This window comes from Sarcophilus harrisii, chromosome 3 (genome assembly GCF_902635505.1).
Source record: "Sarcophilus harrisii chromosome 3, mSarHar1.11, whole genome shotgun sequence".
Classification (NCBI taxonomy): domain Eukaryota; kingdom Metazoa; phylum Chordata; class Mammalia; order Dasyuromorphia; family Dasyuridae; genus Sarcophilus; species Sarcophilus harrisii.
Genome location: NC_045428.1, coordinates 12,361,268 through 12,433,356, shown reverse-complemented (window position 1 = coordinate 12,433,356; position 72,089 = coordinate 12,361,268). Strand labels below are relative to the sequence as shown.

Here is a 72,089-nt window from a genome sequence, read left to right as displayed (position 1 = left end):
CATCAAGGCCCTGGGAAATATAGCATCTATGATACTAGTCTAGTGAGAGCATCAAGGTACCTTGAGGAAAGGTGGCATTGGACAAGCAAGTCAAATCATCCCCAATGCTCCAATTACCAATTTCATTCGCACTTGCAGTGGAGTCAGTCCAGAACCCTGTATCCTAGAGCTTGGGAAATAGTAATGCCTTCAGATTCCTCATTATGATTCCAACTTTCCTCCATAATCATCATCCAGGTGAATAATTTCCATAGAGACCCAATGTACAAATTTCTCTTCAGGTGGTATAATACTTCCTCCCCCCATCTTCTCTGTAGCTAGGAAGACTCCAAAAAGAAATTTCTCACCACCAAAATCCTTGCTGCTTTAGAATGGTTCAAGGTTCTAAATGAATATTCCTTGACCAATGAAAATATGTATTGTCAACCACCTTGCAACTTCACCCTGGTCAGCACTGACTTCTTTCATCTGATCTAACTGTTCCAATGTCCCCATAGGTGTTGTCACTTTGGACAATTGAGCTCCTACAGATCAGGTACTACTGTCTTGATACTTTCCATTTAAAGCTCCAGTATTGGGTGCACAGTAAGTTTTTCATCCATCATTCATTTATTCATTTATAATTTGTATTTTTTCCACTAAAGTCTTTATCTCAGTGCACAGATAACCCCAGGTTTTTTTTAAGGCTGTCAGTAGATTAGGGAGGTTCTAATATATAGGAAAAGCCACAAAGTTCCAGTAATACACTGTATGTTTGCTATCCAAGGGTCAGGATAGTGAAATTTGGGCATTGCATTGGATCAAAGCTATTTAAATACTTAAATGATACTTGGACTTGTCTACTTGGGTTTTTGTATTATGAATGGAGAACAGAATCACCCCAGGCTTTAACTGGAAACTCAGTAATATTGTCTATCATGAAAGAATCCATCATTTTGCTTGATATCCCCCCCAAAAAAATCTGGAAAATAGGTTAAATAAAATAAAAACCTTTTCCACTTGCAATACCCCATGTTCAATTTAATGTAGATTTTATCAGTGATCCAGTAAAGGCAAAGATAGCATACTTATCATATGTACAGAGCCACAAGATAAGAGGGACAACTAATATCCTGGGTGACACTGTCAGGATCCAAAAAAGATCTTGATGGGCCCAAGCATTGGATTGAGTGAAATAAGATGAAATTAAGAAGAGATAAATGTAAAATCTTGTATTTGAATTCAAAAAGCTCATCTTCAGACCAGTTAAAACTAGGAAGCCCTGATTAGACAGCAGTTTGAAAAAAGAAGTGGGGTTTTCATAGACTGAAACCTTGATATGGACCATTGTTCAGTGAAGGTACTCTTGAATTTTTTTAGGAGAGATGGAGGAATTGACTCGGAAATTGTGATTTCATCAGTTATCTCCAAGATGAGGGAACTGAAAAAAAAACAAAAACAAAAACAAACAAACAAACAAAAAAAGATGAGGGAATTGCCTCTATTGTTACAGGCTGGAATATTATAATCTACATGCCGGACAGTATTAAAAGGTAATGTGACTAGCTTAGAGTCACACAATCAGGAAGTGTCAGAGACAGGACTGGATCCTACTTCCTCTTGCCTCTACAGCCATATCTCTACCCACTTTGGCAAGCTTTCTTCCATAAAAGATGGAGCTTCCAGGAATGTATTCTGTCCTGATCAAACCACACCCAAACTGCACTCAGTTCTGGATACCGTTGTTTAGGAGAAACATTGCTAAGTTGGAATGTACACATGGGAGAAACAATCAGAGTGGTGAAGGAATAAGATCTTAGTTTTGGTCCAAGAGACTTGTGCTATTTACTTTGGAGAAGGGAGGACCAGGGCATGATAGGTGACTTCAAGGACTTAATGAAATATGATATGAAATATGGATTAGATTTGATCTGCTTTGTTCCCAAGGGCATAGCTATGAACAATGAGGGGGAAGGGAGAACCAAAAAAAAGGTCAATTTAGACTTGAGGTCAGGTAAATCAAAGGTTTCTGAAATTTAGATTTCTCTGAAAGTAAAGTGGGAGACCTTAAGAGGTAATTGCTTATTCCTCATTGGTGGTCATCAAGCAAAGGCTCTCTTCAAAAAGGGTAGAAATAGATTCTTTTCAGGTAAACACAGGCTGATTAAGTCTCTTCTTCCTACTCTAAAATTCCATGATTCTTGGAAAATAAGACACGTGGCATAATCCATTAGAAAGAGCTATTTTCCTCAGATTTTCAATATAGCTTTTAGGCAATAAATAGCGTTAAAAATAAACATTGCCTTGTTAAGTAAAGGAAAACACAAATCCATCCCTTTCAAAGTGTGCTTTGCTCATGGCTTTGTTTGTGTCTCCATTAAAGGTCATTACATATTTGTTTCATTTATGCAGCCTCCAAAATGACCTCTCTCGCACATGTGCTCTGTGTGGTGTGCTATTAGCATGCTGTTACCAAATGATTGCACCATTGTTTAAAAGCGGGCAAATAGAACATGCAAGAAAAACAAAGACCTAAATCAGATCATTTCTTTTTTTTTTTAATCTCAAATAAGATGTTAGAAAGGCACAATTAGAGTGGAAGATTTGAGGCAATTTTGATCATATTATAAAGCATCTGAATTCAAACCACGTGAAGTTACTAGGAGATTTGAAATGATAATTCTGACTGAAACAGTTCTATTGTTCTGATATTAAAATATACTGGTCACTGAGATGCAGCTGTCCACATATCAGAGAACACATTCACTGTATTCTTCTATTTGAAATGCTTTCAGGATCTGTGATTTCATCCCTATGAATATTTCCCCCACACTTGTGGATCAGAGCTCCCTGTGCCTTAACAGCCGTCAGGGCTTACTAGTGCCAAAAATTTCATTGCCTGGTGACCAGTCTCTGACCTTCAAACTTAGCTAAGTTAGTACTTTAACAAAAGACACACAGACTGAGCACCCTCTTAGCCCCAATTCTACATCTCAGATTCCCCTCTGCATAACCTCATTCAACCTCTGCTCTGGTTCAGTCTCACAGGAAATGGTAACCATTTTTTCCTGGCCAAGGTCACCCCTCCCTTACACACACTAGATGATATATATTTCCCATCTTGCCTGAGAGTTTACCTCTTTGATTATCCCCTCTCTCAAATCTTATATTTCTTTCCTTCCCTATTTTCCCTCTGGAACTAAGACTAGGAACTACTATACTGGTCACCCAATTGGAACTGACCAGTTTTGTTTTCTTTTGTTTTCTTCTTGCCATTCCCTTTCCTCAGTCCACATAGGGTATCATACCCTTATCAATAGATGCTCTGCCCAAAAAAAGTATAAATTTTAGTCTCTGAAACCTTGTAAGATATCTTGGTGTTTATGGATTAGGAATGAGCCTTCAACTCAGGCCCCAAGGCCACTTGGGCTTTGTTTGTCCCCTGATTGACTCAGTGAGAATAAATTAAATCTATCCTCAGAAACTTACTAGTTGTAGGACTAGGCAAGTCACTTAAGTCTGTCTCAATTTCCTCATCTGTAAAATGGATTGGAGAAGGATGGGCATTTGTCAAACTATTCCCATATCTTGGCCAAGAAAACTCCAAAATGTAGTCTAAAGACTCCTAACTTTCTTACCACAGATAATTATTTATTCACCACATCTCTGCCTAAGCAGTTTTCCCAAAGTCTATCCTGTTTTTGATGAGAAATGTACTAGTGGCTTCCTCTCTGTTGCCTTTTGAATAAATTGGTAAGGACTTGACTCGTGTTCATGTACCATGCTTCAGTGGCTCCCTATTACTTCCATCACTGCTATTGTTACTACTGCTGCTGCTTCTGCTGTTACTGCTGCTGCTGCTACTGCTACTACTACTACTGATGCTGATGCTACTACTGCTGCAGCTAAAGCTACTAGTACTACTACTGCTGCTGCTGCTGCTACTATTGCTGCTTCTGCTCCTCCTCCTCTTCCACTTCTTCTTCCTCCTCCCTCTACTACTACCACCACTACTACTAGTATTACTGCTGCTGCTACTACTACTACTACTGCTATTCCTATTACCGCTGCTGCTGTTGCTGCTGCTGCTACTACTACTACTAATGCTACTGCTACTACTATTGCTGTTCTCTTCCTCTTCTTCCTTATTCTCCTCCTTGTTCTCTTCCTCCTCCTCCTCTTTGTCTTCTTCCTCCTCCTCCTCTGCCTTCTCCTCCTCTTACTACTACTTCTACTCCTACTGCTATTACTACTACTCCTACTGCTACTACTATTCCTCTTCCTACTGCTATTATTATTAACAGCTAACTTTTTGATCAAAATTTTCATGTACTTAAAAGCCTTAAGGCCTTATAATTTGAATCTCACAAAAAACTCTGTTATGTACACTTTATAGATAAGAAAAAGGATGTATCCTGAAGTTCAGTGATTTGTCCAGGGTCACAAAGCTAATAAATGTATGAAATGGGATTTTAACTCTGGTTTTCTTGACTCCAAATCCACTCTAACCACTATGCCAGTGTAAAACTTTTCTATATGATAATCTAATGCCTTCACAATTTCCAGTATACATAAACATTATTCCCCAACATAGACTCCATGTTTCAGCCAAAGGAAGGCATTCACTATTCCATACACATAATATTTTCATCTTGCCCCACACACACACTTTTGCACAAGTGGTCCCTTCATGCCTGGAATGTTGTCGTTCATCATCTCTCACCTCTTGGATTCCTCATTTCCACTCATTTTAATATTCGCTCTGATGTCATGAAGACTTTTCTGATCTTTCTATTTGCTGGTACCCCCCAAAATGACTTTCCTTTTGTATTCCACAGTATTCTTTAATTTATCTGTGTAGATCTCCTACACACTTCCTTTTCGAAGTAGAATACAACCTTGTTGAGGGAAGGAACTGTTGTTGTTGTGTTTTTTTTATCTCCAGAGCTTAACACATAGTAGATAGCTAATTGGTGCTTTTAAAAATTTAATTAAGGTCATATAATATCTCTGGAATCAATGTATCAATGAATATTCCTACTCAGAGACAAGTACATGGATGTATGTTCTATAGTCTAGCTGCCCTCTGCCTCATTTTACTAATTGAAGTGAAGTAAAGGGAAGAGATCACCCACATAGTGAGAACAGTAAGATATCCAAAGATCTGCATTTCCAAGTAATAGTTCTTCAGCTGCCACAAATATACTTGTGCAAACCCTGACATATATCAGTGGACAGTTTGAGCTGTAGAAAGGCATGGTAGCATAGACCTAGGGCCCCAAAGAACCACAGTCATTATAAAGCCCAATTCCTCCATTTTACATATAAACAAATTCAGATTCATAAAACTGAAATACTTTATTCAATGTGTTCACATAATGCCAGAATGCTTTGAACCTAAGACCTCTAACTCCAGATCCGGTGTTCTTTCTTTTATATCAAAAATCCCTGCTTTATGTAAATTTGCATTATATAAATTCAAGTCTATATAAGCAACCTTGAAAGGTTAATTGAGGTTACAGTCAGATAAACAAGAAAAATAAAAAGTCATTGTCCAAGCATCTTTTGATAAATTCATTTTAAAAAGTTATAAAGAAAACTGCTTGTGATAAAGGCTAGGTGAAGCATCAGGGAAAGGGAAAAGATACTATACATCTATGTTAACTTTACTGAAAAGTCTTGTATATTCTTTATCATTAATGTTACCTTTTATTTTATATTTATTTTTATTGTCATAGGACACAGTATTGCAAACACATGGAGGTAGAAAATGAAATCTCATGGATGGGGACTGCCTTTATCCCATTTTCTCAATAAAGTGAAATAGATGAGGTAGAGAAAGTAAAATCAGTCTGAAAAGATAAGTTGGCAACAACTTGTGAAGACCAACTGTTAAAGGCTTTAAATATGAAATAAAAGAGATTGTATTTTATCCAACATATAATAGGAAACTCTGAAGCTTCTTGAGCAAATGAGTAACATGGTCAAATCTGTGTTGCATGAATATCATATCAGTAGTTGTGTAGGGTATTGATTGAAGAGGCAAGAAACTGTAGAGAAAGAGAAAAATCATGACTAATTGAAATAGGCAAAGTAAGAAGGGTTGAGTGACTGAAATAGTCTGGTAGACTAAAGAAGGAGGAATAGGAAAAGAGGAGGAGAAAGAGGAGAAGTAGAGTGGACACAAGTGAAGGAATACAAGAAATATTGTGATGATAGAAATCACAAGATGTGTCAACTGATTGATATATGGAGGATGGGTACAGAAATAGTTAAAAGTTGAAACAAAAAAAAATAAGGTAGTTCTTCAAATACAAAGATAATATTAAGAGAAAAAATTACCCCCTCTTTTCAATAAATCTTCCCCATTTTGTGTAGTATACTGTTCTGGAAAGAAAATAGGATGGGAGAAATAAAAAATAAAATAAAAAAAGTAATTTATGGATGGAGAACTTGTGGAAAGGAAAAAAATGGGGGGGGGAGAAAAAAAGTAGGTAGCCAGTGAATTATGATCAAAAGAGATAATATGATGGAGGATTTTCTTTTCTTTCTCTTTTCACACTTCCATATGCCTTAGGCAGAAGAAGCATGAGAATACCAAATGTTCTATCTTTGCTGCTGATGTAGCTAGTTGCTAAGGGAAGTTTGAAGGATCAATGCTCCACCTAATGATATAATACCAACATCTGTTAAAATGACTCCAAAAACCTTCCACTGAAGTGTGAAGGACATGCAATCTGCCCACAAAGATGCTTTGAGATGCTAATTATACATCTTTCTTGCTTATCTTTGAAATGGTATCTAAATAATAGTTGGTTGGCTTGATTCTAGAATTGGGATGAACTTGAAAATGATAAAAATGAATTTTCTTTACATTTTTATATTTCTCACATTTCACCCATTCTTCTATTCATTTACATTATCTTGAAAGAAGTTTTTTCTTTTTGCTCATCTGTAATCACATATGATTAGTAAAATAGGTAAAGAAAATAAATAGAAATACATTGGATTACAAAGGATTATAAATTTAGAATTTGGTTTTTGGAAGTATTCTACTCAAACTCTTTATTTTATCCAAGGGGAAATAGACCCCGAGAGATAAAGTGATTCCACCAATCTAAAAATTTGAATCCATTTTTTTAACATCAAAGTTAATGTATTATAATTGGGGAGTCTAACCAAGATATCCATTCAGTTATGACCTATTAGCATCATATAACAAATTATTAATGCATACTTTCTAAGTTTCAGGGTGCAAATGGCAAAGAAAGTGGTGAAAAGACACTGTAGGATGAGCAAAGTCAGGTACTTAGATTGTTGATGGTGGTGCTGGGTTTGTTGCAGGTTCCTCAAGGAGACCTCCAGCAAATGTTTGTTTTTTAAACGTAGATCAATATTATGGAATGACTCCAACCAATTGACTGCATTAGTTCTTTGAGAGTAAAGACTTCTTCTTTTTTTTGTATTTTATCTTTGTCTTCACAACAGTCCCTAAAGCAGTGTTGAGCACAGGACTGATGCTTTATATTATTTTTATTAATTTCATTTATTTTCCAAATTCCCAGTCACATTGAACTGTCCATTCTTCCTCAAGCTCAACATCGCTTTCATAAACTATTCCCACATTTTTGAAATGTTCTTCCTCTTCATCATTTTTTGTTCCTATTCTTGTATTACCTACATCTAATCAAAATCCAACAACCAAAATTATCTAACTCCTTAAAACTAGGGTTTCTTAAATGGATGGCCCTAAACTTGATTTTTAAAAATATTTAGATAACTGTATGTTGGTATAATTTGTTTCCTTTGTGTTTTATTTTTTTCATTTAAGAATATTATTCTGAAAAGGACTCCATTCCAGAAGAACATGAAACCCGGTATCTTGTCCAACCTTAATCAGGTACCACTTAGTGAAAGTTTCATTTGGAATAAATAAGATATGTCTTGTGGTCTGACCCCAAAACCTTCAAACAAACTTTTTAGTGATTGACTCTTGCAAAAAAAATCAATTCTAAAATTTAAAAAAGAATGCGTTACCAATTAACTCTGAAATTCTGCCTTGGAGTTTGGTTTTGGTTGTTTGATCAAAGTAGATTAGAGATATTAGGGACACCTTTTTGATTGGGGTTTCCACATTTTACCATATCCCATAGAAGGTTAGAATACTCTATGACTGAACAAGTTGAGAACTATTACAAAAACTCATGTCTAAGACTTAGTTTGGTGAAATAATTATGGAATTATAATTTGAGTCTTGTTCACCCACTTACCATCTGCTGCCCTGAGGCTGCATTCTAAACAGTTGAGTTGAGAGATGAAAAATATGAACCCTTCATAGATGCATCATATTTACTTGAAACAGCAAGGGTTGCTATGCCATTATCTTCAAGGACGAATCTATATTCATGAATTGGAGTGTTCCCTATGAGCCTGACTAATTGAGGGGACATAGGTGAGAACTAGCCTCTCCAGAATAAAGGATCTTTTCTCCACTACTCCCTCAGTCATTCAGGGCATTCAGATTGGAGGCTTTATTTAGAGCAAACTCTACATAAATTAAAACATCTGAATAGAGACATCTGCAGATAGAACCTTGTTCAGTGACTGTGTCATCAGATGAGTGGGAGAGTTAGGGTTATAACAAATGCAGTCAATATTGCAAGAAAGACTTGTGTAGGCAGATCCTTTATTGGATTTTATAGGACAGAAAATTGCAAAGCATTTCACCACAAGTCACAAAATAAATGTTAGACTACACATGTAACACCCAGCAGGTATTTTCATTGTAAAACTGAGGAATCATGGAAAGAAGGCAATAATTGGCAGTTTGTAAAATAAACCAGGAGTTTGAAAGTCACATAGAATACTCTATCTTTCTCTCTCCTTCTTCATCGTTCTTTCTTTCTTCCTTTGTTTCATTCTTCCTTCTTTTCTTTTTTCTTTACTTCTTTCCTTATTTCCTTCTTTCTTCCCTCCCTCCCTCCCTCCCTCTCTTTCTCCCTCCCTTTCTTTCTTTCTCCCTCTTTTTCTTTCTTTCTTTCTTTTCCTTCCTTCCTTCCTCAAAGTTTTATGAGAATTATTTTTTAAAAGCTATCACATAGAATTACAGATTCTGAGTGGGCAGAAATCTTATCAGGCATACATTCCAAGCTATATTCAAAGAGAAATTGCTTCAACCACATGCCTTCCAGTTGCCCATCCAATTTTAGCTCAAAGAATGGCAATATTCCCACTGTTTCCCAAGGTCACCCATTCTCTACATTTTTTTTAGGAATTTCTACTTTACATTAAGGCTAAATTGTCCTCAATGAAAATGCTATCCATTTACTCTTTGTTTTGCCCTTTAGTCAAAATGAATAAATTGAATTACTCTTCCTTATGGCCCTCTTTCAAATACATAAAGATTACTCTTACCCTAAATTATTTTTTTCATATTAATTTAGTCCATCCCTTTAACCAGTATTCACTATGCTATGGGTTGGAGTGGTCATCATCCTATCATCCCTATAGTTTCATTTTCTTTTTTTTTGTTGAATTTTTTTTTGATGTCTTCCCTTTCTTTACTAAAAATATTATTTTTATATTTAAGATTGTTTCTTAAAATCTTTCTCACCTTACCCCTGTTTTTTCATAGCTAGTTTATGGCTAAAACAGAGTATGAAGGAAGGATTATGGGGATTGATTGCTCTCACTTGATTGACACAGTGAACAGAGGAGATGAAAATTCTATAAAGGAGAAAAATTCCCCAAGAAAGAGATGCTGAAAGCTAGGTCAAAATGGTTAACTGTTGTTATGAATGATTTCTCCTACTTTCAATAAATAGGATCACTTTGAGTATTTACCAAGGTTTTTGAATTACTCATTAATACTAACATTTCCAGAGAATTGACAAAAGTGAAATAACATAGATGCAAAAATAATCATTTCCTGGTCATTTCCTTCTGGAGGAGGAAGAGGAGGAGGAGAAACTGAGAGAGTAAATTTTCAGAAATTTGAAAAGAAATAATAGGTAAATAAGTTAAATAAAAGTCCTGTCCAAATCTGCACAGACAAAATAATAATGTTATTCTTTGCAAATGAGCTAAATTAACCCACAAAAGTCTTACATCTAGTAGTAGACCATACAAAGCCTTTCAAAATGACTTCTGAAGTGGGTTGTAGTTATTGTAATGATTGTAGTCACCCTTATGGTTACTGTTGCATGTTCTGTACACTTTTATTTTTGTTTGTGTTGAGTTTTTTTTTTTTTTTTGTTTGAATGGAAGAGAAACATTCTTTCCAAACATGTTTGTTTTAGAGAAACAACTTTGAAGCTTTAGTCTTCTGGATCTCTCACATTTCTTTTTGTTTCTCTTTGTACCAGAATTAGTAGCAGGTTCTGTTTTTCTGATGCCCCCCGGTAACCTGCAGATTTTCATTAAAAAGAGTGTTACTTTATCATTAAAAGCTCAAGCCCATATCTATTAAGCCTTTGGCATGAGTAAAAAGAGCAAGGATTCTAGAGTTAGAAAATTGGTTTTCAAATCCTGCCTGTTGCTTATTATATTGTGTGATGATGGGTACATGTATAGGACCTTTAAAGTCCCTTCCACCTCTGAATCTGTGAGTTTTATGTTCCTTTGATTCATTACAACAAAGTCCACAAACATTAGAATAAGAATCTCTGCTGAAAGAAACTTCCTGAGTATTATTTTTAATACATATTTTTAAAAGGGTTTTAGTCATATACAAATTTCTGAAAACTCCCAGAGGTCTTCTGTGCCATGGTATGTTAATCTGCTAGGGTAGATGCTCTTAACCTGGGGTCCATCGAGGAGAGATTTCAAGGTGTCCATGAATGTAAATGAGGGGGGAAATTACATCTTCATTTTCAGTATAATTTGTTTTCTTTGTAATTGTTTTTCATTTTATGAATTTAAAAAGAGGCAAAATGTCTCTGAAGCCTCCACCAAAGTCAAGTTAGGGCAAGTCAACAAGCACCCTTAAGTAGCCACCATGTGTGAGACAGTATGAGAAGTGTAAGGAGCTTTTTTTAAGGATACTGAATGGCCCCTTAGAGAGAGAATCAATATGTAGGAATCACTAACAAATGGAAGAAGAAAAGACTAGGGTTGACCTGGCAGCCTGTTCTCTTGTTTACCACCCACTTATAATGCACTGAATTACTAAGAACACTTTTTGGGGAGTCAAAAGCCCTAGAGATCCTATTGTCACCTCAACTCTTTGGACATATTTTTTAATGTTTTCCTTGTCAAATCCACTTGGAAGTGACCCTTAACTGACAGAGGATTTGAATTCTAAAACTGTTGAAAGACAATCTACTTTGTCAGGTCAAAGATACTTGAAATACAAATGATTTAGTGATCATGAGCTATCTGGAGCTAGAAGTGATGACATAGGTCACCTAATCCATCTTCTCATTTTACAGATCAAAAAACTGTGGGATGGGGATGACATAACTGACTTGCCAAATGTCAACAGGGAGTATCTGAGATATCAGACCCAGTACTTAAGTCCAATTTCAGTACAGCTTCCATTATATAAACCCAATCGACCCTGTGCATCTTATTCCAAATTTGTCTATATCCTTTTAAATCTCTGTTACAAGACCCCATGAATATACCTTTCTCTAGATATCTTTTGAGATTGGATCCATGCCGAAAGATCCATGGACTATGTACTAGCTATGTCTCAGTCAAGTTAGATGGCTGGTTCAGGAAGGTGTAAAGTCTTGAAGAAAGAGGGAAAAGTTTGAAAAATTACAAAAATGGCTTTAAAAGTTGAGATAAGGAATCGAGGATAGTTTAGTAGAACAAATGTCAAGCAGTAGTGATGATACATCTGAAATAACATAACAATAAAGAGTGGATGAAATTGCTTACTTAGTCATTTTATCAGTCATATCTGACTCTGAGTGACCATTTTGAGGGTTTCTTGGCAAAGATACTGGTGTGTTTTGCCATTTCCTTCTCTAGATAATTTTATAGATGAGGAAACTGAGGCAAACAAGGTGAGTGGACATGCCTAGAGTCACACAATTAGCAAGTGTCTGAGACAAAATTTAAATTCAGGTCTTTATGATTCCAGGTCTGGTGCTCTATTTATTGCTTCACTCAACAATATAGGATTTAGTGGGGAAATTACATGATGGGAATTATCCAGAGTTGATTAGCAGACTGGGATCAGAAAAAGATCTGGGAGAGAGATTGGGGGTAGCTGAATCATTAGAAAGACTGGTGATTATGATAAGATTGCATAGCAAGACAAGATAAGCCAGAGGCAGGAAAGCTAAGAGGGAAATTATATTGTAGAAATTGTACCTTTTATTTTTATTCAATTCTGGAAGACAGAGACAGAGACAAAGTCAAAGAAAGAGAGAAAGAGAGAGACAGAGAGACAGAAAGACAGGGAGAAGAAGAAGAAGAAGAAGGAGGAGGAGGAGGAGGAGGAGGAACTGAGAGTACATATAAACCTTATCACATAGTATTCCTGATGGATTAAAAGAAATAAATTTTAAAAAACAATATTTTGGGATGATTAGCTGTGAATGACTTTACTATTCTCAGCAATACAATAATTTAGGACTTCTCTGAAGAATTATGAAGAAAAAAATGCTATCCATACCCAGAGAAAAAACTAATTGTGTCTGAATACAAATTGAAGCATACTTTTTTAAAACTTTATTTTTCTTGTGAGTTTTTTTTTTGGGGGGGAGGGGAAAGTCTTTTTTTTTTTGAAACATGATTATTATTTAAAAGTTTTGCATCATTTCACACATGCCTTTTCAATGGGAGGAGGAGAGAGAATCTGGAACTCAAAGTTTAAACAAATAATATCAACAATAATATTAAATATAATGAGACTATAAAATATTTGGCGTCTCTAAACTCTATCAGCATCTCCAAATGTTACCGTATATAATGTGTGTGCATGTTCACACTATAATACATATGGTGTGTATGTCATATCTTCATATATATGCATATGTTATGTTTTACTTCATTTGACTGTCACAAATTAATATTCTTTCCAGTGGGGTTCTTAATATACCATAAACTTGACTGCATTCTCGACAGTCTACCTAACATTATAAAAACCTATCAAGTTCTTTGGCTCATTACTTTCCACTGATCCAATTGTCCATCTCCCCAAACCCTAAAGCACCCTTTGTATGGCAACTTTTCTGCAGGCGTTAAGCAATAAGGAAATGTGACAGAGAGAATTTTTCACATGCCTTTTCCAAGTGCTCCCTCTATTTTTTCCCCAAATAAATGATTCACTAAGTTTTGCATATGGCTCATTAATCCACAACTGTGGGCCGGTTGCTCAGAGGCAAAAATAGTGTGCACTGTATTTCTAAATAAAGCCAATTTTTGTGTTGTTCATTATACCCTTTCCCTGAGGTGTATAATTGGATTCTTCAGTCATATATCTCAAAGTACATACCACCAGCCGAGTGGGAACATGGAGCATTACTAAGTTTAAATGCAACAGAGATTCGGTGCATTCAAATAAAATATTATACTGAGAAGATGTATTATCTTAGTCTGCCAGAAAGCTACTTTGGCATTTCAGAAAACAAATTGCCCATGGTGCATTTTCTATGCCAACATCTTCCAGAACTGAATAAAAATAAAAGGTACAATTTCTCCAATTTGTTTCCTTTTATGGCACATTTTCAGTTCTGTTAATATGGGTGATTGAATTGCACAAAGAGAGTGTTTTATGTCCCAATGTCTTTTCACTTTAGCTATCATATTTCTGCAGTTGCTGAAATGAACCAATTCTAAGTCAAGAAAATAATCATATAATTTTTTTGGCAGGGATACACTGTCATAAATTATGAATTTTTAGAGAAAATTTCTTTTAAAATGTTTTGTTTATTCCAAATTGAAGACTTCTTTTTGCATTTTACCGATTCTAGCAAGATCACTTGGAATTCATTATCTTTTAGATAGTGTGAATACCTTTTATACCCACCCATCAAGATGATGAGTAGGTTAAAAAAAGAGCCACTGATTTAAAATAGATTTTTTTATTGTAATTATCATTACTATAGACTAGAAAATCATCATGCATGAACATTTTTATATCTAAAGAAGCCTAGAAAACATTGGACATGAAATGATTGTTGCATATAGCTTATTTATAAAAACATATATTTGGTTATCTTTTGTAGAGGGCTGGAACTCTGGAGAAGTATACTTGAAACAAGGATACTTACAACAAGGTATTAACTCAGTGGAATTGATGAGATACTGGTTTTTATTTATGAGTCCTATACTTATTTCAACAAGTGGCTAGAATTCAAATTGTTTGAAGAATTCATCATTTGGAACTTTATTGTATACTTATTATATCCCTTATATTATATTTATGTATTGTATAATTTATCAGATGCAACATTAAAGGGTCAATTATAGAATACAATTAAAACAAAATATATCCAAACATATTATTTGATTGCTCTTTTTGGAATATTTTATTTGAGGAGATATGCAAAAGTCAGAGTCAAGTTTTATGTGATTTTTAAAACTGATATTTTTTTGTCTTTTTTGTCAATGAGTTTTGGGGGGTGGCAGTTTATTTTATTAGAAAAAAAACAGTCATGCAAATTGTTACTGACCATGAGAGAAGATTAAAAAAAACTTATTAAAATTGTTTTTTAAAAGCTTTATTCAAGGTTCAAGGAATCCAGCAGAAACTAAAGCAGAGGAATAGCAAGATTGGGGAGGGGAGGTTTCTGAAATCTGATGAACAGGAAAAGGAAAGAAACAAAAAGAGCTGTGAAGTATCAGTAGTTGGATTTCTGTTCAAGACTCTTCTGCTGACAACAGCTGAAGCAACTTTCACTGGCATTGAGACTTGGGGAATAGTCTCTAAATCTCTAACCAAAGGCAATATTCCAGTCAAAGCAATCTAAGAATGCTACAAATAAATTTATCTTCCTTATTAATCCTCAATGCCATAGAGGTGAGACAAACATGAGTTTTATAACAATTTTTATGATTGATAATAACTGATTGCTTTATAATATATGTAATATATATTATAAATTGATGCTTTATAATAAAGGTATGACTGAAGATCTTACTACCCATAAATAAGTAAGGCAAAGGAGATTTTGGAGTGACCTATAAAGATGATTTTTTTTTTTAGCCATTGATATATAGGAGCCATAGATATATATACATCTACACAGAATTTTCTACTAAAAATGAAATTGAAAGGGAGAGTCCTCTGCTCTCTTGGTTATCAAAAAGAATGAACTCTTCTTTATAAGAACATAAAAAGTTCTTCAAAGGCAACAGCAAGAAGCAAAGTAATCTTGAAATCCAAAGGAGATGCTTAATCAGGGTCAGAAGGTTGTAGGGTGGAAAGATGTGCCATAGAGAAGGAAGAAAAGAAGAAAGTCAACAGAATTCTTAAGAATTTGAAATAAGTAACAGGTTTCCCCCACAGAGAATAGAGATAGAGGAGAAGGAGCTATATTCTTGCATTTTAAGGAACGAGGGTCTATATTTTTAAAAATCTGCTTGGAGAGAGTTTATGAATGGTCAGAGGGGGACAAAAAGAGTACTGATGATCAATTACTCCCTCTTCAGGGGGTAATAAGGCATTCGTATGTTGACCTACCATGAACAATAAAGAGGTCTGTTATCATACCAGGACATGTATAGAACATGTGACACAGAGTTCTTGAGATATATCAAATTACATAACTGTTATCTATCCTAGTAATTTACAGAAGGAGAAATAATGCATTCAGAGGAATGTTAAGTATTACAAATCCTGGATAAGAAATTGAAAAATATAGAAGCACTGCTACTCCGATAGAGTTGGGGTTTCAAAAAAGGAAACCTATTGCAGTAGTGGGAGGGAAGTTGTTGAATGAATAGCTCATTTTAAAAGGATTTCTATAATTTAAATTTATAATACAGGGATGATGGGCTTTTGAACAAGACTGAAAAGCATAATGAGAGAAGGTGTAAATATATATTGTCCTTTTTGTAAATCTGATCAAGATGGCTTTAAAGCAAGAATTGAGGAGAAGAATGACATCCACATAGACTTCAAAAGCCTGTCCCCCAGAGAGGAAAGATAAGAATATATAAGATTATTGATTCATTAGGCCCAATAACCAAAAATAGTCAGCAGTAAAAGCTATGGTCTAAAATGTTTATATGTAAATTGGCAGTGTAAGGATGAAATAAAAATGAACAAGAGATTGTAATATAAGAAAAAAAGAATCAGTATCTTATAGATAGCAGAGAACTTCTATTGCCATCAAGAAAAATTAGGAAATCTTATTTCTGACACAGAATGTGCAATCCTGACAAATCAGATTTAGTTGATCCTTAGAGGCTACTTGATTTAAAGAATGGTGGCCTTAGAGTCAAGGAGATCTGAGGCTCAGACTCTTCCTAACTGTGTGATCCCAGGAAAGTTGTTTGAGCTCTTTATGCCTCAGTTTCCTCAATTGTAAATGGAGATAATGATAGCACCAATCACCCAAGATTGTTGTGAGGACCAAAAAAGTTAATATTTGTAGAGCACTTAGCATAGTGCCTGGCACATAGTAAGTACTTTAAAAATGTTTATTCCCTTCCTGCCTAGACAAGCCACATGACCACATAGAATCATATGTTACTCACTAAAACACTGGAGATCGCTGATCAGATTCCACAATACATTGGTATCAGTCTTTCATGAGAATACAATCTTAGGTTGAACCTTATATAAGGAGATAAATGTGACCTCCTAAGTATCACTGAGATTTCATGGGATTAGATGCATGCATAGAAAATTACTTCGGTAGTAAATATAGCAATGTTATAAAAGCACAGATCTGGAAAAACAAGGCGATGGAAAAACTTGGAGTTTTATGAAGATCTAGGATTGTGATAAAACTCTGGATCTGAAAAAAAAGTTAACATGGTAGCAACCATTTAAATAAAAGAGAGATGAAAACACAGTTTTGCCATAGAAGTCTATTATAGGTCACTTGGATATAAGGGGAAAACTGATGAGGAATTGGAAAAATCACAAACCTGGCATTGAAGTGTGAGAGTAATAGGAGACTTCAATATTTTGGGAACTGGTGGAGCTCTCTCTAGGGAAGGAAAGGAAATAAGCATTGATTAAGTGTCTGCTATGTACAAGACATTGTGCTAAGTAGTTTACAACACAACCTCTACTTAGATTCAGAGTGGGCTGTTATTTCCAATTTCAGGGAAATTATTCCTAAAGCTATGCACTTCAAGCTCTGACTAGGGCACAATTTGTTCTTCAAAAAGATGTTAGCTAAGACAGAATAGTAGGTTCAAATGTTCCCTATCAACACTACCACAAACCTAAGTCATTCTCTCCCAGTCATAAACGTAACATCTTTAGGATTAATGGATATGTATTTGGAGTACAAATATAATGAGCCATACCTATAGATGGATATAGCCATACCTATAGATAGATATAGGTGACCAAGGGATTTCTTTGGTTCTCTAGTGACAAACAGGTTTTTTCTCTCCTACTGGAATACTGGCAAACTTCACCTCTGAACACAATTGTTCTTCTCTATAGACCAACAACTTGGTTGCCTCAGCTAGTCTGCTTTTAGGGAAAACCAGATAAAGTAGTAGAAAAGCACTGGACCTGGAATCAGGAGGACCTACATTTAAATATTGTCTCAGACCACTTCGGCAAGTCACTTAGCCCTTATTTCCCTCAGTATCCTCATGTATAAATGGAACTGGAGAAGCAAATGACAAACTACTTTAGTATCTTTGCCAAGAAAACCCCAAATGGAGTCCCAAGGAGTCCAAATGAAGTGACTGAAAAATTTAAAAAGTGCTCTCAAGTCCTCGTGAAGGCTTTCTTATCTACTGCTAGAAACATCACTCTGGCAGCTGCTTCCTCCTTTGAAAAACTCCCTCTCTACTTCCCTATTTGCCTGATGTGTGTGGATGATGCCTCCTGAATATCGCTAAATGTGATAATTTGCTACAGTGATGAAAAAAGTTTCCTTTTCTTTTCCTTCCATGACCCAAGACTTAATTTTTTTTAAGGTTTGAAATTTTTGTTTTCTTTAATTCCAGCAGAGAATGGTGTTCACATTATAAATCTAGATCACAATGCTTAATACTTTATTAACATACTAATTATTCATTATCTCTATTATCTACTTTATTTTTTGTGATTAGAGCAACTTGAACTTTTCTTCCCTGACCTTTTTTCTTCCCTGATCCTATCCACACACATTCTATTATGGGGATAAAAGAGATCACAGGAAGTAAATGTATATAATGTGTATAATATGTGTGTATTACAATATAAAATGTATATAATGTATATAAGCCAATATAAGATGGTTAGGCAAGGTCATGGAACATCAGGAAAGACCCCTTGGAAGTGTAAGCCCTTGAACTGAGCCCTGAGGGAAGTCAGTCCAGCTGCCAAGAGGCCTACGTGAGGATAAGAACATTCAGGCATTGACGTCAGCCTGGACAATGTCAGGGAGATGAAAGTTGTACAAATGCTCAATGGGCCAGTTCGGTCTGGAGAACAGCATACCATGGGAGCATGGGAATGGAAGTCAATGTGTAATTAGCCAGGAAAAATAATGTAGGGTCTAGATTTGGAAAGGGCCAGCTTCTAAATGCCAAATAAATTAATTTTAATTTTGTTCTGAAGGTAATGGGGAGCTTTTAGCACCTAACCTTAGATTCTGGATGAAGCCACAGTGAGGGCTTCAAATTATCATGTTTCCCCAGGAGCATGCTGGGGCATGACAATGCAGTGAGCAGCATGTTAATGATCTGATTATTATTACTTTTGCAGAAAAAAAAATTTAAAAATTGAGGGGTAGAGGTGGTAGATGGGACAAGGATATTATGCTTGTTACAGTTAGGAAAGTATCAAGATGCCTCTGATGGCTTTTGGAAGGTCTGGTCACTTGATTCTGACCCAAATGGAAGAGGTACATGCTGAGATGGCAATGGTGGGAACCTGGGGAAAAAGTGAAATTCTATCTGAGAATTGTAATACAGACAAGGACATGGAGGATAAAATTAAGACACCTAAAGGGAACAAAGGGAAGCAAAAGTCAAAACCCATCTTCCAAAAAGCAAATAATGGATTTGTATCTGTACCACTCTACACAATGATTTATAGGTGTCTTTACAAACAATGTGTTTTCCCTAGAGTATTTAAAATGTGAATCAGTTCACACACACACACACACAAGCACATGCACAAAGAGAGAGACAGAGACAGAGGGACACAGTCAGAGACAAAGAGACAGAGAAAGCCAGAGAGTGGCAGAGAGGGAGACAGACAGACAGAGAGGAGAGGGAGGGAAGGTGGAAGGGAGGGAGTGAAGGAGTGAGGAAGGGAGGAAGGAAGGAAGGAAGGAAGGAAGGGAAGGAGGGAGGGAGGGAGGGAGAGAGGGAGAGAGAGAGAAAGAGGGAGAGAGAGAGAGAAAGAGAGAGAGAAAAAGAGAAAGAAAGAAAAGAAAGAAAGAAAAGGAAAGAAGGAAAGAAAGAAAAGATTCATCCTGTTACTTCTCAATAAGAGATTTGTTGAACACTAAAGGCCACATATTTTGTACCATCAATTCCCTTCTTTTTCCTGCTCTCTATTCTAAATCAAACCTTATTTTCAAGGCAATTCAAATTATGTTACTTTTTTAAAATAAAATGTCTATATGCATATATGTATAATTATATATTTTATATAACTATATAAATAAAACATCTATAATAATTATATATACATTTATGCACAAAATGTATGTTTAAATATAAGTATACAGATGTACAAATACAGATGTAATGTACACTTATGTACACATATACATTATTAAAACAGTCATATGTGTGAATGTATTAATCATCTGAAGTAGGAAGTAAGGTACAAGCATGTGCTATACTAAAAGATAGTTGCTAACAAAAAAAAAAAAAAAAAAAAAAAAAAGCACAATTTCACAAAATAAGCTGATCCGCAATGCCCAGAGGAAATATGACCTCTGTAGGGTACACTCAGGGGAGAGGAGAAGGGGAGCAGAGGCTCTTGTGGTCAAGGAAGAGTGAAGGGAGACTTCCTGAAGTCAAAGAGAGGGGACCAATTCAAACATTTTTACCATGATGAAATAATTGGAGGCCGACCCTGTCCCTCCACGCAGAGTTCCCGGGGTTAATGTCATTTACTTTGACCACTGCACTCCAGGGGAAAGCTCCGTCCATCAATAACTGCCACATCAGAATGCCGGGTGGAATATCATTAAAAACAAGTTCTTTACCCAATCTGTTTGGAGATAACAAGAAAGACATCTCTGTCAATAGTGATCTTTATTACTGGCAAAACTGCTTTAGAATTGTGTTTTGCAGATTCTCCGAGCATTTGAAAAAGTTTGGGGGCGTCCTTGCCACCTGAAGTGCTAATAAAATTTGCTTTTGTTAACTGCCTGACCTCAGTGAATAATAGCTAGTGAGGCTGGGCTTCGCTGCAATACAGAAGTGAGGGAAAAGATCAAATAATACAAAAGTATTTGCGCTCCTCAAAGAAAAGATATTAAGCCAATGGGAAGAATATGATTATTGATAAAAACAAACAAATAAACTTGGTCTTGTATGGGAATAGTTCACATTATTCTTACATTCCCAATAGAAGGACCTGGGATGAAGCCAGCTGGATTTCCAAATTTTTTGTCAGTTTACATGTATACATATACGTATGAATGTATTATGTGTGTATGTATTTTAATCTGAGAATGGATATTCTTATACTTTTAATCCTTTTCATAGAATTGTAAAACTTTGTCATTGAGATGTGACTCCGTTTCTTTTTTCTGTCTATTGCCCACAACTAGAGATCTCTTCCTTTGGGTATTATCCAGAATGTGTGTATATTTTTATTCATATCTAACTGATTTCTCTAGATTCTGTGATGAATAAATTGGAAAGAATGGACCAAAACTTAGCAAAGAAACACCCTTTTGATTTATTTTCAATTAGCCCCTTCGAAGCTTCCATCACAGTATTTTGACTAAAGAAAGAAGCCAGAAATTTAATAAAGTGTTATCTCATTTAGAGACCAATGTATAGATTATAAAAGCATATAAGCAAAGTACCAGAGTGTAGCATAACTTCCATTTTTAGCATCTTGCCTCATACAAATGTTTGTAATGACCTCAAGTTTCAAATTCTTGGCCTAGAGGATATTTACTGAATTTTCCTAAAATTTCTCCATATTTAGTAAAAGAATGGCAAAATTACAAAGTACTTTCAAAAACAACGAGCTTCCCCCTGGAACATTTTCTTTAATCCCCATGTTCTTCCATCCAAAGGAAGCATGGTATGAGCAGGTAGAGATCCAGGCTCCAAGGCAGGGATATCTGCTTTCTAGCTATGTGATTCTGTATGATTATTGAACCACTCCATGCAAAAAGCAACTCTTAAGTTCCAGAGAAGTAACCAAGAAGCATTGAGAAAGGGAGTGCTTTTCCCTCAGTCATCCTTGGACCAATGAAACCATGAGTTAATCTCCATAGGATGAATGATCATTAAATACCATAATCTTTAAGGCATCTAAATGGTAGGTCATCCAAGGATTGTGATGAGAGACACATAATAAAGGACATAAATGGGCCATACAATATCACTGACCATGAAACATTTATGCATGTGGTTGTGTACACATGTGAATTTATGTATATGGATATGCATGAATGTGTGGATATAGATACATGTGTGTATTTAAAAGGGACGTTAAATAATATAAGAGGTTCGTGCATGGAGAAGAAAGTTGCTTGGTCATGAAGCCACAGTGAAGAAACCATGAATAAGAAGGTCACAGGGGCCAAACTTATGAGTTCTTTGGTGTGAGGAAGTCCCAGAAGCTCTCACAGCACTGTGGCTCCAACTGAGAGTCATAGATCTGGAACATGAGGAACTCCCCCAGCACTACCAAGCCACACTGTGTTTAAAGTCAGATTTGAACCTGTCTTACTGGATCTGAGCTTCACTCTCTTCTCCACTGCATTTTCTGGACACTTTCTGTCCCCCACAACTATAGTGACAAGGCCCCTCCCATACTGGGAAGATCCCTGAATTTACAAAAGCCATACAGAAGACAAAGTCATGGTTGGATGCCGTGCTCTATTGGAAGGAGCAGCCACATGAAGTTGGGAATGATGTCATTGAAATGTTGAATTCTCTCAGACTGGCAACTCCACAAATAAACCCAATTTTTATTTTTCTTACTTCCTGTGCTTTCCCATATGTCATCACTTGATAAAGTGCTTTTGCTTTATTTTTCCTTGCCGCCATTTTCTCATCTCCAGTCCCATCTCCACTTCAAAATTCTCTCACCTCTCTCCCGACCTACTGCAGCAGCCTCCAGATTAGTTTTCCTCTTCTCCAATCCAGCCTACACTCATCAAATGGATAATCTGAAACCCCCAATCAAATTGTCACTCTGCTCAGGAAGCCTCAATGGTACACAACTACCTTAAGGATATCATACTTCCTGTGTTTATCCTATAGAGTCCTTTACAATATGGTTTCTAGCTTACATAATGCAACACCCTCAGCATTCATTATTTTGGATAAATTGCCCTGCTTGCCATTCCCTGCACAGGACAATTTATCTCCAAGCCCTTGCCCTTGCCCTTGCCCAGACTGTCCTCCCTGATTAGAGTGCCATCTTTCCTCCCTTCCTCTTCTGGAATCATCTTCATTCAAGACCTAGCTTAAATGGTACTTCCAAAGTGAGGCTTTTACTGATCCTTGTCCCCCACTATTGTTAAGGTTCTATACTCATTGTGTGTATATTTAATATTTCCTTATGTATATACGTGTTGTTCCTCCCGTGCAAAGTTAACTCTTTGAGGGCAATGACTTTTTCCTTTATTTCTGTATATCAAGTGCCTATGGCATTGCTTAACACATCCTAAGTTGCTTTATAAATGGTTATCAAACCAAATTTAATTGACTTAATAAACATCATAAATTAAGAACATGAGTTGATTTTGAATAGAGAACACAATATGAGATGCTTTGAGGGACTCCATGAAGACTTCTAGGAAAAATCCTTCTATTAACCTGTAGCAGCTGAATGAAATTCAAATATTAGATATTCATTTCTTTGGGTCACTGAAGGAATTATTTTTATCAAAGCACCTATCTGTTATACACATGATGCATAACTGTCAGGGCCTTGGGAGCATCAGAATATTAGCATTAGCATTAATATTAACTGTTAATAGTTTAGTATGAATGAGTCCCTCAGAAGAATGAAAAGGACAATGACAGATAAGTTCTCTTAGAAGCAAAAGTGAGGTGAGCAAAGCAATAAATTGGCTCCAGACAAGCAGTAGCAGTTCATCATGACACTGGCCACATGATCAAGTGTTCCATGGATGGGGAAACAGCAAGTCCTCCTCTAGAGACCCAGAGCAGTTACAGAATTTGTCCAGTGGGTCTGTAGCAGAAGCAGCCTCAGAATCTAAGTCATCAGCTCTTCCAGTCCGGCCCTCCACCAATCACATATTAGGGATATATACATTTGATGCTAGGATTGCTTTGCATGCTATGTAGTGTGGCCCACAGAGGGTTAATTTGGCCTTTCCTGGAAAGGAAGTGGCCCTTCAGACACAACTCTTAGTTCTCTAAGACTGAGATCTCCTCAGATCAGTGATGGAGTCAGTCTAGAGTTTGATTGTTAAATTTTCAGGATGAACATTTACAACTTCAAAATCCCAGAAGTTGATCCATTGTTTTGTTGATTATCTAGATTTAAGAAAGTGATGGGGAAATGGAAATCATGCAAAATAAATTTAAAAATGGATAATATTCCTCCCTCCATAATTTCTGGGGAGTTATTTCTTAAATATTTACCAGCGCATTCCTGGATATGTCTCTGAGGAAATCTGGCCATCCCTCCCTTTCCCCTGTCCCCATCTCCACAAAAGGCACATTAAGTAAATAATCAAAGAACTCTGCCAATGGATCTTTATATGGGCAGTCCTGGGCCATGCCCTATTCCTCCTCTCTCCCATATATCTCTTCTCTAAGGAGGCTGGGGAGGCTGTTTTTCTGATAGCCAGTGTACTAAAGAGAGAGACTCTGCAGGGAGAAATTTAGTCATGATCCAAGCAGCTGCTTAGCATGCAGGATGCTCTCTGAAAAACGGAGACATCATTCTCAGCCACATACAGGCAGGCCCTCTTGCACCGCAGGACTCCCATACATCCCTGGGATTGTTTCCACTGAATTAATCTAATGGGAGGTAAAGCGCAACATCTCAAACAAATGCATAAATTAGCTTAAAGAGAATGAAGATGTTGGAAATGTGCAGAGGCTTTCTTTCTGCTGAATAATCACTTATTAAGAGACACATTATTATTTCAATTACTGGGGCCATATCATACCTGATGGGTGATGCGCAGCTCCAGAGCCACCTCCACCAAATCCTTATTGAAACAGGTAACTATTAATCATGAATGTCAAGTCCTTTCTGCTAATTAACTTTAATTGAGCTCTTTATTATGGAAACAGCATTTCTAATAAAGTCACCAAGTCATAATACTATTTTGTTAAAGGTAAAAAAAGGAATAAAGTGCATCCACCATCTAGGCCCCAATATTCATGCTGAGATGATTTGTTGTAAATATGCATCTAGTTTCTTATCTTGTTTCACATAGTGAATTTTTTTAATGCGTAAAGTACATCATAATACTTTGCAAGATTTTAAAAAAATGTCAGAAACCAAGAGCATACATATCTTGTGTATTAGAGAGAGAGAGAGAGAGAGAGAGAGAGAGGAGAGGAGAGGAGAGGAGAGGAGAGGAGAGGAGAGGAGAGGAGAGGAGAGGAGAGAGGAGAGGAGAGGAGAGGAGAGGAGAGGAGAGGAGAGGAGAGGAGAGGAGAGGAGAGGAGGAGAGGAGAGAGAGCAGAGGAGAGGAGAGGAGAGGAGAGGAGAGGAGAGGAGAGAGTATTATTATTGCATAATCATCACTGCTGTTATTGGATGAGACCAATAGACAGTAGTTTGCTCCTGGGACTCCCAGTTTGCATCAAAGTTTCTAGGGGAAGGCCCTTCACAGGTGTAGCTTTTCTTGGAATGGATTGAGAAGGCAACATGGATGGGTAGGACCAAGATGGGTAGGCACAAGTGGGCTCAGTTGCTGGACAGAGGTGAAACTTAAGTCTAACGCCAGGTTTAGATTTTCCTTCAATCCCAGGGCTTCCCCCTACTTCCTACCTGACCTCACACAAATTATTTAGTTTCACCCTCAATTCCCCTTCTAAAAAAATAGACTGAGTTGGATGGTCTCTGATGTCCCATCCAGCCTTGGATATATTATATTATATTAATAATATATGTAGATAGATATTCATGTAGACATGTGCATCATATGCATATGAATATACATATTATTATGGATCCCAAATGCATGTATGTACCCACAACATGCACGTGCCCATATATATTTACATACCTGTGCATGTATATGCACATCCAGAGAATAAACTTATTGACACATGTGTGTATACATATACACATGCAAATATACTGCCCATTACATGCACAATATATTCACTTATATGGAGATGAAAAGAGAGAGACAGACAGACAAGAAGACAGAGACAGAAAGAGAGAGAGAGAGAGAGAGAGAGAGAGAGAGAGAATGAGGAAGAAGGAGAGGAAGAGGGGGAAGGGGAGCAGGAGGGAGGGAAGAAGATACATATATACATCTACATTTCACAAACATTTGCACATATGTGTGTATGTGTATATATACATATGTATACATGCATGTATTCTTATATGTATACACATACTCACACTTCCTAGTTCTGGGACTCTGAACAAGTCATAACCAGTGTACACCTGTCAACTGCCAAATGGTGATGACATAAGGCCCTCCCCCAGGATGTTGTGGGGATCAAATGAAATAGCACAGTGCCTGGCACATGATAGGTGCTACTCAAATGCTTGTGGCCTCTCCCTGGGGAGTATCGGAGCCCAGTGAACATGAAGCTCACCTTGGAAGCCCAAATATCACGGTTCACATCCTGCCTCTGATTCAGACTTGCCTAGTGATGCTGGTTAACCACTTTAACTCTTGGTGGGGTTTTTGGCAACTCTCTAAGACCATAAGCCACAGATAATGTGCTGATGGATGCCAGCAAAAAAAGATTAGGAGTTTAGATAAAAATACACATACATATGTGCATGTACATACACAATATACAGACAGACAGACAAAAATATACACACCATTTTAGCTCTCGTTAGTCTCTTTTAAACCAACTAAAATAGACACATCACACAAAATAGAAAGAGTTTGAAGACATCTTTGCTTAATTCATTAGTCAACATGGTTGCTATTTAGTCAAACTCAAAAATTACTCTTTTCTCCATCGTATTTTTCCAGTGTTGTTGCCTTAGCCACAATTAATGTAGAATCCTATGGAAATCCATGGTGATACTAAGTGACATGCAGAAATCTCCTGCAATTAATTCTAAATTTGATCACTTGGCAAGCTTTCCACGCTTTCAATAAGTTATTTATTAAAAGGAAAAACAGGATGAAGTCTGCTTTGCCTCTGGTGAACAGAAAGTATAAAGCTTGGCTTTAAAAAATGATCAGAAGACAGGGGATTAATAAGCTTTGTCCAATTCATTTTAAGAAAGCTATGGAAGATCGCAACATTTTGTTGCTACCATCACAGTTTGTCAAGAGCAGAACTGAGATACCATGGGGAAAACTTGAAAATGAATGATTATTTGAAAAAGAATTGGCAAAGACAGGATTCACTGGGGAAAGGAGATCCTTTAAAACAGAAACAGGGACATTTGTGAGGGGAAAGCTTGCCTTCTGATATGTATGGAAAGAAAGTCAGGATAAATAAATTCTGGTGAATTTTATCACCATTTTAAGATTCATGATAAGTAAATTCATGATAAAATCATGATAAATCATGAAATAAAGATTCATATCATGATTCATAAAGGATCATAAAATTCATGATAAAATAATGATTAAGGTTCGTGTCCTATAACCCCCCTGGAAAATCATGGTTGTCTCCTTTTTCCAAGTGCAGCTTGCAGATTCAGAGGAAGAGTTTTTTATACCTTGGGTGATTATAATAGATATCCCAAAGAGAAATCTTTATGGGGAGGCACGCGTATGCAGTGATAGGAATATAGAACTAGGAATTCTTATCCCAGTATTTGACTTTGGCCAAAGTCCTTGGTTCCTCTGGGTCTCAGCTTCCTTATTTGTAAAAAAGAAGAAATTGGGCTAGCTTTGTGAGGTTCTTTTCTGCTCTAATATTCTATAATTAGTTAGATTTAAGTCTTTTTTTTTCCTTGATAGTGATCTCAAATTTTAATGGTATAAAGAACTCACGGTGATGGAAACTCCTTTCTAACAATACAGACAGGCATTTGTCCCACAATTTGTCTTCTTAGACAGTTGCCTATGGGCAATGGAGATGAAGCTGTCCAGCCTCATGCTCTTGGATTGACTCCATATGGCAAATAACAAGATGATCATCTGCATCTGACCTTGTGACACAGCTGTCTGCCTTTATTTTAAAATATGGTTGTCTGCAATGAGGCGACTCAAGGCAACTTAAATAGACTTAGGATGGCCATCCACATCCAGAGAGAACTGTGGAGACTGAATGTGGATCAAAGCATAGTATTTTTACCATTTTTGTGGTGGTTGTTTGCTTATTTTTTGTTTTGTTTTGTTTTGGTTTTTTTCCCCTTTTGATCTGATTTTTTCTAGTGCATCATGATGAATATGGAAATTTGTTTAGAAAAAAATGCATGCTTAACCTATGTCAGATTGCTTGCTATCTTGGGGAGAGAGAAGAAAGGGGGAAAAAATAGAACACATGGTTTTTACAAAGGCAAATGGTGAAGGCTAGCTTTTCATGTGTTTGGGGAAAAAAAAAACATTTTAAACTGTTTAAAAAAAAAGATGGGGAAAGAATATATGAAGTTCCTCAAGGTTTCAATTAAAGTTCTATATATATATATGGTTGTTTGATATCCTAGGACAGGACAATATAGTAGAAAGAACACTTGGATTTGGATATAGCAGGAAGGGGTTTGAATCCTGACTCAGCCTCTTCATATATGATTATGAGAATGCTTCTTGGCTTTTTCAGACCTGTTTCTTCACATGTAAAATGAAGGCACAGAACTAGATAAGTTCAGAGGCAACACTAGGAAGGCTACACCCAAGATGGAAAAAAGATGTAACCCAATTCTTTATGGGACCAAGATCTTAACTTCTCACCAATCCTTCTTATTCCCTGATGTTGAAGAGTATACTAAATTGAAAATACATAAAAATTCAGAGTCAGAAGGAGTAGGCTCAAATCCATCCAATTTCTATCATTTATTATGTGTGTAAACTTGGGGAAATTATTTTTAATGTCTTGACCTCTGCTTCTTTATCTGTAAAATATGGATAGACTACATGGCCATGACATTCTGAACATGAGTTGTGCAATGATTAGAACCTAGAACCTAGAATCAGGAAGATCTGATTTCCGATATGGTTTCAGTTATTTTCTGCCTATGTGAACTTAAGCAAGTCATTTAAGTTTTTCTGCCTCAGTTTTCTTATCTGCAAAATAAGAATACTAGTACCTTCCTTTCAGGGATGTTTTAAGTATCAAATGAATTGATATTTATAAAGTGCCCAGCACAGTGCCTAGTACATAGTAGGTGCTTAGTAAATGCTTGTTCCACATTCTTTCTTCCATTTTCCCCTTCCTTCTTTCCTTCCTTTCTTCTCATAGGTTGTCTCTCATTCATTTCTGTCTTATCGCTGCCTCTTTTATTGCCTGTATTCTATCTAGATTCTGCATGTTCCTTGCCCAGTTTCAAGTTTAGACTTCATACTATCAAGCCCCATTTCACCTGAAGAGTCCCTTGCCAAATCCTATTCAAAGCAATCTGTATACTGGGCCAAGGTCAAGTGCTCACTTCCTGTTATAGGTTTTCATGATTCTCCCAGAGAGAAGTGATCCCTGTTTTCTTTGGAATCCCATAAAATGTATCTCTAATAATTGCTTTGCATTGTATTCTTTGATCTGTCCACTCATGTATGTCTCATTCCTCCTACTTGATTGTAAACCTGATGGATGAATCCATAAACAAATATTTATTAAGCAACTATTATGGATCAAGTACACCTTTGGGCCAGCGACTGTGACTACTGTGTTTTTCCATGCTCAGGACAATTTTTCATTTTTTTTTCTCCAGTGCTTTGTCCATGGTGGGCACAGAATGAATCCATCTTGTCATTTTTCGGTGGATAACACAATGTTTTGCTCATAGCAGAAACTCAATATATATATATTTGTTGATGTGAATTGAATTGAATTGCGATACTTTTCCCTCAAAGTTTCTGTTGTTTCCCCATAATTAATTTCCCTGACAGTGTGAAGAATTCACAGTAAATGTTGTTTTTATTTTTACCTCTTCCTTCTTGGGAATGAAACTTGACAGGGTTCTACTTTCTAGCACATTACCCTTATTTTAAGAGAAGTAGTTAAATTGGAATTTTATCCTAAACCAGAAGCTCGAATGAAGCAATTGATCCAGAGAAATTTTATTATTTGGAATGGGATTTGGACAGCAACATTGACCCATAGATTTCATACACAAAACCTACATGAGAATATTCTCATTTCAAAAAGGAGGGTCGAGTACTTTTCTGGCAATAATTTAAGGAACTCATCCAAGAGCTATTTTTGTGTTTCTTATAGTTGTTCTTGATGGTTCATATTTGTAGCTTGAAGATAAACTTTCTTTCCCACAATTACACTGTCCTACTTTTGGCAAACATCCATGTTCTTGGGTTCTAAGAGCCTAAATTGTTGTGTTTTGGCCACTCCTTTTATCCAGCAGTATCACACGAGGAAGAACAGACACGTCTGAACAAATAATCTTATCATCTATACTGCAATTAGAACTCATAATGTCTTTTTTTTAACAAATATGTATTTTATGGTATGCTCATACATATGATTTTAATTTTTGCCCTGATTTAAGATGGTAGACTCAGTAAGCCAAGAGGCAAGGAGTCAAAATCTCCTCCTCTGTTTCACTTTTATTTTTAGACTGTGTAGAACACTCTGGAGTCTGGCAGATGTCAATGACAGCTGCTCAGAAGATTATATAAAATAATTTACTTATTACTGATAATCATTAATATTAAAAATTCTGAGCCAACATGCGGCAATGGAATAAATAAAAACTTACCATGGGTAAGTCACTGAACTCCTTCAGATCTCATTCCCTATCTAAAATATGAAGGAATTGGCCTGATGATCTTCAACTTCAGACCTATGATGTTAAAAATCATAATTTGTTGAATATAATGAGACTATTATACTAATTGTCATGACACAGCAAAAAAGACTGCTGGCTAAGTCATGGATTTGTCCTTTTTTCAGAGATCTATGACTACTTTTGTCTCTCTGAAATCTTGAGATTTAACTGTTCTTCCACTTTCCTTTTCCTTCTATCTCTCTCTGAGTGCTAAATGGTTCCCCTTGTAAGAGTTAAGGGCATCCGAGTAGAAATCGTTTCAATAGCCGAGAAGTATTTTCAATATTCAATGAAGACTCTGCAAATTGTGGAATTCTACAGAGCTAGAAAATTATGGAATATTCACTCTTATTCTTCTTGGAATATCTTTATTCTATAGGGCTTTCTTCAATTTAGACTCTCTTTAATGATATGACTGTTCCTTGTTCTTTGTGGGGAAAACTTTTTTTTTAACAGTATGTTCAATTGTTTTATTGACTCAGTGGTTAGTCATGTGAACGTGAGCCTTACCACTCAGAAAGTCATTAGGTCCCTTTCCTTTTCTCCAGCAGGGCTGGGAAGCTTGATGTGACCTCTGGGGAAATAAATGCTGGGCTTTGGTAATTTGTCTGTACAAAGGGCTAACTTCAGCAACAAGAGTTCAACAATGGAGCAAAGTCAAGACACTCTGGCTTTCAACCTGACTTTGGGACCTCATCCAGTGCTACACTCCTTCTTCTCATGAGAAATCCCCATTCCAAGACAAGACTTGCCTCTCCTCAAATGTCCCTGGATGAATAGCATCTCTCAATAATATAACTTGGGGTAGGGAGGAAAAAAGGGGGCAGAGTTGATAGGGAAAGATGGTAGGAAGGATAGGAAAAGATCTTCCCTAATTAGACCCAAGTAACTGTTAAAAGAAAAAAAATGGAGATATGCTTTATACTTATAAGAGACTTGTTTTTTTCTTTTCTTCTCACGGGCAAGTTTAGATGACCAGGCTAAATAGAGACATTTTCCCTTTGAACAGCTACAAATCACTTTTTCAGAGCTCGAATTAATAAGCTCCCCTACAACAATGTTTCTCTGTGCCTGCTCAGTTTGCGAGATGGAAATCTGTAGAATATCAGTCCCTTTTTCTTTTTAGTTAAAAGGGAGAAAAAAATGACCACATGAGGCTCTTTTAGAAACATTCATCCAATGCTAGCATTTTTAATCATTTCTCAAAGGAGAGCACTATGCTCTGAATGAATAGCATGGCATTTTGAACTAAACCAAAGATAGGGCTTTGCTTCCATAGTCATGTCAGTGCTGCTCGGTCCCAGCGTAATGAAATTAAAATCCCACAAGCTCGGGAAGGAATATTTTCTTCCCCCCTCTCGTCTTTATTAACTATGGAATTCCTATCCCACCCCTTTCTTCACCATGGCAACATAAGGACATAATAGGCCTAGCTCTCACCTCCATTCTGACAGCTGATAGACAGAACAGTCAGGGACAAAGAACCAAGAGGAAGCACAAAGATTTCAAGAGACAAGATACGGTTTTGGATCCAGGGCAGGTGTGGGCCCCCTTGGTTGCTAATGGATGCCTTACTTCAAAGGGAATCGAGTGAACAGATCCATGTGCCAGGAAGATTGATTTTATACTAGATTAATAGTGATGATGATGATGATGATAAAGTAACATTTATATAGATTTTACAGGATTTGCCTTTAAATCCTATGACACTACTGGTGTTACCCTAGGTGAGTCATCTCACTATCTTTAAATCTGTTTCTTTATATGTAAGAAGGAGGAGTTTGAACTGGGCATTGCCTAATTCTCATTGAGAAAATTTTATTATCCCCATTGGTCAGTTGAGGAAACTGAGGCTCTGAGCCTTGACGTGGCCAGTCCACCATCCTCGTCCATGCATATCAGAGATAAAAGTCCAATGTAGGTCTTCCATATTTCAAGTACAGTGGACAAGTCTATTGCCCCAAGCTGCCACTTACCAGTGAAGGAACTTTTGAATGAGAGATTTTTTTTTTATTTTTTTGCTGAAGCAATTGGGGTTAAAGTGACTTGCACAGGGTTACATAGCTAGGAAGTGTTAAGTGTCTGAGATCAGATTTGAACTCAGGTCCTCCTGACTTCAGGGCTGGCGTTCTATCCACTCTGTCCACTACACCAACTAGCTGCCCTTGAATGAGCGATTTTTAATTCTAGGAACTGAAAAACCAATTGAGCCGATGTCATTGGGTAATTAGGTGAATTTCAACAAAAAGATTCAACCTGATTGGCAGAGTTGGACTACAGTTCTGAATTACTAATGATTTCAATCAAAAAGGTGAGGAGTGAGAGAGAGAAAGAGAGAGAGAGAGAGAGAGAGAGAGAGAGAGAGAGAGAAGGAGGGAGGGAAAAAGGGAAAGAGATGAAGTGAGGGAGGGAGATACAGATCTATCATCTATCTATTTATATAGACAGACATAAATGGACAAACACTGACAGAGAGTAAGAAGTGGGGAAAGAGACAAAGGGAGAGAAAAAAGAAGGGAGACAAAGAGGAAGGGGGAAATTTAACAGCAGAAAAAGAGAAAGTTGAAAAGCGGGGAGAAACAGAGAGAGAAAGAAACAAAGAAAAGAGAGTCGAGAAAAGGAAGAGAGAGAGGAAGAAAAGGGAATTCTATCTCACTCCAATTTTAGTATTATTTGAAAAAATCAAAGTGGACTTGAATAAGAAAACATTATTCCCTTCATAAATAAACTCATGTTTTGTTTGAAATATAAGAAATAGATTCTGCTTTTTGTTGTGAGGCATTGTTCAAAATACCCCATGCCATCCATCTATCTCTTCCCAGAGACTCTGAAGCTCTTAATGAGTCGTGTTCGCCAGGACACCCTGACACAAGGAAAATCAAGCAGAAATGAGGCCAATTTCCCAGCCTGTTCAGAGAAAGTAAAGAGCTATTATCACTGGACTGGACTTCATCATCCACAGAGTATCACAGCAATAAAAGAATTAACAACACAGAGAAAGACAAAAATGAGACAGAAAAGCGACTAGAAAGACTATGAAAAAATCAAATGAAAGAATGGGGGAAAATCAAATCACTCTGCAAAACAGAGGATGATGATGGGAATGCAAAAGCTACAAGAATTCAAAGACGAAGAACAAGCACAAAGAAACTATCTGCTCTGTATCTGTGCTGACCAATCTTGGCCCTGAGAAATGACCAGGATGTGGAGCTTCTGCCTTTCTTCACAAAGAAAGTACAACAGGCAATCTGCTGGGGGGCACAATGGGTGTGTTGGATGGCTTTGCTCAAAGGCTTTGTTTTATTTTTTTCTTTTTGTATTCATTATAACAAGTGATGGCTCTCTGGATAGATGAGTCAGGACAGATATATTAGGAAATGAGAAAAATATAAAAACAAAATTATCATTATTTAGAAAATAAACAAGGTACTTTTGCCTAAGAAGCTAGATGTATGTTTTATGGAAGTTTCCAAGATTTCCTTGTCTGGGGAAGTGGTGGGGGTGGGAGGTGAGGGTTTTAACCTATTAATTAAAAACATTTGCTGATTCATTCATTTATTCATTTAGCCGACTACCATATTTTGAAACCCGACTATATATATGTCACATCAAAACACTACTATCCTGATGCTCAGTATGGCATGCAAAGGATCTTGGGGTCTCTATGCTGTGCTAGGAGAACACGAGTTCTAGCTGGCCCTGGGGAACAATAAAAAAGCTTCAGCTATAGGTCCATTGATGGACTGCATGGAGACCAACTTAAATATGCAAAGGTTCATCCTCCTGTTGAATATAACAAGCATTGATGAATGCCTACTATGTGCTAGGCACTGTGCAGGGTGATGGGGATATAAAAGAAAAAGAAATAGCTTCTCCCCTCAAGGAGCATCTACTCTACCAAGGGGTCTAATCAAGCAATAAATAAGTAAGCATTTTTAAAGTGCTTTTTACACGCCAGGCATTGAGCCAGAAGCTGGAGTCAGTGGCGGATTTCAAGGAACTTGTACTCTCTTGGAACAATAAAACATGTAAACAAATACAGAGAAATAGATAGAATAGAATAGATGATAGATAGGTAGATAGATAGATAGATAGATAGATAGATAGATATAAAGATACATAGATTTGGATGGATAGATGGATGGATGGATGGATGGATAGCCAGACAGATAGACATTATGGATAAAGATATGTTTGTTATGGGTAGATCTATATAGGATTACTAGAAGATAGAGACACCAGTATGGAATGACATCCCAAAAGAGATTTCCCTTGAGCAAGCCTATCTTTTTAGCTGCTGAAGTCTTTCAGATTCTATGACACTGATTGATATTTTAAAGGAAGGCTTGTCCCCATTTGAAGGAGTTTGACAATATGGCTAAAAAGATCATGCTAAAAACATGAGAGCAGACACACATTCTTGTTTCACTACATTGGTGACTAGGAAAGCACAAGATCATCATCCATTATTCAGAAGTGGGGCAAGCACGCCATCATTGAATTGACATATAACATTGTCACACTTTTCTGGGCAACCAAATTTTGACGTACTTTCTATAAGCCTTCATGACTGACAGTATCAAAGGCCTTGGTCAGATGTGTAAACGTGATGTATGGTCCATACAAACTCCATATTGCCTGTTCCTCAGCCCCTTCTGAAACCATGGATGGTTGGGGGAAAGACAGACAGACAGATATAGAGAAAGAGATAGAAAGATACACTCATGAAGAGAGAGAAAGAGACACAGAAAAACAAACTTATCCAGAACAAATACAAAATAAATGCAAGATAGCTGGGAGTTATAGTTGATATCGGAACTGTCTTGAAGGAAGGTAAGGATTCTCTGAAGTGGAAGAGAAGAGAGAGTATATTCCAGACATGAGGACCAGACAAAAGCACTGGTATGGAGACAGACAGGGGGTGAAATACCATGTGGATGAAATAGAAGGAATGTAATCTCATCTGGATACAGTGCCATGACTTGTGCACATGCTATGCTCAGAAACACGCACAGAGTTTGGAGAAATAAATGCAAGGTGGCTATGAACCACAGAAAGGGCTGCTCTTTTTCTTGGGGAGGTAGAATTTTTTCTACAGTACAAATGAGTCATTGACAGACAGTGTCTCTATATTCCAGCAGAGAAACTAGAGTCTTAGTCCAGGCCTGTCCTTTCCTTTTCCCCTTGAAGAAAAAAAACTAAATTCTAATCTAGAAACTAGTATGAATATTTACTGGGGCAGTTGGGAGGATAATTGATAAAGTGCTAGACTTAGAGCTGGAAAGGCTTGGATTCAAATACTGTTTAAGTCATCAAGTAGCTGTGTGATCTTGTACTTACCATATATAACAGTGGGATTATAACAGTCATAATCCAAAGATTGTTGTAAAAGTAAAATGGTATCTATGAAAGAACCTGGCAAACCTTAAGATATGACCACAATGTATCTATCATCATCATCATCATGGCTGTTGTCTGAACCCTAATTTTCCTCACTTTACTGACAGTTAACAACTTACCTTATAAAATCTTGCATTGGCCACAAACACTGTGTATATCATTATATGAATTTCTATGTTGAGAGATATTTGGAGTTTTCCTAAATGGAAACACTGAGGGAGAACAAAGTTGGGAATTTCCACTCCCGCTCCCTGTAGCCACACGGAGCAGGCAAAGGGTACCTCACATATAGAAGGATGTGCCATATCTCCACTTGAACAGGTGCTTTTACTTTTGTTCTTTTTCTTTCAAGATCTGTGTTCTCATCACTGTGAGGAGCTTCCCATAAAGGAGTTTTCTCCACCAATGAGATCAACTCTGAGGGAAACTTAGAATCTTCAATAATTGCATCACTTACTTTAAAGGTACAGCCACCGGGCCAGGATCTAGATCAGGTAAGACTAGAATGAAGTTTTCTGATTCTACTATCAGTCTTTAGTCTACTAGACTAAAATGCCTTGCAATAATTTAGTAATGCTTAATAATGACTGACAGGCAAGTGACATTTTCCCAATTACAAACTGCTTTCACATGTATTTATTTCATTTAATTTGCATATCATTCCCTGTGAGGCAGGTACTTACTTCTGTAAGTACTTACTTCTGTAAGTACTGAGGTTCCATGATGTTAGCAACATGAATGATTTGATCTCAGGGACAGATTATCATTTCTCCAGCACATGGGAGATGCTTAAGAAATGTTCATTTTCTTCCTTCCTCTTTAGTAATCTATTCCATGTGTCTCCATGGCTGGAAAAATAAATCAGTCCCCTTGTGGTCAACCTTCTGATGATAAACTCCCCTTTCTTAACTTAGACTTGATTTGGGCTAATCAAAATATTGTCCAGTATAGAGGTAGATTGCTCTTCCAGTGAATAGTGTTAGAAGTGGAGCCAGGAAGAGTCAAGTTCAAATTTCTTCTCAGATCATTACCAGCTGTGTTGTGCTAGGTAAGTCACATTTTTTTTGCCTTGATTTCTTGATTTCCTTGATTGTAAAGTGAGAATAATAACAACTACCTCGCAATGATGTGAGAATCAAAGAGAATGATATTTACAACATATTTAGCACAGTGGCTTCTAATAAACACTTGCTTCTCCTCTCTCTCTCTTCCTCCTTTGGACCCTTTTTTATCTTCCCTCCTTCCTCTTTTTCCTCCCTTCTCACATTCTTTCCTCCTTCTTCTTTTCTTTTCTCCCTTACTTCCTTTTTTTTCCCTTCAACAATCTATGAATGCTCTAAACAACAAATCACTTTCCCTTCCTTTTATACCCACCCGATTTCAATAGGAAGTAATACAAAGATAAGTTGGATTTCCTTTGTTAAATCTAATAATGTTTTAAATGGGAAATAAAAACGATTGGATTTATGACCAATTTTACAAAATATTTTCATGTAAAATAGTGACGAGCTTCCTTTTACCCTACAATGTTTTAGAATTAGGAATCAATGAGCAAACATAAACTCTTTCAGTTTTTAGTGTTTTAATCAGCCTTCCCTTATCATGTGGAAATAGCTTTGTCTGTAAGTGCCAGCAGAGATGGCTATGGCAGGGTCAGCGGGCTAATCTGCATATAATTACTATTGTTTTGAGCAGACTAAATCTCTAATTGCAATATATACTGAAAGGCTAATGACACTAAATGTTCCATATTGTGAAGGATAGTGGGATGCTTAATCATGTTTGTAAACAATATTCCCTCCAAAGACTCAATCAAAATATTGATCTACTTGTAACCAGGTCCCATCCATCCTGTTAAAGACCTGTTGGAAGTAGGTGGGAGAACAATGAACCACTGAAACTCTGAGGTACATGTATGTGCGCGAATGTTTGTGGCAGCCCTTTTTGTAGTGGCTAGAAACTGGAAACTGAATGGATGTCCATCAGTTGGAGAATGGCTGAATAAATTGTGGTATATGAATATTATGGAATATTACTGTTCTGTAAGAAATGACCAACAGGATGATTTCAGAAAGGCCTGGAGAGACTTACACGAACTGATGCTGAGTGAAATGAGCAGGACCAGGAGATCATTATATACTTCAACAACAATACTATATGATGACCAGTTCTGATGGACCTGGCCATCCTCAGCAAGGAGATCAACCAAATCATTTCCAGTGGAGCAGGAATGAACTGAACCAGCTATGCCCAGAGAAAGAACTCTGGGAGATGACTAAAAACCATTACATTGAATTCCCAATCCCTATATTTATGCCCACCTGCATTTTTGATTTCCTTCACAAGCTAATTGTACAATATTTCAGAGTCTGATTCTCTTTGTACAGCAAAATAACATTTTGGTCATGTATACTTATTGTGTATCTAATTTATATTTTAATGTACTTAACATCTACTGGTCATCCTGCCATCTGGGGGAGGGGGTGGAGGGTAAGAGGTAAAAAATTGGAACAAGAGGTTTGGCATTTGTTAATGATGTAAAGTTACCCATGCATATATCCTGTAAATAAAAGGCTATTAAATAAAAAAATAAAAAAAGAATTAAACTTAATTAACCAAATTAATGAATGTAACTAAATAAAGTTAAAGCTCTTTCAAAAGAAAAAAAAAAGAAAAAAGAAAGAAACTCTGAGGTACAGCCATCCTCCAAGGGACTAAATGCTTAGGGAGTGATTGCCACTGTGGGAGGGCAGAGTAGTGTGGGATTGAGGGTTCCATCCCCCAAAGGAAACTCATCATGTCTAAAATCCCTCTACTTGAAGAAGATAATCTCTAATTCATTTGTAAATTGACATCTTCTGAGGTATTGAAAGATTGTAGGACTTGCCCATGATCACATAAGGACCCAAATGCAGGTTTTCCTGACTTCAAAGATGGAGTTCCATTACATGATGATACTTCCCTTACATATTTCAGCCTAGAATCAGAAAGACCCATTTTTGTGAGAGCAAAGCTGGTCTCAGATATTTACTAGCTATGTGGCCCTATGGAAGTCATTTAAGTTTATTTGCCTCCATTTCTTCACATTCATGGGCAATTAGGTAGCACAGTATCTAGAGTACTGAGCTTGGAGTCAAATTTGTGAGATCAAATCTGGTCTCAGACACTATCTGTATGACCCTAGGCAAGTCTTTAACTGTTTGGTTCAGTTTCTTCATTTTCTAAACTAACTGGAGATAGAAGGAAATGGGAAACCATTTCAAAATCTCTACCAAGAAAACTCCAAATGGCATCTTCTAATATGACTGACACAAGTGAACACAACAGTGTACCTAGAGAAAGGAGCTTGGGACTTGATCCAAGTACCAATTCTGCCATCCATTTATTAGTTGTGAACTTTGGATTAATCACTTACTTCTGTGCATCTCAGCTTCTTCATCTATAAAAGGAGTGGATTAGATTACATGGTTTCTAGGCTTCCTTCCAGTTTGAATATTCTATGACTCTATGAAATCACTAAAGGGATATTGGGGAACTACAGGGGAAAATGAGAACTAGAGACACTGCAAAGCTACATTAAATATTTTAATACATGCAGTTCTTCCTTTTCGTTTTAATTCTAGAAGCCTAAAGTATGGTTTTTGTCAATGTCTTCTAAGACGATATTGGGATCCATGCCACATGTCGGGGGCATTCGAATCCAACGAATGCCGCTGTGCTTCCTAGCCTCCAGGAAGAAAGGCACAATTTGGGAGAATTTATGCAAACGTATCCTAATGACTTGTGCCTTTCTACGCAGTGTTTCCCATTTCTCTGTAAGTACTTGGAGCAGCATGCACTCAGTGCCTGAAGGTACTGTACAATCTCTATGCTTGGCACCCCTTCCAAGTCAGAGCCTTCAGACGTGATACAGGCTGGGTAAATGATGGATCTTCCCCCAGAAAAAGAGGGGTCTGAGCAGTATAACAACCAGAGTTAATTCCTGCCTCCACAGGAAGCCTCTCAACCTCCAGCTTCATCTTGTCTCACCTACTCTACTCAAGCTGAGAAGCAGATGCCTATTTACCCCAAGATTAACACATTTGTAAAAGTTTTCCTTTATTTACCTCAACTTAAAACTTTACAGTCATTTAGATCTGGGTTGTCTCCAATGACTCCAATGTCTTGGCCAACCAGTGAAAAGCATCTGTCACCTGACTACCTCCTTTGGAGCAATTATAATTATGAATTCATTTCCATCATCTACACAAAGATGGCAGCATCAATGAATGGGAACATACACAATCGTCGTATACTCCTCTGATAATGATGAGTATGTCCATGTGGTTTCCATATCAGTCAAAAAAACCTATAGGCAAATCAACTACTGAATGAAGAAAATCTGTTCCTTAAAATCTTGAAACTTTCTAAGATCTTTAGGAAGTCCAATCATTTGAATTTTCTTTTTGGAATTTTTTGATACCTCCTCCCACCTTGATTTATTATTTCATTTGAAACAATTTCTCATCGGCTTAAATTTACTAAGGCTCAATGCACTCTTGTTATTTTAAAATAATATTGTCACCCACATGCACATATATATACACATATGTATATGTATTTATACATATACCCTTATCTATAATACGTGTGTGTGTGTGTGTGTGTGTGTGTGTAAATTTTAAGGTTCCTCATTTGCAGGTAAGCCTAGAAAATAGTAGCTGTTGAAAATAAATCCTGAATTTTTCAATTTCCTTTTCAAAATACATCTCAGCAGGATTCCTATCCCATGACTAAAATGTAACTTTTTTTATTATTATTATTATTTGTTTGATTGCTTTATTTAAAAAAGAAAATCTACAAATGGTAGTAACTGGTTACTGATCACTCACTCTGCCCTAAAGTCTCTGTAATGGGAAATGCAAATGCCTTCACACAAAAATAAACTAAACCCTAAAATGGACATATCAAAGGTTTACATAACTCAAGGCTTCAGTGTTGCATACAGAAGTTCTTGTCAATCCCCTTCTCCTACCTCTGTTTTCTGTATTTCAGGAAAAGTTCCCAGGAGTAGAGATTTCCAAATATTTCCAAATTTATGATGGCAATAAAAGGTAAGACATCAATCATCATTCCCTTCTGATCAGAGTCCTTAATGACTACTTCAATAGACAGAAACCCAGACTTGCAGATTTGTTGAGCTGAAATGGATCTCTATTTACTATACCTGTTAGTCAATAAATATTTATTAAGCATCTGCTGTGTACTAGAGCTGAAAATGTTTTAGGACAGGCAGGTGGTACAGTTGATAGAGTGAAGGACTTGAAGTCAGAAAGATTTATCTTTCTAAATCCAAATCTGACCTCCACTACTTGTTAGCCGCGTGACTCTGGGCAAGTTACTCAACACCTGCTTCAGTATCCTTACTTGTCAAATGAGCTAGAGGAGGAAATGACAAACCATCTCAGTACTTTTGCTAAGAAACAAATAAGTATATCCTGGATCCCATTCTCAAGTGGTTTAAAATCAAATTAGGGGTATGTGTGTGCAGTTATACTGAATTGATTTTATGTATTATAAAAAGTTTGAAAAATAAATTAATTTCTGAAAAATCAGCAGAAATGATTTCATAGAATAAGAAGAGTCTAACATTTATTATACTCACAGGAAGTATTGTTAAAATTTTTCATTTATAATGAACACTGATGACGATATATAAGGATATTTAAATGGTCTGGAGGCAGCTAGATAGCCCAATGGATAGAGCATGAGACCAGGATGCAAAAGTTCAGATCTCATCTCAACCATTCACTAGACTTGTGACCCTGAAAAAAAGACACTTAATCTCTGCTAGCTTCAGTTTCTCATCTGTAAAACAGGGATAATAACATCCCTACTCCCCACAGTTGTAAAGTGCTGTAAAAATGCTAGCTGGTATTAATTTATATATTACCAAAAATTCAGTAAAATTACCTTTTGTTGATTTGTGAATATTTCCTCCATTTATTAGGATAAAAGCTAAGATTTATACATAAAATACATATATAAAGAGAGAGATATAGACAGATGTAATTGTTTAAAACATACAATGTTCCAAAGTTTCCAAAGAACTTTATATGCCATAAATTCCCATTTAATTCTCAAAGCAACCCACTTTAAAATTTATCTTTATTGCAAACCATCACCAACAGATATTTTAGTAGATGAAGAATAAAGATTGTATAAGAAACTATAAATTTTGTTCTGCTTTTTAAAAAATTCATGTTTATGATTGCACATGTATAATTTATATCTAATTGCTAACTGTCTCAAAGAAGGGAGAGGGGAATGAAGGAAGGACATAATTTGGAACTTACAAGTTTAAAAATATTTATTAAATATTGTTTTATATGCAATTCAGACAAAAATAAAATATTATCTTAAAGAAAAATTCATGTTACTTATAGACTAAAATTACCCTAATTTTTTTTGATCTAGCCTTTTATATTTCCTTTGGGCATTTTAAAGATAGAATTTAATTGTTCAAATAAGAAATCTAAGGTTTAAGTTGCCCATAATTACATTAATGGAAGTTGACCCACTTTCACATATTCAAAAACTCAGATCATCTTGGCACTGTGTTCAGTGCCATTAGGTAGCACGGCCTCTTGTTTTTCTATATAGCATCTCATTGTGCCCAACCATATCATCTTAGGAGTCCAGTGAATGGAGGTTCAGACAGAACTGGAGTTTGAAGTGGTACAGAATAAAAGGGTCAGATCAGAGGGGGGGAAAAAAAAATATATATATATGTGTGTGTGTACATATATATATTTTATATATGTGTATATTAGGAAATGATTAAAAGAATAAACTCAATGGTTTTCCACTATTCCTTTCCAGCAAAGTAATAACAAAATTGGAATAAGACAATACTGTCTGTAAGGGTCCTAAATGGGCTTGGGAATAACCGATGCCTTTACCTAGAATTTTAAAATGAGCCCTCACAAGAAGGAACCAAAAAGTGAGAAGTTCTTTGGTGGGGGAAGTGGCTATGGGAAAAGGGAAGCCTGAATACTGGGTAGGCTGCACGTGAGCACAGAAATACTTATTTCAGGGAACAAAAGAAAAGCTCAAAAACCCTGTCATGGCCTTTATAAAATAAGGAGCCAGCTGGGAAAAAAATAGACCTTCCTTTGACCACTTCTAGGCAACTAACTTTGCACCATAGACTTCCTGACAGAGAACATGACCCAATTTCTTACAAATTCTACACACACACACACACACACACACACACACACAGAGAGATCTAATTATATGTGGAGTCAGAGACCTACAAATTTAAAGTCTGAGATTTATATGTATTTGTATTATAAATATGTTTGGTGTATATGTGCATATGTGTATATGTATGCATGTGTGATGTGTAAATACAAAGAGCCAGAGGCTCTTATCAGTGGGAATATTCATCTTTGAATATATGGATAATAATATCTTATTAAATAAATTAACTTAATTAAATAAATTAAATAAACTTTTAACCAAATATATAACAACATGGAGATAGAGCCAGACAACAGACTAGAACACACATACATGTTTATATACATATTTAGCGAAGAAGGAAGGGAACAAGCATCATATTAAGTTCTACTGACTACACCAGGGACTGTGCTCGGAGCTCTCAAAATATTATTTCATTTAATCCTCCCAACCCTCTGAGATAGGTGCTATTATTATTCCCATTTTATTTAATTATCAATCCCAACTCATCATCTCTGCCCTGACACTGCCATCCCCTTGGGACAGACCATTATCCCCTCACATCTGGCCATTGCAAAAGCTATGTGGGGTCTGCCTGTTTAACTCTTCCACCTCAACCACCTAAATAATTTTCCTAAAGCCCAGATCTAATCATGTCACCACACCTCCACACACTCAATAATGTCTAGTGAAATCTTATTGCCTCCAATAAGTGATGCAAAAATCCCTTAGTGCTTTGCCCAATATCAGGCATATAGTAGGTGCTTAATAAATGCTTACTGACTACCTGACTAATTTATGCATGAAGAAAGTGAGAGAGATAGAATTGAATTGACTTACCCAGAGTCACAGAGTTAGAAAGTTCCTGAGGCAGAATTTGAATTCATGTCTTCTCACCTGCAGACTCAACTCTCTGTGCACTTTGACATCACTTTTTCAGTGATTATTTTTTTTTACTTTTATTTTGTGTATTTATGAATTATAGAACCAAGCCTTCACTAAGCTAAGCTTCCTAAAGTTCTCCTTACTTCTTACCCAGAACATTTTTTTCTCCATTCCTAGAAGAATCAAAATGGCTTATTTGTGATGAATTGTTCAATAATTCATAATATCCCCCACTGATAAGAACTGGCTGTTTTGTTGAAAATCATTCCCCCTGTAAGAACTTGAAATCATGAAAATCTGAGTACAAAGCTTTCCTGAGGCACTACTTAGCTGTATGAATTGGGGCAAGTGGCTTTAATTTTTCTGTGCCTCAGTTTCTAAAATGGCAATAAAATTGTATCTGTATGACATAGAAGTTGTAAAACCTGCAAACTTTAAAGTGTTGTCTAAATGCTAGCTAGTATTAATGCCAATTGTTAATCAATAAATTTGTGCTTTCAAGGGAAATTGCTTTGAGATTGGTTAATACTTTCTAGGCTTTAGATGTGTAATGTAGATAACATTCATCAAGTGGAAATAGTATGTTAGGTGATGAAAACATAAGCTTCCAGAGAGGGAAGCTTGTTTCTCTTTTTGTTTTTGTCTCTCTGATTCTTTTAATACCTAATTATGCTCCCCTCATACTCTATCCATAAAATAGGTTTTCTTATGCCCAAATGTGAGATCATACATTTATCTCTATTAAATTTTATCTTCTTGGATTTGGAACAATGTTCTAATATCTTGTGACCTTTTTGGCTTCTAACTCTGCTATTCAGTGAACTCTCCCTTTCCCTCCTCAGTTCTGTCATCTGGAACTCTGAGAAGTCTTCCATCAATCGGCGCCTTCATCCAAGACATCAATAAAAATGTCAAATAGCTGAGATCCAAACAGATCACTGGGACAGACTTCAAGGGATCTTCTTCAAAGCTGTCATCAAACTATTAACTAATGATTATCATAAAGACATAGATAAAAAGAAGTTCTCTATCCATTTAATTATATCTCCTAGTTCATACCTCTCATTTTCTATATAAAAAGTTTTAGACTTGAAATGTTTCACTTAGATCAAGGGGAATTGTACCTGCATCATCCCCCTGATTCATTAGTGTAGTAATCTTGTCACCAAAAGAACTCGTAGCTCTTTATGATAAAGTTGGGTTCGATTTTTTTTATTTGTTCACTCTAATAATTTTGGTTGTTTTTCAGTTCTTTTAGTCCCATCCAGCTCTCTGTGATGTGATGCTATTGATTGGATATTTTCTTGGCAAAGATACTCGAGTGGTGTGCCTTTTCCCTTTTCAGCTAATTTTTACAGAGGTGGAAACTGAAGCAAATAATTTGAACAACATACCAAGCATCACAGCTAGTATCTTTAATAACATATTTTAGGAATTTTCTGTGAATTACATTCACTTCTCTACAACTAATTACTAACAGACTCTATTCCCTTCCCTATTTTGAAAATCAAAACATTGGCTCTTCACCATTTTAGTAGTTTTTTTTTTTTCTGTTCTCCATAATCTCTCCTATATCTTAAACAGGAGCTGGATAATCACATCTACATGTTTGCTTTGTTTTTTTGTTTTTTGTTTCTTTGTGTTTTTTCATATTTTGGGGGGAGGGACTATGATGATGGTGTTCAAAGGAAAATGGATTTTGGGGCACAGATGTTGGCTTTAGGGTCCATTTCTGTAGCAAGAATTTTGTCCATTTTAAGAGGTTATTGAACTTCAATAATCTATTTATCCATATATCCAAAGAGGAGTATCCCCAGTGTTAAGAGAAATAAACACATATTCCCTCATTTTACAAGTTTGTTTGCACACTTTTCCTCCCCATAAATTCTCTGTATATGAGGAAACTCATCTATTACATTTGCAGAAATGGAAGATTATTTGCATGGAATATTTGTAGGATAAAAAAATATTTCTTTATGTCACATGACATTCCAAATATCCCATCTCCACCTCTCCCCAGAACTTTTTGCTGTAAGTAGGTAGGTAGGAAGGTAGGAAGGAAGGAAGGAAGGAAGGAAGGAAGGAAGGAAGGAAGGAAGAAAGGAAGGAAGGAAGGAAGGAAGGAAGGAAGGAAGGAAGGAAGAGAGGGAGAGAAGGAGGGAAAGAAGGAGGAAGGGAGGAAGGAAGGAAGGAAGGAAGGAAGGAAGGAAGGAAGGAAGGAAGGAAGGAAGGAAGGGAGGAAAGGGAAGGACGGAGGGAGGAAAGGAGAAAGAAAGGAAGGGAGGGAGGAAGGAGGGAGGGAAGGAAGGAAGGAAGGAAGGAGGGAAGGAAGGAAGAAGGAGGGAGGGAGGAAAGGAGAAAGGAAGGAAGGAAGGAAGGAAGGAAGGAGGGGAAAAAGTTCATTAATGAAAATTCCATTTTTTTATTCTACAGATAAAATTCCAAGCATGTTGTCATCCTTCTTTCAAATCTTTTTTAAATTTTGTGGCCATCATTGTGGGACTTGGGAATCCATCTCTTTCTTGTTCCTTTCTTTCCTTTACCATAAGATTGGCCCATTTCCCTCTCCAGTATTTTTTGTGGCCAGGGAGCCAGGGTGGGTCTGGGCCAGTGACTTCAGTGGTGTAGAGAATTTCCTGTGTGGTGAACTCTCTCCAGAGATAGAGATGCTAACTTTGCTGTGCTTACCGAGTTCAAATGAGGTCAATTTCCTTATTTCTTCAACACATTTATGCAAATTTATGCAAAATATGCAAACTAGAACCAGGCCAAATTTTGCTACAATCCAATCTGGTTGTCAAACTATAAACTAGTTTCCTCCCATATCTTTATTGCAAAATCAGAGTCCCAAATATAAGTTACTCTTCTCCCTTCCATGCTCCCCACTGGAATCCCTGTCACTCCTTTTTAGCATTCCCTCTTTCTTTATGGAAATAGTCCTGTTTAGTTCATTAAAAATTCATGAGATGTTATTTTCTCCTGAGTGCAGAGGGCCTAAGGCTTTCAAGCATGTTTGTACGACTACCCCAAAGCTTACCTGTAATTAAATGATTCATGAACTTAGATAGTTAGTATTGGCTGAGTGTCAGGGAAGTCTATTTTTGAGTTATGCAAACACCAAACTAGAAGGAACCTCAAGAGGTCATTTGTCCTCTCTCCTCTGCCTCTAGGCAGACTTCCCCTCAATTATTTCAGACAGATGGCCAACTATCTTCCACTTAAAAGTCCTCAGGGAAGAAGATTCCACAGCTTGCCTCTGTTCCACATTTTAGAGTTTAATTAAGAATTGACATTAAGGCTTTCTTATAAAATAACAATATTGGTAAGATCCCTTGTTTTCTTTATCAGCCTTCTTGTAATAACCCAAAATAAATTCATTATCTATAAAGCAACCTTAACCTTCTCTTCTCCCACATTAATAGATGCACTTAGTCTTTAATGAGAATTTTCTCAGAATTTTCCAAGAATTCTTAGCATCCTTTCAAGACTTTTTTTCAGTGATAAAGTGAATAGAATGGTGAACTTAATGTCAGAAGATCAGGAACTGAATTCATCTCTGACAGTTGCCATCTATTTGATTTTATGATTAAGTTGCAAACTCACTGAATTTCAATTTTTTAAAAAATAATAGCTTTGTTCAAAATATGAAATATTTTGGATGACATGCAAGTTGAAGCTGATAAAAAAACTTTTCATTCAAAGATATTTTTCAACATTTACACCTCACAAAACATTGTGTTCTAAGTTTTTCTCCCTCTCTTTCCCACCACTTCCCCTAGATGTTTAACCAATATAGGTTAAACATGTGCAATTCTTCCATACTTATTTCCACATTTATCCTATTGCACAAAAAAATAAAAAAGGAAAAAAAAAAAAAAAGAAAGAAAGAGAAGCATATAAACAATAACAAAAAGGTACAAATACTGTGTTGTGATCCACACTCAGTCCCTAGAGTCCTCCCTCTGGATGCAGATGTCTCTCTCCATCACAAGACCATTGGAACTGGCCTGAATCACCTGATTGTTGAAAAGAGCCATGAACATCAGAGTTGATCATCACATCATCTTGTTACTGAGTACAATGTTCTGTTGGTTGTATTTACTTAACTTAGTATCAGTTCATGTCTCTCCAGACTTTTCTGAGACCGTCCTGCTGATTGTTTCCTATAGAACAACAATTTAATCTCGATTTCTTCATCTGCCAAACATGGGGCTCAAATTAAATGAGGCATTTTAAAAGCTTTAATGTGTCATATAACACTGTAACAACAAAAGTGTGGATGATCAATTGTGAAAGACTTAGCTACTCTAAGAAAATGACCCAAGCCAACTCTAAAAGACCTACAGTGAAAACCGCTATCCATCAATAGAAAAAAGAACTGAGTAGCTCCGAGGGTTGATCTAAGCATACTTTTTAAACTTTATTTTTCTGTGTGTATGTGTTTTATTTTGTAACATGACTAATATGGAAATAACTTTTGTATGACTTCACATATGTAATCAGTATAATATTGCTTTTTTTTCCCTCAGGGAGGTAGGAGGGATGAAAAGGAAGGAGAAAATTTGGAATTTGAAATTTTAAAAAATCAATGCTGATTTTTTTACATGTAATTGGGAAATATCTAATAAAATACAATATATTTTAAAATAAATTAGCATTATTATTCTAGAATTTCTATAAATTTTCCATTTTTTTAAGTGAAGTAATTTAGATTATATTTGAAATCAAGATTTTTCTATAATCTAGAATTTTAGAACTAGAGTGTAATTTATAATCAAATCTCTTTTTGGCAGATGAAGAAATTTAGACTCAGAGAAATGAAGTGATTTTCAATAAGATTAATTGGGAGTAGACCTGAGGAAATAATTCAGATCTTCTGATTATTGATTAGATTCTTAAATGGGTCCATGATCTCATCAACATGGATATTTTTTTCACTAGTGAAATCTACTCCTGTAAGATGTTTGTACCTTTCTATGAGGGAGCCACCCAATGTGCTCTTCTGATTCTATTACTATTTCAGGTGAATCCAAAATGGCGCCCTGAACAATGTATGGTATCCCTTGCTATTGCTACATAATACAGGCTATACAAAGCTATGTCTACAGAAAGAAAAATCAGGAAATTGTTTTCTGAGTGGCAAAATTTAAAGGGTACAAATTGCACTTGCATTTTTTAGAAACACCTGAATTTTTTATCTAATTAACAAGTGCAATATGCTAAAATAAGGAGCTACCGAATGATATGCAACAAGAACTCTAACCAAAGTAAACTAATTTTTGGCTCATTCCTATCCTGCTCCCTATTGGCAGTGATCTCCTCAGCAGTTCCAGGGGCTCAATCACAAGGGCCAGTGACTCAAACTTCCTTCCCTCACCCCACCTCAAGAAATAAAGGTAACAATTAGTATAAAGATCTAATAATCACATTGGATTCGAGTTCCTTCAGTATAAACAAAATGCAAACCTCTTAACATGTTAATGGCTAGATGGTAGAATAGATAGAACATTAGATTTTGAATCTATAAGTCCTAAGTTTAATTCTATCCTCAGATACTTACTAGCTATATGACCCTAGAAAAGTTATTTAATCTTTATGTGCCTCAGTTTCATTATCATAAAATGGGCATAATAATAATACCAATTTCCCAGGATTGTAGTAAGGATCAAATGATATTATAAAATATTTCACAAACATTAAGTACTATATAAATGCTTATCCCACTATTACTGCTATTACTACTACTACTACTACTACTACTACTACTACTACTACTACTATTACTCTACTACTACCACTAACATCACAACCATCACCACCACTACTACCATTATTAATACTACTATTTCCTTTAGGAACTTTTTTTCTAATAACATAGTTATACTTTTCATAGGTAAGCAGACTATGACTGACTTCTTGATATAACATGAAGTTTCTAGCACAGAGAAAATTGGAAACAAATAGATTTCCTGGTTTGGGAAAGATATTGTGTATGACATGCAACTTGAAGCTGAGAACTACTTTTCATGTAAGAATGAGCAGAATGCAAGCTCCTTTGGAGCAGAGAATTTCAGATTTGCCTTTATATCCCTAATACTTTGCAAGTGTGTTCAATTGTATATTGGACACAGTAGGCATTTTGTGAATTTTTGAGGAATAAATCATTTGAGTCATTTTTTATTTTCCATCTTAACTCATATAATTCCTAATTCTTTGATTGTGCCTTCTGTTCCACTTTATCCATCTCTCCTCCTCTTGAATATGTTAATATTAATAATAATAATATTTTTGGTATTGTACTAGATCACAGACCTAAAAAGGAACTCATGACTTTTTCCTGTGAATTCCCTAGTCTTCAAGCACAAGCATGTTTACCAGCCAACAATCCCTGAAAGATGATCTAATTTTTCTCAAGGCCTCCAGGGGAGGTGAGTATACAACTGCCTGAAGCAACCCTCTCCCACATTTGCCAATCCTCAGTGTGAAGAATAAATCATGTGATAAGCCAGAATAGGCAGCTCAGCCATCAATCCTAACTGGGAGTAAAATGACACCAAGGGAAGGCACATCTCCAAATGACAAGAGATAAAAATGATTTCAGTTTAAAATCCACAAGCATTAGGAGGACGACCTTAAGCATGATCATTGCGTTTGGTCTATTTCTATGATTTCATAACATTCCTGATTGGGGTCATAGAACGTTAGAATAGGAAGATACAACAGAGATTCGCTAGTAAATGGTGTTCTTTTGTGAAACTGGCCAACAGTCACCCAGATGCTTAGTGGTATATACAAGGCTAGAACCCAGATGTTCTGAATCTGCTTCCAGCTCTCTTTGCTGTTTTACTTCACTGACGGAGATGATTGTACATCCTTTCCACCACATTAATAAGTTGAAAAAAGGTTCTTTTTTTTCAGATCTCATCTTTCCCATTCTTTCTATTCTCAATATGACCTTGATGCTTGGTCATTGCTTCTTGGTGATCCATATGTTTTTTCAGTGACTGGACTGCAGAGGGCTGTGGAAAGGGGAATAGACTTAGATGAGACTGTCTGTGAGTGGTCACCACTATTCTCTTGGTGACTGGGTGGCAGAGGGAACATTGATATCTCTTTTGACCTTTCTCGCCTCATTCCTCAATCCTTATTTCTCACTTCAGGGCACTACTTTGGAGAACTCTCTGATTTCTTTATCATGTTCAGGAAGATCATTACTGGGAGATTCTCATATTCTTGCAAGAGCTCATCAACCTTGACACTCTACCTTGGCCAGTCTGAATGATAAGGACTTTGAACTCCAGATTCTCCATTTAAAGAGAGATATCATTGAGAACACCTGATTTCTCACCTAGTTGCACCCCTCTGAGACCTCTCTGACTGCTTTGCCATGACAGTTCTGATATCTTCTCCTTCTTGCCCCTCTCAACTTCCTTTCTTGTGTTATCTTCCTTATTAGACTTTAAGCTCTTTGAAGGCAGGAATTGTCCTTTCTTTCATACTTTCATCCCCAGCATTATAAGTTTGTGAGCTTTCAAAGGTCACAGGGAAAGTTGCATCTCATCCTACTCATTCACTTAAATCAGGAAAGAATAAACATTGAACAAGCAAAGGAAACAGAGATTCCATGGGAGCAGAGCCCCAAAGTGACCAGTTGAAGATATAAGATAGTCTCTCACCTATCTGGCAGTTCATAGCTCTCATCTTCCTCATTTGAAACAGCAAGGAAGAGCTCCTGTCAATGAATTGTTGACTCTGCTTTAGGAAATTTCCTAAGTCAGTAAGTTTAGGGAAGATATCAACCTTCCCAGGTAGAAGTGGGTTTTCCAGGCTATATTCTCTACCTATGTCAGTGAAATCATAGATTAAGTCCCTATTCTGCTACTTCTCCAGTCTATCTTTCAAGACATTTTTTCTTATTATTCTGCTTTGTCAATGTCATGTTTTAAGCAAAATAAAAATAGAATAGTCATTCATTTGTTATTCCACCACTAAACCCTTGTGTGGGCTTTCTCTCACATCTGGAATGCCTTGAATCCAAATCTCTTCTTTTTCTAATACTTTGCTCAGATCTCCTGTATCCATTCATCCTTCTCAGAGATCACCAGTGATTCCTGCTTTCTTCTGCCTTAAGTAACTGTATATTTGCTTACCTGTGCCCAATAGATTCTCTCAGGTAGAATATAATAGCATTATAATATAACAGAATCCTTCTTGAGGATTATTTTTTTTGGTATCCACACAATCTGGCACTAATATTTAATAAACATTTGTGTCTCATGTTCTACTGATCACCATCAAATCCATTGTTAACAATGTTATCTCCTTATTCTCTCAGTCTCTTCCCTCCTCTCTATTCTCCCATGTCAACATCTTACTTCAGAAAGTGATTAACTCTTGCCCAGATTAACATGAATGCCTTCTTACTGGCTTCTTCCCCTTCAGTCCCTCCCCCTACACTTACCAAAATCATAACTCTAATCATGTCATCACTGTATTTCCCTTCACACACATCTTAAATCAAATTGAAACATTTATCCCATTCTAAGTATCCTTTGATCATTAGTGTCAAGGAAGACATAAATTTCAGATTATTGCCCATGTTTTCACACTTCAGTACCTTTCTTAATACTGTTTTATCTACTTAAAATGTCCTCTCTTCTCTGCCCAGCCTTCTTCCATCATCTCCACCTTCAGTCATCTGTCCATCTGGAAATAATCTTTCTTCTCTCTAAAGTCCCACAATATTTGGTTTTCTGTCTCATGAGAAATACCATTTGATGACAAATTTCTGTTCATGGTTTTGCTTTTATTTTATTGAAGGAGTACTTTTAAATTTAAAATTAGGGTTAACATTGACAATTTATCTTAATTTATAGTTCTAGAGCTGCTAAAATAAAGCTAAGTTATTTTAGAGGTAGAATTAGAATTTAGGTACTCTGTCCACGATTCCAGGTTGTAGTTAAATATCTCTCCATCTTAAACTAGAGTACAATTCAGTAAGGATTCTTCACGTCAATACCTCTTATTGCACTTGACTTATATTTGGCATTCAATGAATATAATAAGGATCTTTCTCTGTGACCATTTATGTTTTGCTCAAGAACCAAATATAGCCTCTTCCGAAATCCAACATTTATTTTAGGTTAGCCAGGTTGTTACAATGGATAGAGCATTGAATCTAGAGTCAAAAAGACTCATTTCTTGACTTCAAATGTAGCCTTAGATACTTATTTAGATACTTACTAGATACTTAGATACATAGATACTAGCTGTGATCTTGGGCAAGTTATTTTCCTGGTTTCCTCATTTGTAAAATGAGCTGCAGAGGGAATGACAAACCACTTTTTTATTCATGACTGAAAATGAATGACCAACAACAATGATCCTTTATTATCTAAAATTCAAGTTTTCACAAAAGTTATTTTTCATGATATGATTTTTATTAAAGCTTTTTATTTTCAAAACATATCCACAGATAATTTTTTCAACATTGACCCTTGCATAGCCGAGTGTTTCAGATTTCCTCCTCCTTCCCTCTACCCCTTCCCCTAGATGGCAAGTAATCCAATATATGTTATACATGTTAAAATATATGTTAAATCTAATATGTGTAAACATTTATAAAGTTCTTTTGTGGCATAAGAAAAATAAGATCAAAAAGGAAAGAAAATGAATAAGAAAACAAAATGCAAGGGAAAACATCCAAAAGAGTGAAAATGCTATGTTATGGTCCACACAAAGAGAGTCCTCTCTGAGTGTAGATGGCTCTCACCATCACAATATCATTGGAACTGGCCTCAATCATCTCATTGTTGGAAAGACATGACATGATTTTTGAAATAAAAGGCTGAAACACACACACACACATAAAGAATATATAGAGACTTTTAACTAACAATAAGGCTTCTTCCAAGGCTCTTTTTATGGGCCACTTCTTACAGGAAGCTTTTCCCAATTTCTCTAATCAGTGTTATCACTATCTTAATGAACAAGCATTTCTCAAGTGCATATTATGTGCCAGATTCTACTCTAAACACTAAGGATGCAAACAAAAGCCATGGATACCTCTGAGAATCTGACCTTGCAATGCTTTGATGCCATGTTCCTTAAGACATTTTGTCTATAAGTATCTGTTTCCACATTGTAGACCCCAGTAGAATGAAAGCCACTTTGCAGCAGGAATCATTTGTATTTGGTTTTTTTTTTTCTTTCCTAATATCTTGCACATAGTAGGTACTCAAAAATGGTTGTTGTATTGGACTTTTACTTAAGTTTTAATATGAAAAGCAGCAAATGAATGTATATCAATTATTTCATGCTGTTAAAAAATGTACATTCATTTCTGAATTATGGCACAATATGCAGTTCCTTTAATTACAATCCTATTTAGCCAAATCACACATCTGATTTATTAACATTTGCTTATACATGACAGAAATAGCCAAGAATACCTGTTATATTTAATGTTGGAAAATTCCCCTTAGGAAAATGAAATGCAGACTATCTGGGAAGTATGCAATTAAGAGATCAGCATCTGAAATTTGTTAGAAATAAAATATAGATTAGGGGAAAGTAATTTATTTTGTATGGGATTTACAAGTTTCTGTTTGATTAAAAAATGCATTTGGGTGAACCATGCCATCAAAACATTAGACTATTTAATTTGAATAATTATATTCAGTTGAGCAAGCATTTCAAAGTACCTACTATGTATAAAACACTAGGCACTGGGGATACACAGACTAAATCAAAGGAATGAATGAAAATAACAGTTCCATTGTGTTTGGTTTCAAGGTGGTGGTGATTGAAAGGTCAGGTCCTATAAGGAGGGACAAAAGTAAATTTCAAATCCTAAGCGTGGTTCCTTTACTTCCAAACTTCAGTTATCTATGGTTATTTCCTCACTGCGGCTCCTAAATCTTCTCCACCTTTAGAGATGTTCTTTATGAGTGGTTTCTTCCAAAAATCAATCACTACGGCCAGGCTGTCCATCTTTAAAGGAATAGTCATTGAACAGAAATAAAGCCCATCCCTGGGACTGCCCATGGATCCTGCCTTATAGCATTTACCAGAGCTTATAAACACAGATCATAGATCTGAATCACAGATTCAGAGCTAGAAGGGGCCCTTTCCCTTAATTCCCTCATTTTATAGAAAAAGAAACTGAGTTTCAAGGAGGGTAAATAATTTGTCCAAGCCACACAGGAAATATGTATCAGAAGAAGGATTAGAACTTCATTTTTCTGACTCTAGAACTATAGATTTTTCTTCTGTACTAGAAGCCCATTGGAATGGTCTTTGAAATCAGTGTCAACTTCATATTGGGATGGAGCCAATAGGAAGACTATTTGATCCAGCATCCATAATGGAAACATATATAGCATTAGAGATGGTGAGAAACCGACAAATGAGCTGTGAAGGAAATCACAGAAAGATCTCAGGGATACAAATGAAGTCTCTTAGATATAAAGATCTTGAAAAACTGCACAAAGAACAAGCTGGCACAAGAGATTGAGCCATCCTCCCCAAATCATCTATTGCTGATGGGAAATGTATAAAAAGTTGCCCAAATCCTTGCTGTGAAGCAAATTCATAGCCATCTGCTTATTTAGGATGAAATGCTATTCTCTACTCAAACCCCACTGGGACTAAAGAACAGTACAGTACACTAGTAATGTAATTAACAGCTATGGTACATTCAGAGGGGAGGTCAAAGATGAGAAAGATGAACGTATTAAAGGAGAAATCATTTGAAATTTTCATGTGGATATATTAGTCTGGAAGAGCCAGAGGCGCAAACATTTGTTGTTGATATTGTTATGGATCTCCACAGAGAAATCCTGTAACAGGAGCTAAACATGTTAACCAACTTCAAGTTTAATAAAAGTTCTAAAAGCATGTTCATAATGAGATGATGGACAGCTAACAGCCACTGTTAAGGATGAATTCTATTAAAGAGGAAGGAGTTTATTGTTATGGGATTAGAAACTCATGAAGACTATATACTAATGGTAAGGCTCCTGATAACACCTAGTACAATCCCCATATTTGACACAAGGGGAAAATAAGACCCAAGCAGATCCAAAAGTATAATAGGAAATAGAATATAAATGCTATGAGATTGGAATACACCATGTAACTTACCCAAGTTCATATAGTTGGTAATATTCAGAGATTTTATTTGAACCCAGATTTTCTATCTCTAGGGTCAAAGTTTTTTTTTCACTTCCAGCAACATAAATCAGTTGTTGTTATTGTCATAACCAAACCCTCAAACTACATGTACTCCTAATGTATAAAAAGGAAGGACATGTATAGCTAGAAAATGAATTGTCTTAGGAAAATGCTAAAGATCACCTGGCAAAATAAGATGCCAGACACTGGGGTTCTTTATAGAGTTGGACTGCAAAGTATTCAAAATCTACTGCAGAGAGTACAGATCCAATGCACTGGCCATGTTGTTCAAATGTCAAATATCTATTTGCCTAAAAGTCTATTTCAAGAGAATTCTCTCAAGGCAAGTGCTCACAGGAAAGTCAGAAGCGATATAAGGACACACTCAAGTTTTCTAAAAACCTTTAGAATCCCTTGTGAGATACCAGAGACACTAACACAGGTGTGTCCAGTATGGCATGCCCACATGAAATGAAGTGGTGTACCTATAAGCAAAGCAGAATGGATGTAGCTCAAAAGAAATGTGAGATGTGCAAATTTAGAGATATCCCCACTCAAATGTTCACACGTTCAAACTATTTGTGTCTGATCTATGGTAGAGACTACAGTTGAACACACTGTATATTGGCCCCAAAATAGTAATGGTTTGATCCTCTTTCAAAACAAAGGCCAACTATTAATGTGTATGACTCCTACATTTATATCTTAGTCCATGGTTTCATCATGACATGGAGGTGACCCTGGGCTCTTAAGGGCTATGGCTGTGAAACATAAATTCTCTTAGGTGAGTGCTACCAACATGGAGTGGCTTTGAACTTGAGTCTGGTAATGAATAGTTATCCAAGGATCAATCTACCTTTGTAAGATTCCTCGCTAATCATAAATTTCATGACAAACAAGTTTTGAATCCGTCCACTAATATGCTGAAGGTTTTTTGCAGTCTACTCAAGTGAAGGAATAGTCCATTGCCTTGAAAATATAAGTCTTTTGACATTAAAGTAGAAAACACTAGACACATATGCACCCACAAACATATATGCTGAGTATGAAATCTAATAACCAAAACAAATCATCCAAAGTGGAGCTGTATCCTCTGTCCTTGTCCTATATGATGTGACTGGATAAGATGTTCTACTTCTTTACTCCTCATTTTCCCATCATCTCTAAGATTATCAATGTATTCCTAAAATGCCTCATGGGAGTATTTTGAAACATAACACTGATAAAGACTTTGATCCTTGGATGATATCAGAATGATCAAATATAAATTCCGTAATAAAAATATTCTTTGAACTTTAGACATTTTGTAAAACTCTCCCTAGCATTCTCTGTAAATTCATGAACAGCTCACCTGAACATTCTGCATGCTAATTATGTGAATTAATAAATCTAAACAAGCTTATGGGTAAAAAAAAGTCTATGGACTGAAAGGGTTTATTTGATTTTCTCTTTTCTTAGTCTTTGGAACACACAGTATCACTTCACATCACCCCAGGCAGTGAGCAAACATCATTTCTGCACACAAAGCAAGCAAACTCCCTGCATTAATTATTAAAAGCAAAAGAGCAAGAGATGTTAGAAAAAAGGAAAAACAGTATCTAAGCTCATGGATCAGCAGCTGAAATTACCACCTGTGGCTAACAAATTCTAGAACAAGCTGTCAGTAATGTCATGCTCTCATCTCCCACTCTCTCCTTATAGCTATTAGTAAGGGTTTATTTCTCTTGGTCACATGACATTTCCAATTTACTCAAAGACCTATTTAACTAGATTCCTCTGGGCAGTATATAAGTTTTTTTTTTTTTTTCTTTTGAGGGCTTATTTTTCTATAAAATGCTACATATCAGGCATGGAGAAATATAGTGACCTTGTCCTGACTTCCTTGTAGATGCACTTCTGGGCAAAGGAAGAAAAAAAGTGGTGTTAAAGTAGAGTGTTGAAGATGGAAAAGAAGAAGAGATTCCCATAATACAGTTTTCTGTCCTATTGCTTTGCTATGAATAGGAGAAAATCAGAGGCAAATTTTTCATTTTAGAATACACGTGATCTCCATTTTTTGAAGGTGGTCTCAACATGGATAAAAAAGCAGATAAAATAGAATTGGAAGATGGAAGGGAGATTTAATAATGTTCTCCAAGTTACTAAAAGAACAAAAGTAATGTGCATATCTATTTTATCTAATGCAAATGAGCCAAATTATTTCTATTGCAGTCAGAAATTCTCAGGCTAAAATTCTTTCATAGAAAATCTTTGACTTTAAAAGTGAAAAAATAAATTGCCTGTGTGTGTATGTGGTTGTATAGATAGACCTATATATAGTATGTATACATATACATGTCTATCCATCTATATAAAACAAATATTTGTATATAAATAACATGTAATTAATTGATCAGCATAATTTTAGGAAATGAGTTTCCTTATTATATCTTAAACTCCTCAATTAAATTGATCACTCGAGATAGAACCAAATCACCTAGTATCAGCAATGTTTTTTTTTTATTTTAATATATTAAAATATTAGGAAAATGTTTATTTAGACATTGTCAGGAAGTGAGGTGAAGTTACCAAAGCAGATTCTGTGTTCAGACAAGGGTTTGCTGTTTTCATTGTTTGTTCTTTTTCTAAGTGAGATCATGATATTGGGGGCAATTGGTAATGCCTTGACTTGCATGTGAATTAGATTTAAGAGAGGGATTCGCACAAAATCATCAGCTTCATGCTCTCTTCCACAGTCATTGAAATACAGTGTCAGGACAAAAATTGGCATGACTGGTGATGGACTGGTATGCAGTGGATGACCTTGGTATCTTCAATTTCTGACCAAGCTCTCAGTGTTTCACAGAGCCTGCTTCAGCCACCTTCATGGCATGGATGGGGTGGGGGGTGGGAATGTTCTCATTTTCTCATCCCACTTGGAAAAGTCTTCACATGCTTGGGATACACATGTCCCTATTTGACTAATGGCTTTGAAGTGTGTTTGGGATAGATATGTCCCTTTTTCATTAATGGTTTTAAAGCCTGTTTATTACCATCAACCTGGTTTATCCTGCTACCAAGGAGAATTTTACTGAGGCATGGCTGCCATGTATGCTGTCTTGGAGCCAAAGGTGAGAACTAGGCAAGAGTCAGACACCAAAGGTAGATGAGCAGCCCTGAGAAAGTCTTAGCAAGTCATCCTGAGAGAGGTGCTCATCCTTCCTGAATGGTCCATATATCTCACAACCATGGGAAGAAAAATAATAATGGGAGAGGCAGGACCTGCAGAGGTCATGGGGACTCCAGTGAGAAGCTGGTGGTAAAGAGGGGATAAAAGGAAGAAGTCAGGAACCAATGATAGTGTCAGATAGAATTTGGAGAAAAAGTTTTATCATTTAAGCCATTAAAATAAATGGGAAAATGATTCTTACTTCATGGAATTTTGACTTAGGGAAATTTTCATGGAAAGAAATCAATCCATTTCTGAGGGAAAGGCATCATTGTTAGTGTTTGTGTCATATATCCTTATTTTTAAATGAGATTGAAAAGAGTTTGACAACCAAATTGGAAAGATGTGAGTGGCCAGCTCAAATACCAGTCTCTTCTGCAGCTAAACAATTGTGGTTCAACATAATTTATTATTTAGAAAAATTAATTCTAAATCCTTCCATGTAAGACCCTCAGATGAGCTTATTCATACATGACCTTTTCAACCTCATCTAATCACAGTGTCATAGTAATCAAAAGTACTTATTAAATGCTTATTTACTGACAGATTGAAAGAATGCAAGACTAATGTAATAAAAAATGAAAAAAAATCCCACACCAAATCCTGTAATGCTATTTTTATTAAAGTTTGTTTTTTAATTTTCAACACATATGCCTGGAAAATTTTTCAACATTGATCCTTTACAAAACTTTGTATTCCAAATTTCCCCCCTTCTCTTCACTCCCTCCCCTAGATGGCAAGTAACTCAATACTTGTGAAACATATTAAAAATATATGTTAAATCCAATATATGTATACATTTTATATGATTATCTTGCTGTACCAGAAAAATCAGATCAAAAAAGAAAAAAAATGAGAAATATAATAAAATGCAAGCAAACAAAAACAAAAAGAGTGACTATACTACAATATGAACTACATTCAGTTCCCACAATCTAGATGGCTCTCTTCATCACAAGATCATTGGAACTGGTCTGAATCATCTTACTATTGAAAAGAGCCATGTGCATCAGAATTGAGCATTGTATGATTTTGTTGTTGCCATGTACAATGATCTCCTGATTCTGCTCATTTCACTAAACATCAATTCATGTATGTCTCTCCAGGCCTTTCTGAATCACCTTGCTGATTGTTTCTTATAGAACAATAATATGAAATGGTGTTTTTAAAGGTGTCATGGGACATGAGAACATAATTTTCCTTGGTACTTTGGGGGGAGGATCTTTTGAAATGAAAATATATCATTTGCTTCATGAAACTACCAAGCCACAAGGTACTGAGTTTCAATTGTGTACTTAAATCCAAGGATCACACTACAGATTAGAATGGGCTAATTTGATTAACGTGTATTTTCAGTAATTCTTCATCCTTTCCCTCTTTCAGCCAAACTTAACTATTTATCTTATCAGGTTCACTCCCCCAAATAATGTTTGGAAGTTTACCCTAAATTTTTCATTGATTCACTTTGTACAGTGGGGAAGAATCTATGGTATTGAAGTTTTGCCATGATGGTTGAGGGGAATTATACCAAATACCCACAAAGGAAGACTCTGAAGGAACCCTCCAAATGTACCATGGGCTAAATGTATCATTTAGACAGGCAAAATAAAGTTCCTTCTTAGTTTATAAGTCTTCCTGGAAATTAGAGGGAAGTCCTGCTAAAGAAAACATTCTGAGCTCTGATGGATGGATGGATGGATGGATGTATGGATTTTATTTTTTTCATCTTATTCAAAGATGACAAAGGTTTTGTTGTTTGTTTCACTCCATTTTATTTTTTTCTCTCGCTCTGAGCTACAACATCAAGTTGTGGATGATGATCAAAAATTATCCATTTCTCACAACTGGTATGAATCATTCCTGAAATTGTTGGCAACTTCCATCTCAAACATTGTGGAAATGTCTTGTAGAAAAGGAGTTTGTGAAGAAAGGGCCAAGGTGGAATTGAAATATAAATAAGAAATCCCTCTGAGAAACATGAAAGGCACTGACTATAATTTTCACTCCCAAACTTGTCTATTATATATAGTTCAAGGTTCTAGATATGGATTATATCATGATAAAATAATATTCAGGGAAGATGCTTTTTTGTTACCTTCAAATCTTCACATTTTTAATAACAGATATTTTGGAGGCCACTGACATTCTAAAGATGATTTAGCCAAATTTAATTCTAAATTGTAAACATGTTGAAATATATGTTATGAAAGAGGATAATAGCTTCAATGTGAGGAACTAATTAGAATATATTCAGTATAAATAGGGTGGAATGAATCATAATAATATAAATAACAATAATAATCTGGCATTACCTTCCATTTATACTGCATTTAGTTTGTATATGTATAATTATTTTCTTGTTATCTCATCCTTTAGAATGAAAGATCTTGGAGGGGCTGGTATATTTTTGTCTTTTTTTTATATTTCTAGTACTTAATACAGTCTCTAGCACATAATAAACATAAGTGCTTGCTGATTGATAGTCTGGGATTTATATTGGTCATGAAAGTTTGTAAAGTACTGTAGTATACCATCTCATTTGACCTCATGGAAGGTGAAGCGTTGAATTCAACATTGTGTAACTAATAAGGTCTAATAGGTCTCAGGAGTGGACCCCAAGGAAGAGAAGGGATATATAAGCACCATCACCAGTTCTTCAGACTTGAAGAATATGCTTCCACATCACCACCAGTTATCTGTATCTGGGTTCCTCAGAATTCTACATACAATGGAAGGCCATAAGTATCCAGCTCTTTATGTATTTTGATATTGCTTAAATGAAGCTACTGCTTGATCATATACTTAAATTCTAAGTTCTTTGTTGCATCAAAATAGAATAAATGTTTGAGCTTAATTTTGAACTGTGAGCACAATTACTTTATAAGGGAGGAGCCCACATCAGACCCTTTTAACATAAGAGAGAATCTAAACTTGAAGAGATTAAAGAACTCAACCAGGGTCACTTAGCTGTCAAGGTCTGAGTATGTCTTCACTCCAAATTTAGCATTCTCGCAAAAACATCCTTTTGTCTCTCCCCATGTTGTGAAAATAGCACTGGATTATCTAGGACATGAAGCTGTAGGCTTGTCTATTGACTTTGTCTATTAGCATCTATATCAGGACAAATATTAGAGATAAACAATAAATTTGGTTCAGGAATGAAAAGTCAGAGGAGAATAATTCAGGAAATTGTGCAGTGCTTTCCATTATCCCAAGAAAGAATTGGCAAGTATTAAGGACCAAAAGGAAAAATATCTATTATTTGTACTATTGGTAGCAACTCTGGCTAGAAACAGGAGAGTTAAAAGTTCTAGAAAATATAGATTTTCATCAATTGGAGAATTTTAAACAAGTTGTGGATGTGATTATGATGGATATGACTATTGTATAAAAATGATGACAGGGGTGGGGTGGATAGGAGGGACTTTCAAAAACATGGGAAAAGCTATATAAACTGATGCAAATTGAAGTGAGCAAAACCAAGAGATCACTGTACATAGTAAAAATAATATCATAATGATGATCAACAACAAAAGACTACTCTGATCAATACAGTGATCTGAAATAATTCAGGAAGACTCACTATGAAAAATGCTATCCATCTCCAGTAAGGATTCTAATGAAATTGAAGTTAATTTTCTTATTTTTCTTTAGTGGTATCACTAATATGTTTTGCATGATTTCACATGTATAATTGATATCATATCATTTGCCTTCTTAGTGGGTAAGAGAGGACCTGAAGAAGAAACAAAATTTAAAATTCTATTTTTTTTAAAAAGTTGAAATATATTAATTATAAATATTTAAAAGATAACATATATGCACACATATATGTGTGTGTATATATGTGTATGTATATATATGTGTGTATATATGTATATATATATTATATATATATATATATATATATATATATATATATATATAAACACAGAGTCATTTTTGATCTTGTATTATCTGCACCAAAATCTGTACAGTAAGTTCTTGCTCATGGCGCAAGTCAAAAGTCCAGTTCTCTTGCAAATTAAATAATGCTCAAATTCATTATTCAATGGGGGCTTTTTTTCTTTCTGTGGATTACAAGTAAAACCAAGCATTTGTCTCTAATACATAGTGATATATTATAAATAAGAACAAAAGGGAGTTAATATTGGTTGTTAGAGGCAATAAGGAGTTTCGTTGAATGAGGCAGTAAAATAGCCAGACCTGCCCTTACGGTAAATCACTTTGGTAACTGTAGAGAAGATAAATAGAAATAGGAGGAATCTTAAAACAGGGAAACCAATAAGGAAGAAATTGCCACAGTTGAAGTAAGAATAAATGGGAGCTCAAGCTAAAGTCGTAGCTGGGTGAGTGCCAAGAAGTGAATATATGCGAGAGATAATCATGATGTTAGGAACAACATGGTTTGGCAACTGATTGAGGATGTGAAGTAAGGTATAGTAAGGAGTTGACTATAATTTGAAGATGGCAAATGTGGGAGACTGCAAAGATGATGGCACCCTCAACAGAAATAGGGAGGTTCCGAAGAAGCATGGATTTGAGGATTAATGAGTTCTGGTTTTGACATGTTAAGTTTGAGATACCAATGAAAAAATCTATTGGAGATGACTTCTCTCTCATTTAAATCCAATTCATTTGCATGTCATGACATCACCCCCTTGAAGCTATGATCACCTTTGAAAATGAAGGACAAATAGTAACAATTGAAGATGATGACTGATTGACAATTGATGATGAACTAAAAGTCAAGGAAAAGCCATTGCCTCAATAGAGACATCTAAAGGTCAAGTGCACAAAGATGATAATTAAATTCATGAAAGCTAAAGAGATTGATGAGAAAGAAAATGGAAGAAAACAGTAGAGGGTCCAGGGCTGAGATTCATTAATTAAAGATAAAATAAATAAATAAATAGACAAACAAACACATAAATAAATAATTAAAGATAAAACTACTATGACCATTCTGTTGAGCAAACATTCCTTCAGCATTGCAGACTATATAAGCAATGACCTATTCCTGTCATAGCCAAAAAGCAAATTAAGAAAACTCAAACACTATTTTCTCTATATTATGTAACATTTCTGTGCCTCACAAGGAATATTGGTTCTCTTGCCAAGAAGCATACTTTGGAAAAAGAGCAGGCCGAATGGGACATCCCTGATCACAATGTTCTCTCTAGTTAGCAGTGATTTACTGAGTCTTACCCTTGCTTCATAGCCTTGACCCTGGGATTGTCAGCCTATCCTGGAAGAGCTGAATTCAAATGCTAAAACTCAGAAAGAACCATAGAAAAGCAGATCAGTTCTGCTCACACTAGGACATCCTAGAATACCACCAGCAAATTGGAAGAAAAATAAAATCTTGAAACTCAACTGTTCCCTTTACAATCCCATAGAGAAGTTGTCACTAAGGCCATGAAGGAAAGCCCCTGGGTTCCAAAATAGTACAATACTTTCAGCTATAAAACACACACACACAGAGACACACACACATACACAAACTAGGTTATCCTTATTCAGATGTGAGATATCTTCTCACATGACGGGCTTCACACATTCCAATTATCAAAAAATATGCCTTTAGAGCAAAAATAGAGAAAAATGATCTCCGTGGAGAGCTATGTCTAGTGTCAAAAAAAAAAAAAAAGAGTTCTTTCTCAACTTGAGATCTGATCTGATTAGCCTTGTCAGGGACCCAGCTGGCTCCCTATGCGTTTAGGCTTGGCTAAGAGTGCAGGAAAACTGAAATTTGAAGTGGGAGCTGTCCACTGCATTTGTTGGTTGATTAATATCTCTTGTTTATCTTTCAGGGAGACAAATGTAAACGGTTTGTAAATTTTTTTTAGTATGAAAAAGGCTGCCTTCATCATCATCAAAAAACAATTCTCATTTGAGAAAGATATGACAGGAATGACTTTTCCACCACCCAAATATTAATTTAGTTTTTTTTTTTTTGGATGGAACATTTCCATTTGAAAAGAGGTATCATCCTATTTGGGACTTATTACTGATAAATGGTGATATTTTGCTGGACAATTAAATACCCAGCATTTTTGGTATATTCAGCCATTGTGATGAAAAGAAAATTTTTCCTAGTAAACAAGTCATTTAATTTATTCTCCAAAGCTTTCTATAACAGTTAAAATGCTAATGAGACATACATCAAATTTAGGGCCCCTTTTACATAATCCTTGTTTGAATCAGCACCCTAGAGTTGACTTAAATGTTTTCTAAAGTGCTCCTTTTGGCAATATGTGGGTGATAAACACATAGTAGATGCTTTCCTAATCTTTGGGGACTTTTGAGAATCAAATGAGTTTGATTTAAAAAAGTGCTTTGTAAACTTTTAAACTTTTAAACACTATATAAATGCTAGCAGTTATTATGGAGCTACTAGGTGGTAGAGATGGAGCCCCGGATCCAGATTTAGGGCAGATGAGTTTGAATCAAGTTTAAGCTTCCAATACTTTCCAAGTAATTCTGAGCAAGTCATTTCATCACTCTGTGCCTCAGTTTCCTCATCTGCAAATAGATATAATAATAGTTCTCAAATGATATAATAAATGGTAGGTGTTTTTCAAACCTTAAAACATCACCTTAATGTTGTCTATTATTATTATTATTATTATTTTTGCTCTTTTGACTTCCCCCTTTTCTGGAAATAGCAAAAAGCAAAATATTGCATTGTATCTCAAAAGTATTTGTTTTAATGAAATGAATCCTTCCTTCCCAAATAAGGGATGGGGCTTTTTATAAGTAATTCTCAGTCTTAAGAGAAATATTTGACAGTCTAGGGAGGAAAAACCACTTTGTTGCTGTTATTGTTTTTGTTTAGTCATTCGGTCATGTATGACTTGTGGTAACCCCATGAACTATCATACATCAAGCCCTTCTGTCCCACACTATTTCCCAAATCCTGTCAAAATTCATGTTCATTACTTTCATGACTTCCATCTCATCTTCTGTCATCCTCTTCTCCTTTTGCCTTCCAATTTTACAAGCTTCATAGTCTATTTACCAAATAGTCCTATCTCCTCATTTTATAATCAAACTATTTTAGCTTCAGCATTATTAGTTTCAAATATTAATTAATTTGATCTTATTGTCCAAGGGATTCTCAAAAGTCTTCTCCAGTGTCATAATTCAAAAATGTCAATTCTATGGGGGTTCCATTTTCTTTATAGTTCTATGTTCACAGACATATCATGCCTACTACTGGGGGAAAAACCCATAGTTTCAAATATACAAAAATACTTAAGCAAATGTTTCTCAGGAAGATGATGGCTCTGATTTTTAGTATGTGTCCAGACTGACCATGGCTTTCCCTTCACTTTGGTTACCCAAGTGGTCTGTATTACTGAATTCAATTTAAAAGAGATGTAAAATAATCTCACATAGAATCAGTGGTGGATCTTAGGCTGCTCTATCTCCTAGGGAAATAGTTGATTCAGTAAAGGAGGGGAGGGAGGGGGAAAATCCAAGCTTTTAAGTCTGGCATTCAAAGCCATGAACTGCCTAAGTACTGAGGCATGATATACTAGAAAGAAATCATAATTGCAAATGAGGGAACCTAAGTTTGAATCAAAATAGAGTATATTTACATCATTCTTTCAGGTGTCTAAAGAGCTTACCTATGTAATTTGGCCCTTATATAACAACAAGTGATACGTTCTTCCCAGTAACTGAGGCATAGAGAAGTTGAATGATTTTCCTAGCATTGCTTACTTATTAATTGAATAAAAATGATTCAAACTCAGAATTTCCTAACTTCAGGTTTAACTCTGAATTGTGTCACCTAGCTATTGTGATCTTGGATAAGTAATTCACTTCTCTATGCTTCTGTCTACTTCACTGCAAAATAAAGGCACTAATTAAGATAAACTTGAACCACCACCCTCCTTTCTAATGCTAAACCCTATGAATCTAGCAATCTACCTGTAACTCCCAGCCCTTTCCCATGCATGCTCTATGCTGAAATCCATTTGGGCTATTCCTCAGGCTTCATTCACACTTGTCTCAGATTTCCCCGCCCCTCTGCTCTTCCTCACTCTATTCTCTATGCTTAGAATGCTCTGTCCTCTCTGCTCAATATTTTGACATTCTATACGTTCTTCAAAGCCCAATTTATATACAATTTCTCCAAGATGCCTTCCTTGATTCCTTTGATCAGAAGTAATTATTTCTGGTTTTTTTTTTTCTTATGAAGTCCATAAACCTATATTTCTCTATTTTTGTACTTATTTCTTTAATATGAATTACATTAAAAGATTTTAGGCTTAAAAGCACTTTATAAATGTGCCCATCTATACATATACATGCGTATGTATTCAACAGTTCCTTTGGGTCTCAGAATTACTGAGCTCATGTGATTCATCAGCCTTAGCCTCCCCATTGGCCAGACCTATAGGCAAACCTGGAGATTTACTTTGGTTTCTAAGCTACCTCCAGTCTCTCTTGATTTTCAAGGTCCCCAGCTAGAATAAAGCCTTAGAGTATCCTTCACTCCAACTCCCTGATAAGAGTGCACAGACTTCTAAATGCTTAAAGGGGATTTAACTGCAATGTAAGTGATAGGATATTTCACAGAATCTCCAATTTGGAAGGGACCATGTAGTCCAAAGTCTACCTGGGGCCAGAACAAGAATGCCTTTGACACCAGTCCTAGGCACTGGACATTAGACTTTACAGAAAAGTCCATTTGTAGATTTTACTTGAAAATCTCTTTTGAACAATGAGATGATTCAGGCCATCTTGCCTTTTTCTTCTGGCATTTTTCCTTTTTTCTTTATATACCTCCCCCATACCTGGACTAAGTTATTTGAAGGCACTAAAGATTATAGCCCTCCAATTGGTCTGGGAGGACAGACTGAAAAGAACATCTGTGGTATGAACTTGCTAAAGACTCTTTCCAGCTGAGGGAAGTATTCTCTGACCTGAAATTATGCTATGGATCCTCTAGGACTTCTGGGAGCACGCCCCCCACTATATTCCTCTGAAACAACATTATCAATAAATGAAAAAATGCATTTCAGCAGGTACTTGTAAATTACTAATACCATCTTGCCATTTTCCCAGCGGATTTTCTTTGAGCAAGGCTATTTTAGTGTCAGATCATGAATGAGCAATAGAATCTGGGCAAGCAGTGATCAATGAAGCTTTTTTTTTTTTCCTGCAATTCTAGGCAACTAGGTGAGTTCAAACTCACAAATGCTAGCTTTATAAATTTAGGTAAGTTGCTTAAACCTCTGTTTGCCTGAGTTTTTTTATCTGTAAAATGGAATAACAGTACTTATCTCCCAGGATTGTTGTGAAGATCAGATGAGATAATAATTGTAAAGTACTTGACAAGCTGGTTGGCACATAGTAAGTGCTATAGAAATGTTATCTATCATCATCATCATCATCCATGTCTGAAATATACTTCTTCCTTATAGGATCCACATCTGTTGTTTTATTGATTTGATCATGCCCAACTCTTCACAACTCCATTTGGAAAAATTCTGGAGTTGTTTGCCATTTCCTTCTCTATCTCATTTTATAAATGAAGAACTGAGGAAAGCAAAGTTAAGTGACATGCCCAAGATCACACAGCTAGTACGTGTCTGAGGCTGGATTTTAACTCAAAGATTAATTGTTTTGTGATCTCAAGCCCAGTGTTCTCTTCATTGTGACACCTAACTGCCCTTCCTACAGGGATCACTCCCCTCAATGAAGGCCAAGAAGATCAGGCTGAAAGCAAAACTCAAGACTAAAGGGAAATTGTGGTTCATTTGCATTGCCAGGACTCCTGGATTTAGAGCCTGAGAGGAGAATGGCTGTTAAGGTAGTGATAATGATTTGATTTTCCAGGCAAATTTGCCTCCTATCTGTCCGCAGGGTGCTTTGCTGCTTCATCGAGACAGGCCTGTCTACCCTGTGGGTGGCAGTTGGTGGGGGTGACTGACCCTTTTTTCTCAGTGGTTCTTTTCCCACATAATGGTTGCGGAAGCTGAATTGCTTTAGCTAAGCTGGTGGACAAATATGATCTGATACTAAAAAAAAAATATGCTTACTCCCTGGGTGGTGGTTGTAAGGAAAGAGCCTCATAAAGCTTTTAGAAATAGGAATTGTTAGAATTATTATCTAGATTTATTGACTGTATTTCTCCTACTTGGAGCTCCCACAGGTAGCTTGTTTGGGGCTTTGGTCCCACCTCTGTCAGACTTTGCCTGTGGGAATAAATGTACATCCACATTTTTTCCATGTGTTGTTTTTCTTTCAGGGACAAGAAAAGGGAGGACAAAGTCTCCTACCAATGTGGGGAGGCTTAAGGAGGGATAAGCCTCAGGAAAAAATAACTGTTGTCCAACTCTCTCCTCTAGGAATTCACAAGGAGCTAGCTGAGAAGGATGTGTATGTGTGTGTGTGTGTGTGTGCCCACATATGTGCACAAACATTGGAAAGGAGACTAATGTTCAGATGAGGCTCTGGATGACTTCATGCAGGTGGTTCAATCCAAGCCCTAAATATGAACAGATTCATTCCCAACTCTGGGGGACCCCAGCAGAAATCTGACAAACTAATCACAAGGACTGAGAGACTAATCAGATTTGCTAGATCATATTTATCCTTCAGCAAAGGACAGAAGTATTTGTTCTATATACTGCCCCCAAAGAAGGTGTGGGTACCTAGCTCCATGAGATACTATTTGGCTCATTCCTAATATATATATATGTGTGTGTGTGTGTGTGTGTGTATACATATATATGTATAATATGTATATGTGTATATTTTTTATATACACACACATACATATATATATATATATATATATATATATATGAAATACAATGTGCCGGGGAAGAACTGTTTCCTAAGGGATAATTGATCTGGAATTTCCTAACTTTCAACCTGCAATTTTCAGGCAACAAAAGGTTTATGGATGATTCAGTCTTCTTTGGTACAGAAACACACATACACATACACAATCACATACACATGGAAAAGGAAAAAAATCCTACCTACTTCACAGAATAAGAATACAATATGGATATTTTTGATTGTCGATGAGCACACAGACGGATTTTAGAACAAAGACTGAGCTAGATCTGCAGGACCTTAGCAATCTGTCCACCATTTGGGCAAGAGACTTGATGAAGAAGAGTCTAAAACACTATCGAGTGTTCCACGATAGATCTCCATCTGTTGTTTTCCTCAAATGCCCTTTAGCAGATAGTTTGATACCAAAGGTTAAAGTAAATACAAATATTTATTTTTAAAACCATATAATTCAAACTTTTTTTTTTTGAAAAAAAAAAAAAAAGATTTGACAAAGGGAAAACTAGTAAAATTCTCTTGAAAAGTTCCCAAAGTGCAGACTATCTTGACCCATGGGTGAGGAAGAACATTTATGGTTAATCAGATTTCTTGTTGAACTGAATACTATATTTGTCTTTCCTCACTTTTCTCTCCATTCCCACAATTTTTTCTCTTCCACTTTCCTTATGATTTCTTACCTTTTCCCCTCCTTCTCTCTCTTCTCTCATTCTTGTTATCATTCTTCTCTTCCTCTCTCTCCAGTAAGATATCTACACATATATTGTTCTTCTTCTAGATTTCGCCTGAGCTTCACCATATTTAAGTCATTCTTAAAGGCTGGACCATTATAACTGCAAAGCTGGTAAATTGATCAATTATAACAAGTGCCTATACTTTGTCATCTAATCAACAAATTCACTAATCATGACTATTCTTTAAATGTACATCTTGGGTACTACTGAGCATCAATGAGATCTCTCTTAAGTCAATAATATGCATTTATATTATACTCATTATTTATATTATATGCATATATATAATATGCATTATATGTCTACTGTTTGTCAGGCATTGTGTTAAATTCTATGAATACAAATATGAGGGAAAAAAAAAAGAACAAGCAACATATGAAAGAAAGATGGAAAGAAAGAGGCGGGGAAAGAAATGCAGTGAATGTGGCTGTCTTGGACTTCCTTAAAATGGAGGTTTTAAAAGGAACTGTCCAATTGGGGTTGGGGATGGAAAGGTATGGTGCTTAAGGGTAGGAGGATTCTTCTAGAATAAGCATCTCTGTGGGAGATGGTGAACAAAGAAGTCCAGAGAGTTGGGAGTGGAGTCCAGAGAACAATGAAGGCATGACCATGGCTGACCTGACCACCTTCCTTGAAAAGGAGATTCCCAAAGGGACTGACTTAAAGGTTTTAAATCTGTTGCTTATTCATTTCTACATATGCAATATGGCCATGATTTTAATCTTTCATTTGCTAGGAAAATATCAAGATGGCAGGAAATTGCTGGTGGAATATTCCAATTACGTATACTTTATCCTGGACAATTTAATATTTTTTTAAATTAATGATTTGAACACAGAAGAAAAAAGACTATGCTTTTTAAATCTGCAGATAAAAATCAGATATGATGGTACATGGCTCTAATCCTTGCTGATGATGAGGCTGAACTTTGTGTATCTTTTCATCTCCCAAGTTCAGCGTTTCAGTGGGATAATATCTCTTCAGGGTAATGCAGTTTAAGAAAGATATTGATCAGCTGCAGAATGTTTAGAAAAGAGAAACCAAAACAAAAAAAAAGAGCTTTGGGGCCTATAAGAATTAGTTGAAAGAACAAGGTATATTTCACCTTAGGAAGATATGACTCAGGAAAGACATAATAGCTGTTTTCAAATATTTGAAGGGCTGTCACATAAAGGAGGATCAGTCTTTTTCTTCTTGGCCCCAGAAAATAGAAGTAGAAGCAATGGATGGAGGCTGCCAAGAGGTAAATTAAGGCTTGGTGTCAAGAAAAACAACAATATCAAAAAAGCAACAACAAACAAAAATA

General features: G+C 36.1%; 1 long non-coding RNA gene across 1 annotated transcript; it reads right to left on the bottom strand.

Moving 5' to 3' along the window:
* Positions 1-16,970: 16,970 nt before the first annotated feature.
* LOC116422185 lies at positions 16,971-36,129 on the bottom strand. The gene is made up of 3 exons (XR_004232734.1): positions 35,860-36,129; positions 20,118-20,281; positions 16,971-17,093 (listed from the first exon to the last, which is right to left on the bottom strand). It is a non-coding gene; the product is annotated as an uncharacterized LOC116422185 (long non-coding RNA).
* Positions 36,130-72,089: the final 35,960 nt, after the last annotated feature.